Genomic DNA, 72,089 nt, shown 5'->3' on the forward strand with positions numbered 1-72,089 from the left:
GTGAATTAACAAAAACTAAAATTCAGCCATGTTGGACACAATTAACTCACGACGTGCTTGCCTTCATATTTTCAAAACAAAAAAATGAATGAATGATGATGCAGCAGTAATAAGCCATATGTACAAAATGAACGAAATGCTAAAATGTACAAATTAAAATACACATGTACGTACTTTAAATTACATAAAAAACAATAAAAATGTCCCATAAATATAATCTAACATATAATTTTAAATGTATTTTTTTATTTTAAATATATCTTTTTATACTATGTAACTTATAATTAATAGTTTTATATATATAATAACAGACAAATAAAAACGGTTTATGCTATATGTATCATACACGGTTAAACATAAATTATACAAATACAACATATAACTATATATATATATATATATATACATGGAATAAATGAAAACATTCAAAACATAAAAGGTCAAAATGCCAAACAACAATCTGAACAAACATCAAGATGTGACCAAATTAAAAAGATTTAAAACATGATGATAAATATGAATGAAATATAAAATAATGATTAACATCAAAAGGACTAAAATGAAAATTAATAAAGTACATACTCAAAGAAGTAAAATTAACAAAAATACATTATGAGCAAAACAAGGATGAAAATGAAATGAATAAACATAACTAACAGGTTCAAAATAAAAAATCATAATCCTTCATTAATTTCCAAAACAAAACAACAAAGGACGAGGGACTTGGAGTGCAGTTTACCCATGCGCTGAAATAAAAGAAACCTAATCTTTAAAATGACGCCATTTTGAGTTTTATATAAATACCCCTTTAAAATAAATTTAACCCTAATCCTATCATTTTCTTTCCCAGCTGCTTACAACAAAAAGAGAGATTTCTCTCTGAATTCCCCTCTCATCGAGATAATACATCCGCTCAAATCCGCCGCCAACCTCCATGAGTGGCAACCGGAGTTTAAAATCAACGCCCTAAAACAACCTTATCAACCTCCTAACATAGATCTAAAGCTATTTTCCCAAAAAACCAAATGAAAACCCCAAAATCTAAGATAATAGCCCCACAACCGATTCGAATCTGGTGACCTTCAAGTTCTGGTGAGTCTCTCTTTTTTGTTTTCTTTCAGTTTTTCTCTTTTATTTTTTTTTATTGTGTTGAATCGTTCTCTTGGTCTTCTCTAGAATCCTTTTTTTTTTTTGCTCTCTTTGTTTCTCCTCCTTTGTTTGGTTCCTTGGTTGCATGTTTATATCTATGATTTTTTGTCTTTGGTGATGATTTGGTTTGGCTATGGTGTGATGATTTCACTTTTTTGATTGATTTCTCTGTTTTCTTGTCAGTGGATTGAAACGGAAGCATCAACGAGTGTCAGAAGGTGGCGGCTCCGATAGGCAACAATGACAGAAGGTGGTGACGTGGCAGACTAGGGTTGGGGTTCATTAGGTTACAAAGTTAAGGTTTGGTATGCTATGGCTTGTTTGTGTTGCTTGCATTTTTGGGCCTGTAAAAATATAATAATTTTATATTAATATATTTATATCTATGATTTTTGTCTTTGGTGATGATTTGGTTTGGCTAGGTGTGATGATTTCACTTTTTTGATTGATTTCTCTGTTTTCTTGTCAGTGGATTGAAACGGAAGCATCAACGAGTGTCAGAAGGTGGCGGCCGATAGGCAACAATGACAGAAGGTGGTGACGGTGGCAGATAGGGTTGGGGTTACATTAGGGTTACAAAAGTTAAGGTTTGGTATGCTATGGCTTGGGTGTTGGGCTTGCATTTTTGGGCCTGTAAAAAATATAAATAATTTTTATATTAATAATATAATAAATAATAATAATAATAATAAAACAAATAATAATAATATTGAAATGACAGACGAAAAATGGTGTCAATAACTGTCGTCACCTTCGACCATATCATCGATGTCGTTTCAACCCATAAGATTCGGGGGAATAGAAGGTCCAATTGTCGACAAGAGCCAAGATGCAAGGGCATTGTCTTGAGCCACAAACACCTCATATGCATCATTCTCCACAGCATCACCATCACCACCACCGTCGCATTCAGAAGATGCACATCACCAGTTAACAACTCTCCAAACGGTGACTCCTTATCGTGAGTAAGATCTTATGCTTCATAGTAAATAGTTGGATTCCCAAAATAGTAATTACATGTATGCTTGAAAATGAATTTCCACCAGAGAAGCTTCATAGACCAAGGCATCGTTAGGAGAACAAAAAAAAAAAACAAGAAAGCAAAATCATGAACGAATGGCTGGTGATACCTGTTAACCTTCAACGTTTTTTCTTTAAAAACTTTCTTTATTGAATTCATGAAAGGTTACACTCAACCCTTTACACCTTACCATATATATAGAAATTATATCACACACTCCATGCTCACCAATAACCACTCAACAACTTACCTATCGAGGGTCTCACACACAATAATAATCAGTTATCATACTTACTATGGACCCCACTTGTCAACAGCTTTTTAGTCACATATTAACAAACACTAATATATCTAGATCAATTTGTAGAGTTGTTCATCGATGATATCTTGGTATACTAGCATTCAGAGAAAGAACATGACTATTACCTCCATATTGTGCTACAGACCTCGAGAGAGCCAACTGTACGCCAAGTTCAGTAAATACGAGTTTTGTCTATCAGAGGTATCGTTCTTGGGTCATGTGGTGTTTGGCGAGGGTATCTGAGTTTACCCTCAAAAGATCTTATCCATAATTGAGTGGGAGCCATCAAGGAATATGTCTGAGGTGCATAGTTTTCTAGGGCTCACTAGATACTCTCGTCGTTTCGTTAAAGAGTTTCTATGATTGTCGCCCAATAACTAAACTGTTACAAAAGGGAGTATTGTTTGTTTGGGATGACAAACGCTAGTAGAGTTTCGAGAGACTAAAGGAGATTTTGACTCAAGGTTCAGTGTTGACTCAACCTAAGTTAAGTAAGGACCATATTGTGTTTACCGATGCTTTATTAAATGGTTTAGGTTGTGTGTTAATACAAAATGGTAAAGTGGTTGTATATGTTTCTTGACAGCTTAAATCGCATGAACGCAACTACCCACTCACAATTTGGAGGTAGCCAATGTGGTCTTTGCCTTGAAGATTTGGAGGCACTACCTCTTTAGAGAAAAGTGTTATATATTCCCAATCACAAGAGTTTAAAGTATTTGCTCACGCAAAAGGAGTTGAATTTGAGGCCACAATGTTGGGTGGAAATGCTTAAAGATTACGACTACGTGATTGATTATAATCCAGGTAAAGCGAATATAGTGGTAGATGCGTTGAGTCGAAAGACAATGTCTGATTTACGAGCATTGTTTGTGCGTTTGAGCTTGACCGCCAAAGGTGGACTGTTATTTAAGTTTCAAGTTGAACATGAGTTGATTAAGAAGGCAAGGAAACTTCAGAGGACCGAAAACTTCTTGCTATATAAGGTTAAACAAACTTGTCGTGGTGAGGCGTCTGGATTTGAGCTAAAGAGCGGCAATGTATTATTTTTCCAGGGATACTTGTATGTTTCGTCAAGCGAGAGGTTGCAAACTAAGATCCTTGGTAAGCACATTGTAGTCTGTTTTTAGTCTATTCTAGAGGGAACAAGATGTATCAAAACCTTCGAAAATTGTATTGGTGGTCGAGCATGAAAAAGGAAATAATTGAGTTTGTGTCTAAATGATTGGTTTGTCAACAAGTTAAAGCTAAACATCAGGTTTCATCAGGGTTACTTCAACTTATCTAGATTCTGCAATGAATCGAAATAAACATGATGCAATTTGGGTAGTGGTTGACCGATTAACTAAGTCTGCTCAATTTTTTGTCGGTTCATATAGATTTCACCCTAGAGAGGTTGACTAGGTTGTACGTCCAGGATATAGTGAGATTGCATGGAGTACTGATATCTATTATCTCTGATCCAGATTTGCAATTTACATCGAGGTTTTAGAAAGCACTCCATAAGGCTTTAGGTACCTGACTGCATTTTAGTACTACTTTCCACTCGCATACCAATGGTCAATCTGAGTGTATGATTCAAATTTTGGAGGAAATGCTTATATGTTATGTGATAGACCTAGATGGGAGTTGGGAGGACCACCTACCGTTAATCTATTTTACGTACAACAACATTTACCAATCGAGTTATTCAGATGGCTCCTTTTAAAGCCTTGTATGGAAAGAAGTGTAGGACACCCTTGTGTTAGACAAAGCTTAGCGAGAGGAAGATAGTTTCCTATGATCTAATTAGAGAAGCTAAAGAAAAAGTTTGGTTGATTTAGAGTTGACTAACAGAAGCTTTTGATCGTCAAAGATCGTACTCAAACTTGAAGTGCAAGGACATAGAATTTGTAGTTGACAACAATGCTTTCCTAAAGGTGTCACCTTGGAATAGAGTGCTTAGGTTTGGGCGAAAAGGAAAGTTAATTGCACTTCATTGGACCCAATGAGATCCTAGAGAGAGTCAGACTCGTAACCTATCGACTAGCCTTACCGCCAGAGATGAAGCGTATTCATAATATATTCCAAGTGTTGATGCTCAGAAGGTATCATTCTGACCCTTCCCATGTCATTCCATTAGAGCAAATTGAATTCATCCAAGTATGACCTATGAGGAAGAATGATAAGAATATTGTATCGAGAGGTCAAGAAGTTAAGAAATGTGAAAATTTCATTAGAAATGGTCTTATGGAGGAACCATAGGGAAGAATAGGCAACTTGGGAGACTGAGGAAGATATGTGACTTCAGTATCCACATCTGTTCTACTCAGGTAAATTTTGAGGACAAAGTTTTATTTTAAAAGGTGAGAGTTGTAACATCCTGATTTCTGGGTTAGGAATTTCGAGCTAACCTGAAAGAGAAATACAATAACCCAATAAGCTTGTGAGAAGCACTTATCCAAGTCTGGATCGGTTTGGAATTAGGTTAAGCCCATTATGGAACAAAAAGAGAGTATTTTGATTTGGGTTATTTTAGGAGGGACTAAAGTTGTTAATTTCCCCATAAGCTTTATAAAGGTTGAATCCCATTAAATGGGATTATGTCACACGTTGGAGCATGTCCCCTTCATCTTTGTCTTGTTCCTCTTTTCAAAACTCATCATTTTTTCTTCTGCATCTTAAGGCAAGGTGATAACTTTGTAGGAAATGATTTCCTTAATGAATCCAAGAAGGTAAGTTGAGTAACATCCTCTCTTAGAACTTGTTTTTAAGCCCTCTATCTCCACAAATGGTTATAGAAGTCGTAGAAAATATTTAGTGGGGGTTTGGGTTTTGAAAGCCTAAGGGTTATTCTAGTTCATTTTAATGTTTAGAATCACATTTCTACTTCTCTTAAGTCTTTTATAGAGTTAATAAATCATTCCCGTTGATTATTCTAGTGAGAGAAGTGAGTGAAAGCTCAATGGTGAAAGGGAAAGAGAAAGAAGTGCTTGGGTGAGCTTGAGGTGGTTCATACAACTCCTAGGTGTAAAGTAAAACACTTCTAACCTTTCCTTACTACTAGTAGATCAACATGTGTAGTTTTGGTGCTTGTATGAGTTAATGAAGCATTTGGGTATATTTAGGGTTCAAAGCATGAAAACGAGAATTTGTTGTTGTTCATGCAAAAAGTGATGACCTTTTATAACCCTTAAGTATTAAACAAGATTTAAACACCATTTGGGGCTCTTGGGGACACTTTAGGAGTGTTTTGGGAAGTTTTAGATGAGTGAAATAGTTTTCTAGGCATAAGGTATCAGTACTATAAGAATAGTATCGGTATTGTTCGTCATGGATGAGAAAAATTCAAAGGGAATTGTGATGAGAGTATTCATACCCCATTAAGTAGTATTGATACTACTTAGTTGGTATCGATACTCAAGGGCTTGATAAGATTCCAGTAAGTTATTTTGGTATCGATACTCATGGGAGTATCGATACCAAGGTAGATTATCGATACTCCAAATAGAGGTATCAATACTGGAGTAATTTTAATTTTGGTATTGATACTCGAGGAAGTATTGATACCATATGAGGGGAGTATCGATACCCAATAAAGAGTATCGACACCATCGTGAAATGTTAGGCTATAAACTTTAGCTCATATTAGAGGGACAGAATCGATGGGTTTGGTGAGGTAAAACCTTTCAATAAACTTACAAGTGAAAACCATAATAATTTTATGATAAAACAAGATCTTTATGAGGTGAGATTCCATAAAACATAGGCCTTGCGATGCTCGGGAAAACATTGAGGACACTCGTATTTATTATGTACGACGTTGGTATGGTTGAGTAGATGATTATCTGAATATATCCAATACAATGCTTGTGCACTTTAAATGCAAGTTGGATGTTGTACCGATGCTAAGAGACCCTGGTACATCCCGAGTATTCTAGAGGAGTAGACTAATCGAGCAAGGTTTCGATGCTTTGTGACCCGGACCTAGTTCGACGTATAGGGAGACACTGATGTTATGTGACCCAAGTCTTGCCTAAGGTTATTTAGTAAGCAAAGAGGGGTATGAGTTTCGTGATGCTAAGTAACCCTAAGCTACACGTTGGATGCATGTAGTATAGTAGGGTTATTTGTGTAGCACTGAACTTGTGAGCTCAGTGTATGAAACGTGTTTCCGTGCGCAAGTTCTTAGGTGTCAATCGAGGAGCTCATTGTCGGATTCAGGATTTCCATACTCGATCTTTTATTAGAGTATGTCTCGAATATTGTAGAGGGCATGTACTGTCATATACCCTAGATATTTATTTATTTGATTCGTAAACTTTATTTATACTCATTTAATTTTGGAGACTGTTGTTGGGAGCTCCCTTATTTAAATACTTATATTTTGTAACTGTCTTATATTATGGTATATTTATTATGATCGTACGTTATTTTGGTTAAATGTTTTTAAAAAATGGTTAGTCGCATATGTGGTTCCGTGTGACATTCTAATCTCCGGATTTTGGGTTGGGTCGGATTAAGGTGTTACATTAAATGCTTCAATCAAGCCATTGACTGTTAATTTTTAACGGGGGTGGTGACGTGTCATTCAATAAAATTGACATAATTATATATTTGGTCCTTAATAGTTACACATTCTATCAATTTAGTCACTATTTTAATTCAATTAAATAAATTTAACCCCTCCAATCTGGAGGTACTATGTGTCACTATATGATTAAAGGATACTTTAATTAATTTTAATATTTTAATTAAATAAATTTTGCCACCAAGCTATCCATTTGATTTCAAATGGTATAAAATTGTATATATTGTCTTTGGTATTATTTCACACATGCATTTATATATTAAATTTTAAAAAATCTAAGAAATAAATTATATATTATATATATTTAAAATATAGTTAATGTATGATTTAAAAAATGAGTTTAATATTTTATTTTTAAATTAAATTATTTTTATTTTGTGATTTGTATTATCTAAATAATTTTTAATATAATTTTATATATTCTTATTTAAAAATAATTATAAAAATAATTTAAATAAAAACATTTAACTCATTTTTATATTTAAATCTTGCATTAAATATAATTTAAATATATATGAAATATAGTTTAATTACTAGATTTGTTTTAAAAATCTAATATATATATTACACACACGTATGTTTGAAATAAACCTATACACAATATATAAAAGATTGTACAATTTTAAATTAGAAGGATAACTTGGCTTAGTGGCAAAGTTGAGCCCAAGGACATTCTTTGTCCTTGGTTTGAATCTTCCAAGCATTATCTCATTGTTATAATTATTTTTCCTTTACACATATGGTGACACGTGTCACCACTTTATTGGTGGAGAAATTTATTTAATTAAATTAATCCTCCAATCATTTAGTAACACATGACACCTCTGGATTGGAGGGTTAAATTTATTTAATTGAATTAAAATAGTGACTAAATTGATAGAATGTGTAAATATTAAGGATCAAATATATAATTATGCTAATTTTATTAACTGACACGTCACCACCTCCGTTAAAAATTAATGGTCAGTGGCTTGATTAAAGTATTTAAATAGTCGGGTAGTTTGATTAATCAAATAGAAACTTCAATTATCAAAATGAAAATAAATTATAGTTTAGTGGGCACCCATGTAGTTTATCCTAAATTATAACATGAATGAACAATTATAGTTGTATGATAAAGTGCATGAATGAAAATGGTGAATTTTTTTTGAACAATGGCAACTAGATTTCATTAATAAAAATGGAGGAATCAAAATTACACCGCATCCAAACAGAAAATTGGAGATAATAGTCACCAAAAACTCATACATAAAATAAAAATATTAAACCCAAAGATACTAGATTGAAACCTTCCAAACATCAAAACAATCCATTAACCTTCATAAAACTCATTGTCTCTGTCGAACGATACGCTTTACGATATGATAAAGGAGTGGTCAGCGAACCAATCAATTTGGCAGACTGTTTCGCTACACAATTCTGATTATATTGGCAAACAACCATTTACAAAAGAGGGGATCTGATATTACGTGACCACCGACAAGCCAATCAGAAAACAAATGTTGTGATCTTTGTGGAAGCACCAACAAGACCGTAGAAGTATGCAAAAACCATAAGGAACGTGCCACAAGAGCAGAGAAAATCATGTCACAAAGACAGAGATTCTAATTTAAAAGTGAAAAAAATCAAGAAAAAAAAGACATAATATAAAAAAGAAAAATAATAATCATCGGCGGTCGACAACCAATACTAATATTAGTTCCGCAGTCAGCTAAACAAAAAACAGAAGAAGAGAAAAAGAGGGCACAAGAATATTGAGAGAAAAAATTAGGTTAAAGAAACCCTTGTAATTCAAATCAAACTTCCCCTTTCTCACAATAATTTTTAAAAACAATATCAAACTGGTAATGTGATAACTTAATCCCGAAAATGGTGAATATTTAGTGGTTGAGATTTGGTGTTGTAAAATTAATAGATGTTATTTTTATACTAATTAATTTTTATTTAATTAAAATAATATTATTATAATATTTACGTTAGAACAATGAAAAAATAGTGTCCAAATCATCGTATTATTATTAAATTAATAATCTTAAAATTCAATGCTATAATTAAAATTTAGATGATATAATAAGTAAACAATCTAAACTTTAATGATGTCTAGATTTATTTATTCTATTATTATTTCAAAAAAAAATCCTTACTAGCTTAGATATGGGATAACTTTTATTTAATTTAATAGTAGGTTAAACATAGTGTAAACTAATAAATTTTTTGGTAATCTACATAGATGATCATTTTTATATTTGCATCAATATGACCAATGAACTATTTAAATGATTTTAATATAGTTATCCGTTGTTAACGTTTAATAAAAGTGTTTACTTGGCAGTGAACAAAATTGGTATAATTAGGGCACAAGTCCTTGTAAAGTTATGTATTTGTGACACTAGCACTCTGCTTTGTTTTCTTCCATTTTGGTTACTTCTTGTATATGATTTGTTTCCTTGGATTTTCATTTAATACAATTTGATCATGATTCTGTTTTTAATTTGTCTAATGCATTAATTTGATCATTAACTTTAAAATCTTTTTATTCTAGTAATGTATTAAATTTATAGATTAAATCCCCTAAATTTTAGAATTAACCGCTAAGTCAATTCACACACTTATTATCAAGATAATACATATGTTATATAACTTGTTCAAATTTAGCAGAAAAACAAAACTAAAATAATTTAATTGTATTTGAACCCAAGATCAGTTAGTAACCAACTTAACTGATAGGCTAAATCTAATATTTAGGAATCAATTAAAATATTTTTTATATATTATATATTATAGTAGTTAATGATATAAATAAAAAAAGTGAGGATTTAAATCTAGGTAAATTGAGAGAAAATATAATAACACTTAAATTGCTAAAAAATCTAATAATTTTTTTATAATTAATTTAATATTTTAAATTTTAAATTAAATTTATTTTTTTATATTTATTTATTAATTATTATATATATGAAATTATATTTAAAATTAAATTAAAATTTTATTTAACATATCTGAATTCGCAGGCACAATTTAAAATCAAAAGATAAATTTATAATTTGAATCTTAAATATTTTTTATGATTATAATTTGAATATTAAATTATTTTTAATGATTTCAGTATATATATAATTATTAAAAAATATGAAAACAACAAATTTAGTTTAAAAATATTAAAAATAAATTTGCCTAGATATAAGTTCTCACTTATTCATTTTTATTTTTTTATCATTAACTATAATATATGTATAATTATAATTGATTCCTAAATATTATATTCATCTTATTATTTAAGGCTTGCTTGGTTAGTAAGTCATTTTGGGTTCAAATCTAATTAAGTTATTTTAATTTTTTCTTCCTAAACTTGAACTAGTTTTATAACATATGTATTATCTTAATAACAAATATGAGAATTAGCTCAGTGGTTAAGGCATGCACAAGTTACCCTTGGAGACAAAGTTGGATTCTCTTGGGTGTCAAAACTAATCTTCATTTATTTTCACTTTAATTCAAAAGGTGACACGTGTCATCTTGATTGGATTGAAAATTAATTAAATTAAAATACAAAATCCTTTAATCAGATTGTGGCATGTTTCACAATTTGATTAGATAAATAAATTTATTAAATTAAATTGAAATTAGACCTATTAAAAAATAAGAATTAAAGTTAATCTTAGTGATGAAATTGATTAATTCTAAAATCTATTAGATTTAATCTATAAATTTAATAAATGAATGGAATAAAAGATTTTAAAGTTAATGCTCAAATTAAGGCATTAGACATTAAAAACAAAATCAGATTGCATTAAATGAAAATCCAAGGAAGCAAATCATATTCAATTAGTGACCAAAATGGAAGAAAATAAAGTAGGGTTCTAGCACCACGAATATGAAAATTCAAGGAAGCAAATCATATACAAGTAGTGACCAAAATGGAAGAAAATAAAGTAGAGTTCCAGCGTCGCGAATACATAACTTTATAAGGACTTGTTCCCTAATTATAAGAATTTTATTAACTTTCACGTAAATACTTCTGTTAAGGTTAACAACATGTGTCTATATTGAAATCATTTAAATAGTTAAGTGGTCATAGTAGTATAAATTTGAAAATTATGATCATTTCAAGATTAAACCCATAGTTGAGTAGTCATTTGTGTATTTTACCCCAAATTTTATATATATATATATACAGTTTGAACTTTCAAGAGATATCGTTGAATACGTGCACGAAAATTGCATATAATTAATGATAGTATAAAAGGAGCGTTGGGATAAGTATCGGCGGAAATAAGACAAGTCACTCTCCTTGAAAATGTCGAAGAAGATTGGGCGGAGATTTGAAGGCAAAGTAGCAATCGTCACTGCATCCACTCAGGGTATCGGCTTCGCCATCGCCGAGCGTCTTGGGTTGGAAGGAGCCTCCGTTGTCATCTCTTCTCGCAAACAGGTCTTTTTCCCTTCTTATTCTCCCAAGCTGGAACGTTTTAAGTTATGGACTTCCCCCCCCCCAAGAATACTGGGTTTCGACTTATGTTCCTTTTTTTATTTATGATCTTTTGATTCATTAAGGTTAAGTATATACCAAGATCATTTTAGCCGTCTATGGAATTTTAAAGTTGGAGGTTTCTATTGCAAGTTTAAGATTTTTCATATCGAACATTGAATTCTGTCCCACCTCCCCTCCCGATTAAAATGTTAAGATATTAAGGATGGATCATGGGTGTTCGTGCTTTGGTTATGCTTACAGAAAAATGTAGATGAAGCAGTTGAAAAGCTTAAAAACAAAGGACTTGAAGCGTTTGGAGTGGTTTGTCATGTCTCAAATGCACAACACAGGAAAGATCTTATTCAAAAAACTGTTGATGTTAGTATATACTTATCTCATATTTCCTGTTCTTGTTTATTATATAGTTATCATGTCCTATATGATTTTTTTTTCTGAAATTGGAAAATTCAAATTCAAATTTAAAAATGTCTCAAATCCTTACCTTTTGGAAATGCAAAGCAAGTCAAGTTCAACTGTCAGTGTTTCATCTAGCAAGAACATCTTTAGAGCAGTATGTGCTTGTAATTGTTTGATGTTATTATATGATTTGATTTTAAAATTTCTTGTTTTCTTTCAGAAATATGGAAAAATAGATGTGGTTGTATCAAATGCTGCTGCAAATCCATCAGTGGATTCCATATTGCTAACCCAAGAATCTGTCCTTGACAAGCTATGGGAAATAAACGTCAAAGCAACTGTAATACTTCTGCAGGTAAATCGGTTCGGCGAAGGATAATGTTCAAAGAACATACAATTGTCTAAGGGTAGTTTATATGATGCGCGACTCATAATGATTATATTATTGAAGTTGCATCATCTGGCTATACCTCCAGTCTTAAATTTGGTAATGAGCTATCCATATCTTTCTATAGCAGATTAATTTGCCGCATTTTCAGAATCTGTGTTTGTTAAACCTTGAAAATTGTATGAAGGAATAGGACTTACCTTTTTTATTTATCTATTGCAGGAGGCAGCTCCTCACCTGCAAAAGGGTTCATCAATTGTTATTATTTCCTCCATTGCTGGCTATAATCCGCAGCCCTCTATGTTTATGTATGGGGTAACTAAGACGGCCCTTCTTGGGTTGACCAAGGTTGGTGTTAGAGTTGTATTCCATTGCTTCTTTTTTGTTCAAGAATTCTACAACCATGAGATCTTTTTCATCTTCTAAACATCACATAAACATGTTTATAGGCACTTGCTACTGAGATGGCCCCGGATACTCGCATAAATGCCGTTGCTCCAGGTTTTGTTCCAACAAACTTTGCAGCATTCATTACCAAAGATGAGGCTGTGGTAAGTAAATGATGTCGCTCTTAGTTCTGGTTACTCTTGCTGAAGTTATGCCCTATGCCTCGTAAGGAACTGAAATTGAGTTGGGATATTGCAGAGGCAGGTTGCTGAGGAAAAGACCTTACTTCATAGGCTTGGTACCCCAGAAGACATGGCCGCTGCAGCTGCTTTCTTGGCATCCGATGATGCGTGTTATATTACAGGGGAAACTATAATAGTGGCAGGGGGACTCCCCTCTAGACTCTAAGGATACTTCTTTCTCTCTAATAAGCCCTTCCTTTACACTTCTTTCTAATAATCTCTCATGCCCTTTGTTCTTTATTGTTGTAACCGGAAATAGTTCTGTTTTTTTCTGGAACAAAATTGATGCAGAACAATAAATTTAACAGCCTCTCTTTCGATTGACTAGAATTAGCCATCTAAATTCTATATTTAAGACCATTGGAACAACTTTGATGATCGTTAAAGTCTTCCTTTCAAGAGTTAATGTCTTAGCATGCACATGATTAGAAAGAAAAGGAAAATGGTACTGGCACTGTGATAATTTCATCCTTAAAACAGTATTTACATTGTGACATCTCGTTTTATGAAATGAGACATATTTACACGGGGACGACATCAACATTGTGGTTGTCATGATAAAATAAGACCTTCCACATATGCTGGGAGGAAGCATCTGCTCCACTGGCACCCTGGTGAGATAGGCTCTGATGGTGAAACAATCATGAGCACATAATCATGGTGTCGTACAACCCCCATCACGACGACAGTGCTCCCTTCTTCTACGTAACTGTCACAACAAATGATCTCTTATCAGCATGGGACTGAAATTTACTCGCTCTTTAACTTCAAACTTTATATAAGCTGAGGTTCATAATAATCCAACATGAGACTAGAAGCATAAGAAAAGAAGAATGGCACACCCCTCCTCTAGGCGCATTGTACAATCATCTCTGGAGAGATTGCGCTCAGCTAACCAAGATGAAAAGCTCGGAGATAAGTCATTATTTTCCTTTGTTACATCAACAACAGTAGCTGGTTTGATAAATGGAGCAACCTTAGAACCATATCCTGCTTTAACCAGTGCTCTTAAACCAGATTGGTAGTCTGATATGTAGAAATCAGCAAAAATTTCTGTTCAAAATGAAAACTGCTGCCTAAGAAATAATTTACTCGGGAGCAACATTTCTTAGTTGGCTAAACAGGACTGTTATAAATTCTGAATATTTTTCAGAGCAAAAACAAACCTCAAAAATAGTACATCCCCAAGAGAAGCAACGTTGCTTAGAATCTGCAGGTTTTCCTCCCCACCCTTTATACTCGTACAACTCTGTTGAAAAATATATGCATCCGGGCACCTTCTGGAATGATGACTCCAATGGAATGCTATCACAGGTGACAACCTACTATAAGAGTTACGGTTTTATTTGTCACATGGAACGGTCAGTATATGAGAACTAAAAACTTAAAGGTCGACTGGGAAACTTAATCAACCATTAACTTCAGTTTCATCCTTAACATTACATAAAAATGAACAAAATAATGGCAGATGTTAACGCATGCATTTCCCAGCATAATGCAATGTTGTATCCTATTATGATCATGTGCACAAAATGTAGCTTCTGATTAAAGTTCATGAAACTCGGAAAGCGACAACCCTGTTTTCAGCTGAGTAAAAAAATCATAACATCTAAATATATGTGCAGGATAAACATGCCTAATCAATTGCCCACACTCGGAATGACGATCACAGGTAGAAGAAAAACAGCTAATAGATCAAGCTGTTTGACCATAAAAGATTCAAATTGTTTCCAACGAAGAAAGTCTAGTAAACGCCATTCAGAGTTTGGTTTAGACCAATAGGAACAAGAACCTCCGTTTGCAGAACAACACGTAATGAATCCATAAGCTAACCCTTAACTCATCTAACAAACGAAAAAAATATTAAGAACCCACAAATACTAATGACAATAGATGAATTACCATTAATCAAAATGGAAATTAAAAAATTCATGTCGAATATCTTTTCAGCATTCTTCTCTCCACAAATGGACAGAAATACAGATTGAAACACTAGGATGGAAATCAAAAGCTTACCCCTGTAACTTTAACATATTCACCGTCAACAGCACCTCTAAGCTCAGCATCAGGGTACCTCTTCACGAACCCCAACAAGCATTTCCTTCCCCAAATACAATGCGAAACTAATACCAAACCCATGGGTACCACCAACGCGCTCACAGCCCCAAGAACCACCATCTTCTTCACAGCCACCATCAGAAACGCACCGACCATCAACCCCATTGCTGCCGCCGCCACCACCATCCAAACCACCGCCTTCGAGACTCTAAACCCAGTTCCCACCTCTTCTCCAAGACTAGTCACTCCCGGACAGTACCCAGCTTTTCCAGACACAGCATCAGCCTGCTCCCCCTGACCGAGCTGAACTGACCTCCTGGAACAGGAGTTGAGGGGACCCGAAGTGATGAGCCCAGTAGGCTGAAGCGGAATGGTCCCAGAGGATTTCCTGATCGTACCCAAGTTGGACCCAGATGGCATGGATCCGCTGTTGGGCTGGGAAGAAGAGGAAACACGTAAAGGTTGCAGATTTCATAGCCAAGAACAATTAATATAAACACCAAGAAACACTGAGAATTCGTTATGAACAATGGATTCACTGCCTCCATTAGAGCCAGCTTCAAGAATTCAATAGTCTTTTCAAGCTCTTCATTGCCAACAACGTTTATTTCGAGTTCCCATCAACAAAAGCCATATCAATACTATGGATCCATGCCTGGATATTTATCACTTTCGTTTGGGGAAGATGAAGCAGTCGAAGCGGCGTTAAAGATAGGTTTCAGGGAAGAAAACATTGGGAAAAAAAAAGATAAATTAATATTTTATCTATGAATTATTTCAAGTTTATTATAAAAATACTTGTGATTAATAATTTATCTAAACTTTACGTGTTTAAATAAAAACTAAACATTTTTACTAACGAGTCAGATTATTAAAATAACGGAAGTTAACGTCATATTAATCCTATCTTAATTAAAATGAAATAAAAATAATTTTGAATTAAATTTTTTGAATCGAGTGACCATACATTTATAAAATGAAAAAAGAGTGACTAACTTTGTAGTTTACGCTTTAATTAAAAATTATAGTTAAATTATTTCTATTAAAAATAAAATTTAATTGTAATTAATGGTTAATATAAAATAAATCTTTATACTTTTTAATACTTATATAATAAAAACAAATTTGATTGTGGTACATTTCGATATATCACTTTAATAATATGTTATGGTATACAATAAACATCGTAGATTCTTCCCGTAGAATAAATAAGATTTTTGTTGTGTTAATCCTTATATTAACAAACATAACGTAATTAATAACTGTTACTGAACCTCCTGGTCCATAAGCTTGGATTTTGGACAGTAATCTCGGGACAATGAAGCGTCTATTTCGTTTATGATTTAGGGTGTGTTTGGTTGGGGAATGTGAAATTTTCATAGGAATATAATCTATATTCTCCGGTTTGGTTGGCTGAGAATGTCATTTCCGATAATCTTAGATGGCGTTTGGTTTGCTAGAATTTTTCTGAGGGAATTGGAATCTATGAAAGAATTGGAATATGTCAGGAATTAGAATTCAATTTCATATTCTATTTAGTTGGCAGGAAATTGAATTGGAATCCAATTCCATATTCTGTTTGGTTCGCAGACATGTCAGATGAATTTGATTTTATAATGTAAAATGACAGGATTGTCCTTCTTGTTTTTTTTTTTTCCTTAATTTTAGTTTATTTTATAAATTACATGTAGCAATATATTATAAAAATTTTAAAAATATTAAATTTTAATTTTATTGATTGATTATTCATTTCAATAAATTATAAAAATCATGCTAATAAACATCATAAGTTAAAATCATCCAATTAGGGATGGCCATGAGTCCCATTGGGTCGAGTTTTTGGTCCACCCGACCCGAGAACAAGGAAACCTCCATCCGAGACCTGACCCGACCAAAATAAAGTTTCACCCGACCCGACCCGAATATATGAATTAGAAACCGACCTGACCCGAAATAATAAAAAAAATTATTTTTATTCAATAAAAACAATGACTTAATTGAAAAAAATTATATATAGAGGGGTATTATTGTAATTATTCCTAAATATATAAGGTAAAATTATATATTTTTAGGTCGGGTCGGGTCGGGTATTTTTCACCCTAAACCTGAACTCGAAACGAATATCACACTTAAAAAAAACCAACCCGACCCGACCAAAATAAAATTTCACCTGACCCGACCCAAATATATGAATTAGAAACCAGACCCGACCCGACCCGAAATAATAAAAAAATTATTTTTATTCAATAAAAACAGTGACTTAATTGAAAAAAATTATATATAGAGGGGTATTATTGTAATTATATATAAGGTAAAATTATATATAGGTAAAATTATATATATTTTCGGGTCGGTTCGGGTATTTTTCACCCTAAACCCGAACTCGACCCGACCTGAATATCACACTTAAAAAAATCGACCAGACAAAAATAAAGTTTCACCCAACCCGACCCTAATATATGAATTAGAAACCCGACCTTAATATATGAGTTAGAAACCCGACCCGAAATAATAAAAAAATATTTTTATTCAATATATGAATAGTTACCAAAAGATTGATGAAGGTAGTATGATCAAATTTTAATTCCCTCCAACAAAGGAATTGAATTTCATCATATAATGGATGGAATTCACTTTCCCTCATTTGATGGAAAGTTGAAGTTATGAGGGATTCCAATTCCCTTTGAAAACTTGAATCAAACATGAGAAAGTGGTGGAATCTAATTCCCCCTAATTACAAGGATTCTTGCAAACCAAATGCCACCTTACATTATCAATAGTGATTTTTTGGGGTATATTACCGGGAATGTTATTACCTTTCTTTCCTTAGGTATTGTTGAATTACCAGCGTTTTGGATTAAAATGCCCTTAAGAAAAATTCTTTCAAAAATATTCTTATTTTGTCATTGAATAATAAAAATTCTACGAAGGTTAAATTACAAATTTATCCTTAAACTATTTTAGATTTACAAAAAAAAAAAACTATAATAAAATTTTATATGAAGTTCAGGGGTTAAAATAAAAATTTACCATTTCATTAAACCTTTTTATATTTTCGATTTTGTAAAAAAAATTATATAAATTTTATGAATTTAAATTTTTTAAAGAAAATATATAAATATTTTTCAACTTGTTAAAAAAACAAATATATAATAAGGACAATTTGGTAAAATATACATTCCAATAATCTTTTATTCCTTTAACCAAACACGGTAATATTACATTCCTGCTAAACTAATCAAACACAAAATACAAGATTCCCAGTAATCCTATTCACTAGTAATCTTTTATTCTCACTGCTAATCTTACATTCCGTGAGCCAAACGCACCAAAAGCACCCTTAGTGGTTGTTTGGTTCAAGGAATGTAAGATTCCCATGAGAATGAAATCCACATTCCTATGTTTGGTTGGCCGGGAATCTCATTTTCGGTAATGTTTTATTACCAATAGTAGATTTTTTGGGGTATATTACCGGGAATGTCACTACATCTCTTTCCTTAGGTATTGTTGGATTCTCTGTATTTTGGACTAAAATGCCCTTAATTTTTTTTTCAAAAAAATCATTATTCTGTTATTGAATAATAAAAATTCTACAAAGGATAATTACAAATTTATCCTTAAACTATTTTAGATTTACAAAAAAATATAATTAAAATTTTATATAAAGTTCAGGGATTAAAATAAAATTTTACCCTTTCATTAAACTTTTTTATATTTTCAATTTTGTAAAAAATATATAAATTTTATGAATTTAAATTTTTTAAAGAAAATATATAAATATTTTCTAACTTGTTAAAAAACAAATATATAATAAGGACAATTTGGTTAAATATACATTTCAATAATCTTTTATTCTTTTAACCAAACACGGTAATCTTACATTCCTGCTAAACCAACCAAACACAAAATACAACATTTCCAGTAATCATATTCCCTGGTAATCTTATATTCTCACTGGTAATCTTACATTCCGTGAACCAATCGCACCCTTAGCGTATTAAGTGGGCCTTCATCTGGGTTGCTGTTGTCCACAAAGCCAAATGTTATTTTACTTGTGTATGCCATGTCCAGCTTAGATTAAAAAAAATTCAAAGGTTGAGTCATGAAATATACTCGAAGATTGCATTTCTTAGACCAAGTATTTTCCTAATAATTTATTAGAATGAGGTTTACCTGTAGAAATATTGTTTGAATTATTAGGCTAAATGGAAGCAAATTTTGATTCTTAATTTTGAAGAGTGAGTCGCTCAACTCAAACGTTTGGACTGCTGAATTCCTATATTTTAATACATTTAAAATCAAAGCCAACATCATTTACCTCAAGGAAAATGACGGGGGAGAACGGTAGCTGCCGTCGCCCATTCAAACGCGGCAGCCTACAACATTGGGTAGTCCTCCTCCTCCTTGCCTTGCCTTTTTCAGTTGAAGGGGACAAGAAGAAGGGCTTCAACAAAAACCAGCTACATAAACTAATTGTTTGATTGAAGTAGATAAGAACAACATCACTGGCCAATCTTATGCTCATTTTCTTATGTACAAGGATGCTGGGTTTGACAGTTGCAGGGTATCTACGTTACACCCACACCACTTGATTCAGTGACAAAATCAGTTGTCATTCCCCAACACAACTCAATTCCACCTCTGATGAAAAATATCAGAAACACGGAGAATATAAGAAACAATTTGCTTCGTTGTGCAAAATTAAATAAAAGATAATCTATTTTCTGATCACTAGTTTTCAGGTTTGTCTAAGGAAAGATGGACTAATATACGCCTAAGAAACGGCGTGAACAAAAATTTAATAAGATACTTAATAAAGTCGGTTAAGTGCTACCGGAAATATTGACTAATAATAATGTTGTAGATGAAACCATGAAGAAATATTAAAAAATTTGGCAACCGACAAACTTTGCTTATCGGTAGGTATAGATACCGTGCACAAAAGTATCGATATATATAATAATATATAAGAAGTGAAGAAAACCGGTTAAAAGTAGACATGTATCGATACCTTTATAAGTATATGTATAAAAGTATCGGTACTTTCGTAATTTAAAAGAATTGCAATAAAAGTGTGTTATGTATGGCTCATAAAAAGTCTCGTTGTGGGGTTACGAATTATGTGGGTTGGGGGTGTGGGGGCGCAGCCCCCGCGGTACGGTACAGGGTTGATTTTGTAATTATGTACCAGGGTTTTCTATTATAAATAGAGATGTAACCTAGACCTAAAATATCATTGAATAAAAACTTCTAGCGCCGCATAGGCACCGAGGACGTAAGCACATTGCCGAACCTCGTAAAATTCTCATGTTCTTTCGTTTTCTTTACCCGTTTTCGTCAACAATTGGTATCAGATGTCAGGAGCAAAATTCGAAGTCGCGAAATTCGATGGTCAGGGTAACTTCGGATTATGGCAAACGAGGGTGAAGGATCTATTGGCGCAGCAAGGGATCTTGAAGGCTTTGCGACCTACAAAGCCGGCGTCGATGGATGAGGAAGATTGGGAAGAATTGCAGCAGCGAGCGGCAGGAACCATACGATTATGCTTGGCGGACGAGGTCATGTATCACGTCATGCATCTATCGTCTCCAGACGAAATTTGGAGGAAGTTGGAAAGTCAGTTTATGTCCAAATCCTTAACGACAAAACTGTATCTGAAGCAGCGGCTGTATGGGCTGAAGATGCAGGACGATCACGATTTGGCGCAACACGTGAATGTCTTCAATCAAATCGTTTCTGATCTGGCTCGGCTTGATGTGAAAATTGAGGATGAAGACAGAGCGATGATTATGTTGTGTTCGTTGCCTTCCTCTTACGAACACATGGTGACTACTCTTACATATGGGAAAGAGACTATCAACGTTGAGGAGATTATTGTAGCCTTGTTGGCTCACAACCAGCGGAAGCAGAATGCAGGGGAAAGCTCTCAAGCCGATAGCTTATATGTCAAGGGTAATCGAGATCGTGGACGGAAGCCAGGGTCCGGGAAGCGGAATTCCAGATCCAAATCCAGGGATAAGAAGACGATTCACTGTTACAAGTGCAAGGAGGCGGGACATATGAAGCGAGACTGTCCGAAGTTGAAAAAGCAGACCATGAGAAGCGTGATGGCTCATCCAAGTCTGTGAACGTGGTCGAGGATGATACTTCTGATTGCAGTGAGGGTGATATGCTTTCTATTTCAACGACACAATTGACGGATGCTTGGATTCTTGATTCTGGATGTTCTTATCACATCACGCCAAATAGGGAATGGTTTTCGACATACAGGCCGGTTAATTCTGGTTCGGTTTATTTGGGTGATGATCGATGTTGCAATATTGTTGGTATTGGTGATGTCAGAATTAAGATGCACGATGGCTCCGTTCGGACGTTGAGTGGTGTTCGACATATCCCAGACTTGAAGAAGAATTTGATTTCCTTGGGCACTTTGCACAAGAATGGTTTTATCCCTAAGGCTGACGAGGATAGGGAAACCATTCGGATTGTTAAAGGAGCATTGACTGTGATGAAAGGCAAGATGACTGCAGGGAATATCTACAGATTGTTAGGGAGTACCGTTGCAGGTGGAGTTCACTCTGTTGAGTCTGTGATGATACGACAAAATTGTGGCATATGCGCCTTGCTCATCTTAGTGAACGTGGTATGGCAGAATTACACAAGAGAAACTTGTTGCATGGTGTCAAAGTTGTAAGCTCGATTTTTGCAAGTATTGTGTTCTTGGTAAACAGACTAAAGTCCGTTTCAAGACTGCGAAGCACATAACTCAAGGGATTCTTGATTATGTGCATTCTGATGTATGGGGGCCTTCCACGACATCGTCTTTGGGTGGATCTAGGTACTATGTTACTTTTATTGATGATTTTTCACGGAAAGTTTGGGTGTATTTTTTGAAACAGAAATCTGAAGTTTTTGAGAAGTTCAAGCTGTGGAAAGCTGAGGTAGAAAACCAAACAGGACGAAAAATCAAGTGTTTGCGGTCTGACAATGGTACGGAGTACACAGATTCACAGTTCCTACAATTCTGTAAGGAGCATGGGATTCAGAGGCATTTTACAGTGCGCAAGACACCACAACAGAATGGTGTTGCGGAACGAATGAACAGGTCGTTGAATGAAAGAGTCAGATGTTTGCGGTTGAATGCGGGGCTTCCCAAACACTTCTGGGCTGAGGCTGTTAACATGGCGTGTTACCTTATCAACAGATCGCCAAGGGCATCGCTGGCTGGGAAAGTTGCAGAAGAGGTATGGACTGGTCATGATGTTAGTTTTGATAACTTACGGATTTTTGGTTGTCCTGCTTATGTGCATGTACCTGCTGATGAGAGATCCAAACTTGATGCAAAATTGAAGGAGTGCATTTTTCTGGGTTACAAGAAAGGTGTAAAAGGATTCAAGTTCTGGGATCCAGTTGCGAAGAAAGTTGTGATTAGTAGAGATGTCGTTTTTGATGAACAGTCTATGTTGCAGCAGAAGCAAGACACGACAGTGGTAGATTTCGAGCAGTTTCCAGTTGAGAAACCAGAAACTTCTCAACCGACTTCTGGTGGTTCCACTACGGATGATTTGCAGGATTATAGTCTCGCCAGAGACAGGGTGAGACGGACGAATATAAAGCCTCCGAACAGATTGGGTTTTGAAGACTTGGTATCTTTTACACTTACTGTTAGCAGTGATGATCCATTTACTTTTCATGATGCCGTTACTAGTCAGGAAAACGACAAGTGGATGGCCGCCATGGTTGAGGAGATGGAGTCTTTGAATCACAATCGCACATAGGAGTTAGTTCCCCTTCCTGAGGGTAAGAAGCCGATTGGTTGCAAATGGGTGTATAAGAAGAAACCAGTAGTAACAGAAAAAGAGGGGGAGAAGTTCAAGGCTCGTTTGGTAGCGAAGGGTTTTTCACAGCAGAAAGGAGTTGATTATGATGAAATCTTTTCTCCTGTGGTCAGGCACACTTCAATCCGAGCAGTACTTGCATTGGTGGCTAGTTGGGATTTGCATTTAGAGCAGATGGATGTTAAAACTGCTTTTTTGCATGGTGATTTAGAGGAGCAGATCTACATGCGGCAACCTGAAGGTTTCACTCAACCTGGAAACGAGCATTTAGTTTGCAGATTGAAGAAATCTTTGTACGGGTTGAAACAGTCTCCGAGACAGTGGTATAAAAGGTTTGACTCCTATATGATCAAGATTGGCTACAACCGATGTGAGTATGATTGTTGTGTCTATGTTAAGAGCCTTGATGATGGTTCTTTTATTTTTCTATTACTGTATGTTGATGATATGTTGATTGCTGCGAAGAACATGGATGATGTTATCGGTTTGAAAACTTTATTGAGTCAGGAATTTGATATGAAAGATTTAGGTGCTGCAAAGAAAATTCTTGGAATGGAAATTTGCAGGGACAGAGACTCAAGGAAACTGCGGCTATCTCAACGGGGTTATGTTGAGAAAATGCTAGAAAGGTTTGCGATGAGCAGCGCGAAACCAGTTAGCACTCCATTGGCGAATCACTTTAAGCTCTCATCAGAACAGTGCCCTAAGACAGATAAGGAAGCTGAAAATATGGCAAAGGTTCTGTATTCTAATGCTGTTGGCTGCTTGATGTATGCGATGGTATGTACTCGTCCTGATTTAGCTCATGCTGTTAGTCAAGTTTGTAAGTACATGTCTAAACCTGGTAAGCAACATTGGGATGCAGTCAAGTGGATCTTTCGGTACTTAAAGGGTACTGTGGGACATGGAATTGTTTTTGGGAGTCAGCGGGATAATCCTTTGGTTGTAGGATATGTGGATTCAGATTATGCAGGTGACTTGGATAATAGAAGATCTACGACAGGGTATGTGTTTACTCTTGGTGGAGGGCCTATTTGCTGGAAGTCTACTGTTCAATCTATCGTGGCACTATCTACAACTGAAGCTGAATACATGGCAGCGGCTGAAGCTGCAAAAGAAGCTTTATGGCTTACTGGTTTAGTGAAGGAGTTGGGTGTTCAACAAGGTGGAGTTCAGTTGCTTTGTGATAATCAAAGTGCTATTCACTTGGCTAAGAATTAGGTGTATCGTGCTAGAACTAAACATATTGATGTAAGGTTCCACAAGATCAGAGAGTTGGTTGCATCTGGAGAGGTTTTGTTTCAGAAGGTACATACTGATGAGAATGCCGCTGATATGTTCACCAAGCCAGTTACGACAGACAAGTTCAAGCATTGCTTGGACTTGTTGAATGTTTCGAGTTGTTAAAGAAGCAAGGTAACCCAACCCACATTGAAGTTTCCAAGGGGCAGGATATTCGCCAAGGTGGAGATTTGTTATGTATGGCTCATAAAAAGTCTCGTTGTGGGGTTACGAATTATGTGGGTTGGGGGTGTGGGGCGCAGCCCCCGCGGTACGGTACAGGGTTGATTTTGTAATTATGTACCAGGGTTTTCTATTATAAATAGAGATGTAACCTAGACCTAAAATATCATTGAATAAAAACTTCTAGCGCCGCATAGGCACCGAGGACGTAAGCACATTGCCGAACCTCGTAAAATTCTCGTGTTCTTTCGTTTTCTTTACCCGTTTTCGTCAACAAAGTGTCTATAAAGTATCGATACATTACACACATATATCGATACAAGACAATATAATAGGTTGAAATTTGACAAATCCAGTTTCAATTTAACAAAACAGGTAACGAATTTGACAAAACTGATTGGAAATTGTCAAAACTGGTAAAGAGTTACCGGAATTCTTGAAATTTGTATCGATACGTTTATAAGTATATGTACCAAAGTATTGGTACTTTAGGAATTTAAAAGAATTGCAATAATAGCGGCTATAAAGTATCGATACCTTACACAAATGTATCGATACATGACAATATAACAGGTTGAAATTTGACAAAACCAGTTTCAATTTGACAAAAGCGGTAAAGAGCTACTGGAATGGTTGAAATTTGTATCGATATTTTTATAAGTATATGTACCAAAGTATCGATACTTTATGAATTTAAAAAAATTGTAATAATAGCGTCTATAAAGTATCGATACCTTAGACACATGTATCGATACATGACAATATAACAAGTTGGAATTTGACAAAACCAGTAAAGCGATACCATAATTATTGAAAGAATCGATACTTTTATAAGTATATGTACCATAATATCGGAACTTTAGGAATTTAAAAAATGAAAAAAGAAAAATGTATCGAAAGTATCGATACTTTGCACAAGAGTATCGACACTTGGAGAATGGTATCGATTAAATATAAATAGACATAAATACCAAGTATCGATATTGTATATATAGGTATCGATATTTTTATTCCAGTATGCTTCTCAAACAATTTGCACGCAAAATCTATCGATACACATATATAAAGTATTGATACTTTTATATTCGAAACCTATTACTTTAAATTAATAGGTAAATTTACAATGTAAATAGTAAAAATCTACCGGTTTAATGATAATAGGCGTAAATTCCAAGTATCGATACATTTTATATAGGTATCGATACTCTCAATCTAAATAACACTGATATTTTCAACACAAGTATCGATATTAAACTAATTAACCGATTAGGTTAACAATATTTTACCGGTTATATTAATATTAACCTATAAACAAACCGGTATCAATGTTCAAGCATTAGGTCGTGCTTCGTTTATATTCGATAGGCGTATTTTTTTGTCTTAGTTATTTAAAAAAGAATTGATCCTCCATATTTAAATCGAAACGTCGCTCCCCAAAAAGGCATATATGTAACACCCATAGCCCATATATGTCTCAAAATACGAGCTATAAATGTCACATCAACTTAACATATATAATGTACATGCCATCAATAAGTCAAAGTTAGGATGTCTTACTGATACTGTCGGTATGTTTGATTTTGCATAAGATGCTGGCAAGCTCCTCACTTCACTACCTCTACATTAATCGAACCTACGCATGAAAAATCATCACGTGCTAAGTAAAACTTAAAGAGGAGAAATATAACTAAAACGTAAAATCCATAAAATATAAGCAATGAACTATAATTTAACGGCTAGTCAAGTCGTTATTCCTTCTGAAAACCTGAAAATCATCATCTCATGATTTTATCAAAAATCATGTAAGTCAACATCGAATATCATAAATAACTTTTGTTATTTTCATTCGAACATGTTTCAAAACTTTCTTTTCAATTCTATGTCCATTTCTTTCATATACTATCATAGCTTTCACATTTATTGTTATAGCCCAATGTATATATAAGAGAATATAAGGTACGTGAGTTTAAGATGCGCACTAGGCTCAACACGGTGTCAAATCATAACTGAAACTAAGATATGATGCACTTCAATGCAATCATAACCTGAATGAGCACCAACGGTGCTGAACATTGATACACGAATATACAAAAGTTTAACTGATAAGTACTCACTTAATGGTATGCCAAATGTACTTACGATAATGAGTTTATATTTATCATAATAGAATCGTTTATTAATTTGTATCTGATAACTGTAAAATATCTGATATTTGTAATTATTTGATAACAATAAATATTTAGAATTCATCATCATAAATATCGTACTTGGGAAGTTCATACCCAAAATCATTCATAAAACTTGATGAAAATGTTATAGAAATATTACATACTAAAAATTTATAAATCATACTGAAAAATAAAATGAGTTTGATTTATCGCAAGTCGTCATCGACTATAATAAGAAAACAAACAAATTGCACTCACTTTAACACTTTATTATTATTATTGAATCAAAATATAAGCCTCACTAAGCTTTAGATTTAAATCATTTACCTTCCACTACTTTCAATGTACAATTTATAAAAATTCTATATTCTGGCATATTGCACTACCTTCAAACAAATATTATTATGTATTAACTAATATACTAAAAAACTATTATTTTTACACTAATGAAAACTAGACTCGAGTACGAATCTAACCATATAAGGCACTTAGTTTAGTTCCACTTGTACAATTTATAGCAAATTTTCAAAGTTGACTGATAGAAATTCTTTCGACAGAATCTGCTATCCTGTTTTCTGACCTATCACCGATTAAATATTCATTTCTATTTACGTACACCTCGAAATCAGTCACCTTTTGTTTTAAAAAAAACTAGACTGATATACAAATATAACAGTATAGATATCATCCTCTAATTAATTCTTTATAATTTATGGTGAATTTTTAAACACACTGTTCAAATTCTAGTTTCAAGATAACTTCCCTTAATTAGCCTCCTTAGCTTAATTTCATAATTCTGTAGTCTTAGTAAATGAACCTTCATGCTAGAATCCAATTCACATAACATTAGGTGTTACTTCTTACCGTAGTAACTCAGTCAATGGCTCATCGCAAGCTGATGTTTGTACGATAATACAAACACGAATTAAATGCACTCACTTTTGCCTTGCTATTGAACCTTCTCCACGATAATCTTCTCGATCCCATACTTTTTCCTTCCCTTCAAGCTACTTGAATCACTAGATTTACTTTGATTTGACAACATTATATAATATCATAAAATATTCAAACTATATGTTAGCATCGAACTAACATAATTTAAACTTAAATATAAAATTCGATAGAAATAAATCTAATACTTAAATCGATATAAAACTAAATTGTACTTCCATTGTAATTTTCAAACTTCTCAAAATACTTATTCGATCATATGAATATTTATTTTCATTATCAACCCTTCAACTTTTGCCAACTACACAATCAAATCACTAATTATGAATTGAATTCTTCCTATAATTCACCTCAACTTTTCTATTAACTTCATAATGATCCTTCACCATTATGATTATTTCACATTAATAACATAAAATTTCCAGCACCTCAATAAAATATTCAAATCAATGCTTAAACATTCAAAAGCTTGCAAGTTCATCATAAACTTTCTTAAACTTTGTCAATTCAACTTCCAATCTCTTTAAACTTGTAATTTTATTCAAACTTAATAATTAAAAAAAATAAGCAAGCTTCCAGAATTTCCAGAATTGTACCCAAATTATACTTCTACATTTACCAACTTGCAAACAAGTTCCCATTTTTCTTAAGACCTTTCGAATTCCAACCCAAACTTTTACCAAATTTACAATTTGGTTCCAAATAACTTTCCAACTTAATTTTCCAACATCTCCATACTAAATATTATCATTGAATAGTCCAAATCTCACATTTATACAATAATGTCTTAGAATCCGTAAAACTTGTAAACTATCCCTTTTTCACTTTCAAGGTTCCAAATTGATCCAAAACAATCTCCAATTCACATAGAATACCTCTAATATCAATCCTAAACCATAAGAAAATTTTCAACATTTTCCCCCTAATTTTCTTCATGTGGCCGAACCTATCCAAATACATAGGGCTTTATTTCCATTCAATTTCAAGCATGAATTCAACTTCCTTACATCAAATCCACGCTATTCTAACCATAACAACATCAAATTACATCAAAATCAACCAATTTCATAAAACCCTAAACATGGCCAAGCACTCCACAAAGCTTTATACATGATTTTAACAACATACATGCTTTAGAATTAATCTCCAACATCAAAAACATAAAAATCTTCCATTAATTCTTCAAACTCCATAAACCCTACACAAACCCTAATCACCAAAACTCAACATCCAAGCATGCTTAACGTGAATTACTTATACCAAATGATAGATAATTTCATGTAGAATAATTCTCTATTTCACAACTTAGTCCAAAAATCAATCATGTAAACTTAAAAATAAAAAATAAAATCATACCTTGGAGAAGAGTGAAGTTTTGGCCAAGAGAGAACAAGCTGAAAAAAAAGTTGATTCTTCTTCATTGTTCTAGTATTTAATAACTAATATAATTGGCTTAAAGATAATTTAATTGAATTTAAAATTCAATTAATGAAAAATTCTAAAAATACCATTAATAAAATTGATAATTACCGAATGCCATTGAATTTTTTTCCAATAAAATATTCCTTAGTCAAAGATGAATTAACTTAGCTTTTACTTTCTAATTTAGCCATACAATTTTCAAAAATTGCATTTTAGTCACTAAAATCCATTGTTCGGTCAAAGTTGAAAAATTATACTGTTCTGAGCCAAATTTCTCTGATCTAAAATATGAAAATAATATTTCCAACCATTTCCTAACATCTTCAAATTTTCGTAAAATTCCGGTTCGATCCGATTATCCAATTTCAATACCGAACTTTATCGCTTTATAACTTTTAACACAAATCTCGTACCGAAAATCTGATTCCCACGAAAATCCTTGTTTTAAGTCAAACTGTTCATTTACAGGCTAAAATATATAACTTTTAAAATTACAATTTTAGTCCCTAAACTTTTCAAAATTTATACTTTAGCCACTAAACTTTCAAAACTTATATTTAGTCACTAGACAAAATTTGGGATATTACAAGATATATCTTCCACACCAACGAATACCACCTTTCACAAAAATTACACCATTCAAGCTTCTTTAAATTTCCCCTCCACTGAATATATTTCTTACAACTATTACAATAAGATTTGTAGGTAAATTTATACATATTTTACCCTAAATTAGGATTTTTAGTGATTTAGGGATTCGAAAGTATCGATACGTGAAATTTTGAAACATATTACTTTACAGTAATAGGTAAATTAATAATGTACACGATAAATGTTTCTACGGTAAACGTTTCTACTTTAAAGTAATAGGTAAATTAACAATGTACACGGGAATATATTGATAATATTGAAAACAAATCAAGTAATTAGCCTATTTTGTTATCGTCGAATTTCTAAGGCCTCATTAGCTTTAAACAAACACTACCTATTACATTAAATAAGTGTTACTTGTTATGTTATTATGGTTGATAATGTTTCCAGTAATTAACTTATTTTGTTATCGTCGGATTTTTATGGCTCCATCAGCTTAAACTTTGGTAACATTTTTTGTGCTACCTAATATATTGATAATATTGATAACAAATCAAGTAATTAACCTATTTTGTTATCGTTGAATTTCTAAAGCCCCATCATCTTTAAACAAACGCTACTTATTATATTAAATAAGTGTTAATTGTTATGTTATTATGGTTGATAATGTTTCTAGTAATTAACTTATTTTGTTATCGTCAGATTTCTAAGACTTCAACAGCTTAAACTTTGGTAGCATTTTGGTGCTACCTAATATGTTACTAATATTGATAATAAATTAAGTAATTAACATATTTTGTTAACGTCAGATTTTTAAAGCCTCATCAGCTTTAAAAAGACACTACCTATTATATAACATAAGCGCCACCTGTTATATTATTATGATTGATAATATTTCTAGTAATTAACCGGTTATGTTAAAGTCAATATTGTTTTGCGCATTTTACATACGACTATAATATTCCCTTTTATTATCATTATTATTACCAACATAAATACATTTCCTGTGAAAACATATAACATTTCCGATAACGCTTTTAACCTAACACTTATTTAACCAATCACATAATTTTTTAACTGTATATTAATCCACCTCACGGAGAACATCCCTTATTTTCCATCAATCATGATTTCATAGCAAAGCTAAAGTCTAATTATGGTAAATGTATTGAACTGTGGAAATGTTCCCATGCGGCAGCCTTAATATACGGCTAAAAAAACACTATCGATTTTATTATTATTTAAATAACAAAATAGGTAAAAAATGATAAGAAACATTATTATTTCTACCGATTTTGTTATTACTGGACATTTTACCGGATTTGGTAAAACGCTATCGATTTTATTATTTTTTTATCGATTTTGTTATTGTTGAACATTTTTACCGGAAATGTTAAAAAATTAATGTTTTAGATAAAAATAATAATATTTTAGATAATTTTTTATTATTTTCATTATTTAAATAATAACAAAAACTAGTAACACTTTATTTTAGTTTTATATTAAGGTAGTGTACTATAAAACTTCACATTGAATGGGTCATTCTGCTCTGTGGCGCCTAAAAAATGGCTAAAAAATGACGTAACCGGTTAAAGAAGTGATCGGTTAAAATTTAGACCGGTTATGCTATATCATTTAACCGGAAATATTATCAAGCACAATAACATATTAGGTAGCGCTTATATAATGTAATAGGTAGCGCTTATATAATAAAATAGGCATTTAACCGGAAATATTATTAAGTACAATAACATATTAGGTAGCGCTTATATTGACCTATTTTCTCATAAAACCGGTAAATTTCAACCGGTTATATTGTAAATTGACCTATTACATTATAATTATCGGTTTCGATGTTTTTGGGATAGATACAATTTTAAATGTATTTACACTTTATGCGTGTACCTGTTTGTGCTTTCATTTTGGAAAAAAAGTATCGAAACATATTTAAAGAGTGTTGATACATAATGTACACATATTTACTAATTAACCAGTATATTTTTACCGGTTACATTGTAACCTGTTAATAATTATTGGTTTCATTGTATTGGGATCGATACTTTTTATAAATGTATCGACAGTTTATGCGTACACCTCGTCTGGACAAGTGTATCGACACAAATTTAAAAAGTGTCGATACTTTATGTTGACCTATTCTCTCATTAACCCGATATATTTCTACCGGTTACATTGTAAATGTATCGACACTTTATGCGTGCCTGTCGTTTGGCCATTCATTCTAGACAATAAGTATCGACACTAATTATAATAGTGTCGATACGTTATGTTGACCTGTTTTATAATTAACCGGTATATGTATACTGGTTACATTGTTAATTTACCTATTACATTATAATTATTTGTTTCGATGTTTTTGGGGTCGATACTTTTGGAAAATGTATCGACACATATGTTTATATATATATCGAAACAAATCTTTGTGTTTACTAATTTTGTCATTAAAAAATATATTTTTACCACCTACATTGTAATTTTACCTATTACTTTAAAGTTATTGAATGTTGTAGTTATTGTACATACCTGAATATGTCCTGCAAATTTAATGTTGTACCCACCCTTCAACTACTACTACCAATACCATATCCTATTGAAAGCACTACTGAAAACATGTTGTTCAATGAACCTTTACTTACATCTCCATCAACTCCTGTTGGGCACAACAAAATTTTTGCCATGGATCATACTGATGCAGACAATGCTAAGCCAACCGATGAATGCCATGAAGTACATAATGTTGATGAATCTGACATATTGGTTGGTAAGTTCTTCTCTTCACGTGATCAAGCTTGGTACTTTTATAAGGGATTCGCACGGGAACATGGGTTTAGTGCACGTCGGGGAACAACACGGCTTGACATGGAAGGGAATATGAAGACACAATAATTTTTTTATTCGAAAGAAGGGTTTCGAGAATCAAAAGTCAATATTGTTGATCGTCAACGTACTCATACGCCAATCACAAGAACAGGATGCAAGGCTAGAGTCATAGTTATAACAAAAAATACAAACGATCAGTGGGTTATAAATAAGTCTTATCAGAAACATAATCATGCATTGTGAACACCTGCTATGACACCGTTATGCGTTCTAATAGAGCTGTAAGTAAGGCTGATATCGATGAGGCAACAACATTGAAAGAGGTCGGTGTTGTCACGTCACAAGTAATGAACTATTTAGCGCAGCAGGCAGGGGGCTATCATAATGTTGGATTTACACATAAAGACCTCTACAATGCACTTCAAAGAGGTAAAGCAAAGGAAATCGTCGATGGGGATGTGAATGCGCTTATTGCTTACTTTGATTATAAGAAACATGATGATCCAAGGTTTTTTGTGACATACTCGGTAGACGAAATGGAATGGTTATTCAGTCCAGTACATGATGATTCAGTCAATCAGAGCAGTGTATTAAACAACGTTCGCGACCCTCAACAGAAACAACGCAAGCGAAAAGAAGTAACAAAGAACAAGGTTGAGAAGAAAATTAGGCGATGTGGCTTCTGCAACGGTGAGGGACATAACAAACTAACATGTCCTCAAGTCAAGCTGGGTTTGAATACAAGCACACAGTCTACTTCAATTGATTTTTTTGAAGACGGAATGGAATGGTTATTCAGTCCAGCACATGATGTTAGAGACATTTAGAATAATGCAGAAAATGATCTCCATATATCATAAGTATCAACATGACTCCTACTGTGTATAAGAAATATGTACAACAACCTATTGTTATTGCTAACTTTTCTCATCTCATACATAATTACATTCACATTCAAATTGTCAGTACGTTAAGTATTGTAAACCACAACATTCAATCTACGACTTTTAACAATTTAACAACAAACTTATTTTTAATTCCACTTACAAAATCACCAGTTGCCCCTCTAGAACCGATCGTTTCTATCCGCCATCAACTTCAGATTATCCAGGTTAATCATGTTTGAAGATTACAACTATATTCGTATAAAATTAAAAACAAATCTTCAACAATTGAATACAACTATTTAATGTAATGTTCAATCATGTACTCCTTACTTTGTAGGGATTCAGTCCCTAAACCCTCAAAAGAAGCTTGTCTTACCAATTCCTATCTTACTATTTGGACCCTGAAAGGGTGTTTTATTGGCTATGCAGTCAACATGATTATGAGCTTCCTTCATAATTTTACATTCAGTCAGAATGTAGAGATTTGAAATTTGTAATCAATTAAAAGTTCTTAAAAACTTGAATCCAATTACCATTTCAAGAACAATTACATGAATACATTGATACTTACTGGTCGCTTTCGATTTTCTTCGATGTTGATATACTGGGGCTCCCTCCATTTGAAGGTCATCACCGTTAGAGTGGAAGAGTTCTCTGCCTTTAGGGTTTTTCGATTTGAGTTTTGTATAAAAATAATGAAGGGAAACAAACACGCGTAATTTTAAAAAGTGTCGACACATTATGTTGACCTATTTTCTATTTACACCGGTAAATTTCAACCGGTTACATTGTAAATTGACCTATTACATTATAATTTTCGGTCTCGATGTATTTGGGGTTAATACTTTTTATAAATGTATCGAAACTTTATGCGTGGACATCGGTTGGCATTAATTATGGACATAAGTATCGACACAAATGTAAAAAGTATCGATACATTATGTAGACCTATTTGCTCATAAAACCGGTAAATTTAAACCGGTTACATTGTAAAGTGACCTATTACATTATAATTTTCGGTCTCAATGTATTTGGGGTCGATACTTTTAATAAATGTATCGACACTTCAAGCGTGCACATAGTTTGGGAATTTATTATGGATAAAAAGTATTGACACAAATAAATAAAGTGTCGATACATTATTTAGACATATTTTCTCATAAAACCGGTAAATTTAAACCAGTTACATTGTTAATTTACCTATTACATTATAATTATGAGTTTCAATGTTTTTGGGATCGACACTTGTTATAAATGTATCGAAACTTTGTTGTGCACTTGGTTTTTAAAATACACTCTGGACAAAAAGTATTGATACTTATTGGATTTGTGTCGATACTTTATGTGTACCTGTTTTCTCATAAATCGGTATATTTAGACCGATTACATTGTTAATTTACCTATTACATTATAATTATGGGTTTCGATGTTTTTCAGATCGAAACTTGTTATAAATGTATCGACACTTTGTTGTGCACTTGGTTTTTAAAATACACTCTGGACAAAAAGTATCGACACTTGTTTCATTTGTGTCGATACTTTATATATACCTATTTTCTCATAAACCGATATATTTAGACCGGTTACATTGTTAATTTACCTATTACATTATAATTATGAGTTTCGATGTTTTTGGGATCGACACTTATTATAAATGTATCGACACTTTGTTGTGCACTTGGTTTTTAAAATACACGCTGGACAAAAAGTATCGACACTTATTGCATTTGTGTCGATACTTTATGTTTACATGTTTTCTAAAAAACCGGTATATTTAGGCCGGTTACATTGTTATTTTACCTATTACATTATATCTATGTGTTTCGATGTTTTTAGTATCGACACTTGTTATAAATGTATCGAAACGTTTTAGTGCACTTGGTTTATAAAATACACACTGGACAAAAAGTATCGACACTTATTGTATTTGTGTCGATACTTTATGTATACATGTTTTCTCAAAAGTCGATATATTTAGGCCGGTTACATTGTTATTTTACCTATTACATTATATCTATGTGTTTCGATATTTTTAGTATCGACACTTGCTATAAATGTATCGACACTTTTTTCGTGCACTTGGTTTGGAAATACATTATGGACATGTATCGATACGAATGAATAAAACAAATTCATTATGCACATTATCACTAGTGTTGATATTTGAAAAAGGTAAGTTGTTACCTTAGAAATGGAATTTGATGTTTTCTCCCGATGCATTCATTGAGTAAATTGTTTTTTGGATGAATGGAATTTTGGTTTAGGGCTAATATTTATAGTGGAGCCGAAATTTACATTTAAATTCAAACTCAAACTCAAATTGAAATTTAAATTCAAACTCTAATTATAAATGAAATGAAAATGAAATGCCATGTTAAATTGAACATGGAAATTGCATAATTGATTCATACTGTTCAATTAACATGCGTTATGAACCATAAAGCTGGTAAAAGAAAATATTGATTCAGTACAAAGCTGAGTTATGAGTTGATAGGGTTTTCACACTTGTCACATGGAAGAGATAGATAGACCTATCCGAATGAAATATTTACTGTATAAGTCACATGTTATAATGTAATATTCATATTAAAAGACATAGTTACTGTGTTATATGATTTAGTTTTTTTGAATGGAATGAAAATATACACACAATATAATCAAACCAAAACATACATGCACAATAAATTTATATATAACAATGTTAAAATAATGTACCTACAACGAAATTAATCCGATGGAAAATGGTTATCGCTAACGAAGTCCTGAACATTAGGCGCCTTCAACAAATTTTCCAAATACTCGCGTATTTTACCACCTTTTGTTGAGGACATAAATAAATAATTTTAATTATCAAACTAATCAGGTGCAATTTTACTAACAAGAAACTAATTTTTTTTTTATAAGGAACAAGAAACTAAATGAGCATAATCATGAATAAATTTGTGTCATACTTAGAGCATCGTCGTCCAAATGGGAAGCAGCATCGAAAGAATGTGGACATATGTAATTGTTTATCTAATAAAAAACATAAATTATTAATCAATCAATCAATCTATGAATAACTGTTTACCTATGAAAATATGGCATGAATGTGACTTACCGGATTATGAATCATTTTTCGCGGTGAATCATCGACCAACAGTGTATTTAGGGCGTTAAAATCAGTAAACTCGTTCCAAACATCATTGAGATCTTTACAGTAGGTAAAATTATCTTCTGTTTTGCACTTACTTTGATCCTGTTTACAAACAGTCGAACATAAATATGTAGGAATCTTAGACAAATTAAAGTTAGCAAATTGTAATGATAATCATCTTACCCAAACGACTAGAAAGTGGTTAGAGAACAAACGTAGTTTATCAAGTACACGGTCCATGTTATGCCTGAGATTGTAATCAAGTTTGAATGTTAACATTTAATTGTATATTAACGATTTTGGCTATAGTAATTTGAATTGCTCAATAGTTCTAACCTCATCTTGGATGACCAAATGGCAACAACAAAATTCTGTAAACAAAATTGCATAAATTCATATAATCCATTTATGAGGATAACATCTGCAACATGAAGAAAATGAGATTAAATTTGTACGCATATATGTTAAAATAATGGATACAAATTAACAGAATTGAAACCTTCTGGATGTCTTGGGATGTAGGCAAGGACACCATTGACATAAAAAATTACTAGTTTTCTTGCAGGCGGCGTTGCAGACACAATATACTTGTTTGGATCATCATCATCTTCTTCATTTTCATCTTCATTGACCGCTTGGTTGTCTACATCTGTTAAAAGAAAATAAAATACATTTCAGAACGTGTAAATGTTTAGAACTTAAATAATTAATTACCTAACTCGTTTGATGTTGTTGCCATAATTCGTCACGCAACTGGAGACTTCATCACGTAATGATGAAATATCATCTTGCATTCCGCTCACAAGGGAATCAATATGCTCCTGAAAATTGACCATGTGTTCCATCATTGTCGTAATTGTGACATTCTGTCCAACTTGAGCTTCTGCAGCTTCTTCCATCATTGCGTCTCCCATTGGTTGATCGTCTTCATTGTCCTCCCTCTCTAGATCTAATCCGACATCCTTGACATGCTTCCAATCGACTTTTTCAACAAAATCATATCCTGATTTTTTAACAAATAACATGTCAATCTTGCGGGTTAATCGAATAGGGGAGACAAACGAAAAATCAACTTCTTTCTTATTCAACAGATGGGTGTTGACACATCCATATGGTAGTGAAGTTGAAATTGATCTTCCCTTTGTGACTGTATATACAATTGTATTAAAAATTAGTTTAGCAATGTTTGGAGCCGTTTTGGGTTTGGATTTATACTTTGCTATCCACCAATAATCATTGTCTCGAATCATTGAATGTTTCCCCTCACTAGGCCGAATAAACTAAGTCAGCATTTTGTGAAACACTCTCGACTCTAGATCTAGGTGAATTGGGCTATTTCTAGCAACCCGTTTAATTGTAGATCAATCTACATCATTTTCATCTGAATCCCCTTTATTCGCTACACCTAAACCCTTCGCAATAGTTTCCGGAGAGATATATATATATATCCTTCCCCATGACATGGGTATTAATTCATATTATATTACTCTTATTAGGCTCATACTCGAAGGAAGCATTATTGTAGAAGACTCTAACTAGGTTGGGGAAATATTTTGGTTCTACACCAAGGAATTCAAGCCAAACCCAAGATATAAACGTGGATTTAAAACTAAAAGCATATTTATCATCGAACAAGAAACCCAAGTCACTGACACGTTTGGGACGAATCTTCCTTACTTTAAAACTCCTTTGCCATCTTTCTTTCTCCGCATCGGATCTAAAGTTGTCAGTTTTGAATGACCTGATTTCCTCAAAAGGGGCGATGTTTGAGAAAGAGGTTGTGATTGAGAAGAGCTGGGTTGGAAAGAGGTGGGTTGAGAACAGTTGGGTTGGGAAGAGGTGGGTTGAGAAGAGCTTTGAGAAATACCTCGCTTCTGACGCTGACTTTTTTTAGCCATTTTGGGTGTGGATACTGTTACATTGGAACAAAAACACATTAAGGAAAAAAAAGACCAATATGTAAATCAAACAAACCCTAATTTATGGCAAAATATCGACAAATCTACCTAAATATCTTATCGTAACAGTTATGAACGCTGGTATTCGTCGGAGTCGATGAGTTTTCTTCTGCCTTTAGGTTTAGGGTTTTTTGATTTGGAGTTTGTATCATATTTATAATGAATGAAAAAAACGAGTAGTTTAAAAAGGTATCGACACAAGTTAATAACGTGTCGATACATTATGGTGACCTGTTTTCAAATTAAACAGGTATTTTTATACCAGTTACATTGTTAATTTACCTATTACATTATAATTATGGGTTTCGATGTTTTTGGGATCGACACTTGTTATAAATATATCGAAACTTTGTTGTGCACTTGGTTTTTAAAATACACTCTGGACAATAAGTATCGACACTTGTTGGATTTGTGTCGATACTTTATGTATACCTATTTTCTCATAAACCAATATATTTAGACTGGTAACATTGTTAATTTACCTATTACATTATAATTATGGGTTTCGATGTTTTTGGGATCGACACTTCTTATAAATGTATCGACACTTTTTAGTGCACTTGGTTTCGAAATACATTATGGACCAAAAGTATCGACACTTGTTTTATTTGTGTCGATACTTTTTGTACACTTGTTTTCTCAAAAACTGGTATATTTAAACCAGTTAAATTGTTAATTTACCTATTACATCATAATTATGGGTTTCAATATTTTTGGGATCGACACTTGTTATAAATATATCGACACTTTTCCGTGCACTTGGTTAAGAAATACATTCTGGACCAAAAATATCGACACTTGTTTTAGTTGTGTCGATACTTTTTGTACACCTGTTTTCTCAAAAACCGGTATATTTATACCGGTTACATTGCTAATTTACCTATTACATTATAATTATAGGTTTCAATATTTTTGGGATCGACACTTCTTATAAATGTATCGACACTTTTTAGTGCACTTGGTTTTGAAATACATTCTGGACCAAAAGTATCGACACTTGTTTTATTTGTGTTGATACTTTTTGTACACCTGTTTTCTCAAAAACCGGTATATTTAGACCAGTTAAATTGTTAATTTACCTATTACATCATAATTATGGGTTTCGATGTTTTTGAGATCGACACTTGTTATAAATGTATTGACACTTTTCCGTGCACTTGGTTAAGAAATACATTCTGGACCAAAAGAATCGACACTTTTTTTAGTTATGTCGATACTTTTTGTACACATGTTTTCTATAAAACCAGTATATTTAGACCGGTTACATTGTTAATTTACCTATTACATTATAATTATGGGTTTCGATGTTTTTGGGATCTACACTTCTTATAAATGTATATACACTTTTTAGTGCACTTGGTTTTGAAATACATTCTGGACTAAAAGTGTCGACACTTGTTTTATTTGTGTCGATACTTTTTGTACACCTGTTTTCTCAAAAACTGATATATTTAGACCGGTTAAATTGTTAATTTACTTATTACATCATAATTATGGGTTTCAATGTTTTTGGGATCGACACATGTTATAAATATATCGACACTTTTTAGTGCACTTGGTTTTAAAATACATTATAGACCAAAAGTATCGACACTTGTTTTAGTTGTGTCGATATTTTTTGTACGCATGTTTTCTCAAAAATCGGTATATTTAGACCGGTTACATTGTTAATTTACCTATTACATTATAATTATGGGTTTCGCTATTTTTGGGATCGACACTTCTTATAAATGTATTGACACATAAGTTTACATATTCTCTCATTAAAACGGTATATGTTACCTATTAAGTTTGGGAACTATACTTGGACAAAATGTTGGAATCAAATCTTTTTGTTTATTAATTTTGTCATTATTATATTCTATTTTTGCCACCTACATTGCAAATTTACCTATTACTTTAAAGTTATTGCATTTTGTAGTTATTGAACATACCTAAATATGGAATGGCCATTCAGTCCCGCACATTATGATAATTATGTTAGTGACATTTGGAATAATACAGACAACGATCTCCATATATCGTAACTATCAACATGACTCCTACTGTGTATAAGAAACATGTACAAAAAACATTTGGATAACTTTTCTCATCTCATATAATTACATTCACATACAAAATTATAAATCATATACAAAATTAAAAATCTTATACAAAATTAACCCTACATTTACATCATCTCTTCCTTTTGTTATTCTTGTGTAGCATGGCAACTTTTTTCATCTTCGCTCTTAGTTGATTTTGATTGTAGCTTACGAGATCGTTTAATATTCGCATACAATCCCATTCTCCAACAACCTATATTCAAATTGTCAGTACGTTAAGTATTGTAGACCACAACATTCAATCTACAACTTTTAACAATTTAACCGCAAACTAATTTTTAATTCTACTTACAAAATCACCAGTAGCCCCTCTAGAATCGATCGATTCCATCCACATCATCACATAAATGCCACAATCATGTCCATTCGATTGCTCGTTCATCTTATGCTCCACGAATTTTAATCTTTGCAAGGGGAAATTTCTTAGAGATCCACATGTTTCTACCCAAATGCTTTTCTTATTATAACTATCTAATATTTTCATCTGCATTAAAAAATATGAAGTTATGATCCAAACAAATTATGCATTATAATTTACATAATTTCCTTTCATACGTACCAATCTCTTAGCATCATTCACTCTTGTTTAGCTGCTTCAGATGTAAACAGACTATCATATACAGTTGTAACACAGTCTACCATATCCAGCAACAACAGATACCAATGTGAATTATTGTGGTTTATTGTGATCATGATTTGTAACATATTTCACACCCAATTTGACCAAATTCAACATTATATATCCAAAAAAATCATTTATGCCTATTCGTATGGTGTCTTACCTTCTCACACTTGGTGAATTTCACATAGTTATGCAACATGGGACCCCAAAAACTCACAATACCCTCAACATTACAGGCGTTGTCCAACGCCTGTTGCTGCAATTACGTGACAATCATTATTAATTTACCGTCTATAACATTACTTTTCAACATTTATTAATTTAACTCACCGCTAATTGGTATGGAATGTAGCCAATCGTCCGGCCTGACTTTTTAGAATCGTAGTATACTGTCTATGCGAGCAAATCAATAACCTAACAAAATTAATTACAGAATCAGAATATATTCAATAGGTTTTAACTTTTAATCGATGTCTACTTACCACTCTGCCAACCCATTCACTAGGCTTCAACGTTGCAACGTCGGATACACTAGCGTATTGATTTCCTATTGAGAATACAGAACATCTGTATGAATCATTAGGATTAATATATTGTCATGAAATATTTAAATATCACTCACAAAGCAATATATTTAACTTACCCCGATTCTAACCCACTATTCCATAAATAATCACAAATTGCAGCTTCGACCGGTTCAATTCCGCTTGGAATAACCGTTTTTTCAACCTACAGTTTTGCATACAAATTTTTGTCACAACAACATGATAAAAATCAAATTAAGTTTTCTTTTATTCAACTTACCTTCTGCTTCTTCTTATGGGGTGCAGGACATTCCGAATCCAAATATGCATCTATAACACTCTCCGGTGTATAGATGTTAGTGATATCCTTTCTCCTCATTTCCTCCATCTTCTCTTCTTCAAATTTTTTCAGTTCATCATATTTTTGCTCTATATAGATCTTCATCTCTTTTATTTCCCCCTTCATTTCCCCCTTTCATCCAAGTTTTTCTCAACCGCCTCCTTCACCCCCGTAAGTTCACTCCTCAATTTCACAACCTCCTTGACAACTACATCAATTTTCCACCTGTCAACAGATTAAGTTCCCTCAACACCTCAACTTTATTCACCACTACATCTATCTTTCCTTCCACTTCCCCTTATGCCTCTCAAGTGTCTCTTCGACTCTTGATTGTCCTTGATGAATATCAAAATGGATTTTTTTTAATATCAGCCAATTCGATTCAGACATCAAAATGTCAACTTTACTCTGTTTTCCCTCACCGTAATCCCCCCGACCGTCATCCACCCCTCCAACCATCTATTCTTCCTTCTCCACTGCCTCCTCTGCTTCCTCTGCCTCCTCTACCTCCTTGACAATAACCTTCAAAATTAAATTTGTATTAAGACATTGATAATATTTTTAATATTATTTAATTACATTTATTACCATTTCTAACTTCCTTGGTCTATCCAACTTCAACTTCGCCATCACTCTAACCACCTCTTCCTTCCCCCATGCATGAATGCGTGTCACTCCGTTTCTTTCATAAGCCGACAAACTATCACAGCCTGACCAAAAATCGAACAGTTCAACCTGCATTTATAATAAAAGTTATCATTTTATATAATAACTATACTATCATTTTATATAAAAAACAAAAACATTCTTCAACTCAGTTACCTTTAAGATTGCTATGCACCCTTTGAGGCATCTCTGGATGCCCTTTTGAAAGGTGATTATTGATTCAATCAATCTCGAATGTACATATTTAGCCCAATTGAATTCACCCTTCAAGCCTTCATCGCAAATGAGCTTCATATTGTCCTTGTTCGTTGACATATCACCCGTTGGACAAAGAAATATCCCGATAAGGTACAATAGAACTCGGGCCTTCAGGTCATCCCCCCCTAAAATCCACTTTTGATATCCTCTTCAACTTCAGCATATGTCACCTTCTGATTCAAACCATATTTGGAGGCAAGTGCTTTCCAGTTCTTACTCCTACAGACTTCTACAACACTTTTGCCTTTGTTTTGTACCCCCAAGACGACTGCAGCAGTCGATACCCCCAGAGGGAATAAATAATCATCATATTTAGCAATACATTGTTTGACATCAAATTGCTCCATCAAGGATCGACACAATTCCCTCCGAATTGGTCGATCCTCTACTCTTATCAACGATCCAAACCCCATTTCCCTTAGCACATTCAACTGATCCTTTTCTTTAAGGTGTTCAATTAATTAATTCACACTTTTTATGTTGCACCTTGTCGACACTTCCTACATTTTTTTAATAATATATAATGTTATTGTTCTTATATATCTTGTATCAACGTATTTACAAGTTTAATGAATATCTTCTTTTCATGTGCTTTCATACGTTCTTTGTATTATTTACTATCATTCCTTGACTATGTGATGTAAGATTCCTTTTCAGCATCACTCATCGAATTCTATTTCGACCTCACATCTTTTGTCACCTAATATTAAGTATAAACGTTTCTTAATCAATACATTAATGCTAAATAATACTCAATGTCAATTTCATTTTACATACCGAACCGTTGTGTGTGCCATCTTCCTTCATACTTTCGCATTCGGTCATACTGTCAATATTTAAAATTTGTAATCAATTTAAAGTTCTTAAATACTTTAATCCAATTACCATTTCAACAATAATAACAAAAAGATATTGATACTTACTAGAAATACATATATCCACCATTTGGTTGCTTTTCACCATTAACTTCATTTTTCCTTCATATATCAGTTTGTGCAAATCAAATCAAATACTGCTTACATACACTTTATTTAATATACAAAAATCAATAACCACTCTTTGTGGTAAAACGGTTGGTCTTCAAAAGAATTTGAATGACCACTACAACAAGTGTCGACACATTTATACAATCTAAAATATCATTTTCTACCTATAATATCATTTTTTACCTATAATATCATTTTTTACATATAATATTAAATAAAAGTATCGATATCGATCTTAAATGCTTCTTTACTTCAAAAACCCCAAATAACACATAAAAACCTATTTTTGATTACTGTAATAATAAAAAAACTAGGGTTTCAACAACGTACCTTTCGATTCGACTGCAACAACAAACAAACAAAACTTCGTCGTAGAAACAACTTCTGAAATGCAACAACAATTACGCTTCGATTTCAAAAACTTTATCTATTTTAGAGAAAATTTAGCTATGCCTTTATATTTACACCGGATATGTTATTTATATTTAATCGATACAACTACCTAAGTGTCAATACTTTTATGTCAAGTGTCGATACTTTCGATAGGATATTTACCTATTTCTTTGAAAGTATCGTAATTTATTACGTGTACTTATTAAAATATCGACGCTTTCAACATATCCGATAGCGCTTTACCGATTTTGTCATTTTGAGACTGTTTTTATTATATTTTTACCTGTTATATTGTTATAGATCGATACATTTTTTAAAAGTATCGACACTTTATAGGCGTTATAACTTCTTCTCTTTTAAATTTTAAAAGTGTCGATACTTATATTAAATTATCGTCACTTTCAACATATCCGATATCTTTTTACTGTTTTGTCATTTTTGAAACATATTTTATCATATTTTTATCTGTTATATTGTTATGGATCGATACATTTTTTTAAAGTATTGACACTTTATAGACGTTATAAATTCTTCTCTTTTAAATTCCAAAAGTGTTGATACATATATTAAAGTATCGACACTTTCGACATATCTATATTTATTTACCTGTTTTGTCATTTTGAGATCGATTTTGTTATATTTTTAACTGTTATATTGTTATGGATCGATACATTTTCATAAATTGTCGACACTTTATGAACGTTATAACTTCTTCTCTTTTAAATTTAGAAAGTGTCGATACTTATATTAAATTATCGACACTTTTAATATATCTGATAACGCTTTACCGATTTTGTTATTTTTAGACCGATTTTGTCATATTTTTACCTGTAACATTACTATGGAGCGATACATTTTTTTATTTGTATCGACACAAATCGACAAGTTAAATTTATCGATTATTAAATTTTTTAATATTTTTTCATGATTTAAACCTATTACATTATTATTACTTAATATTTTCGATAGCATTAAATTAAATTTATTAAATATATTATAATATATCAGTAACACCATATATTAATCGTATATTAACTCACATTTCTTGAGATAATACTACGTTGAATTGACCGCTTAAACCAGAAGAAAAAGGTGGGGGACAATATCAAAAGGTTGCTTCAAGAACAACAAAAACGTGATTGATTAAAGATTATACTACACAATTTTTACAATGTAAAAGGGTTTAATATAAAAAAGGTGGGGAAGATAAGAAATTTCATTCTTCTTTCTCTTACACAGAAAAATCGGAAGGGGGAGTTAAACCCACCTCTTTTCTTGGATTCTCGCCAAAATTCACTGCCCCAAACATTCCAAATCCTCTCTCCGATGAAGTTCACGAACCTCCTAACTGTACCCTTCTCAGTTCCTTCTTCTTCACCATCGTCCCCACGAACTTCACCGCTACAACTACTGCTACTCGTTTCCACCGATTTCAGCTCACTCCACTCATCCTTTCTTAAGCTCAAATCGACTCGTTTCAAGCCACCAGACCCATCACCGCCGTTTTTCTTTTTCCTGTCTTTCTTGCTCCTTGTCTTCTTGCTTTGAGCTAACCCATCTTCAAAAGCATCGATTATCTCGTGTATCAGCTGCCGGTTCGGCGACGAGTTCCATCTGACCCAGTAACTCATGTAACACCTGAAACAATCACATGTAAAAAGAGGTGGATGATCAGGATCTCTGGCGCTTCGGCTGCTGCTTCTTTTAATCGGATATTTCTGGGTATTTTTGCCGTGGGTTGAAAAGTAGCCGAAATCGTTGTTAGAGCAAGAGATGAGATAGGCCAAAACTTCCCGTCTTCTAGGGAAAGAGCAGCCGCAAGGGTTAAGATGGTAGCCGGAAGGAAGGACAGATGATCGGTAGTGATGGGAGGTGATGGATGAACCGTACCTCTCCGGTAGAGCTTCTTCATGGTAAAGTTTGGTTATCAGCCGAGAGAGAGAGAGTAGTTGTAAGACTTTTGAAAGGTTAAGGAAGTTTATATTAATATTCTACGAGGGAGAGATAATAATATAACATAAGATAGCTTGATGACGTGGTTTAGGGTTTGGGGGGACATTAGTCTGGGGAACTGAGCGGTCAAGTGCGTCGCGGGTCTTAAATGGTGAACGGTCCCATTCATCAGAGTGGAGTGAATTGAAACCTGAATCATATCTTTATAGGACTAATTAACCAGTTGTCTCCAAAGTGTATGATCTCTTTTAAAAAAATACAACTTTTATTTTTTTAATGTTTAATTTTATTATCAGATTTTAATTTTTGAATAATTATATAATCAAATTCAATTATTATTATTATTATTTTATTTACATATAATATTTTTAGCAAGCTATTTAAATATAATATCTTTTATTTTATAAAATTTAGAGAACAAATAATACATTAAATCATATTATAATTAGTCCATCTCGTTTCGAGTTGCAGTTGGTACACATTTGTCCCAGTCGACCTCACTTCATTGTCCCGCTTTGTACGTTAATGTAATTAAATAGGTTTGGTGGGTACCAATACCAATGGCACTCCTTGAACAACTACAAAAGGATGCCAGTCATGCACTCTTAACGGTGACCTTCCACCAGGATAGTAAATTCCAAGGACCATACTTGTTCCCATTCTTAGCATTTAAGCATAGGCAAGGGTTTGAATCCTTTTCTTTTCTTTGACTCTGTTAAGTTAATACACGGATTTAAGCTCGAAATATACACAATCATTTACACTCTCGTGCAAGCCGTGACACAAACATCGTTTCTTAATTGAATAACGAGAACCGGCCAAAAACAGACATTAGCATAGCCGCATTTAAATATAAATAATTAATTAGCAATTAAGCAAAAGATAATTATGAATAAAATAAATTGAGTTGAAATGATTATTTTACTTCTATAATATTATATCTAAATTAATTGATAAATAGATAGAGAACCGATAATTATACAAAAAAAAAATTAGCAAAAGATACATTGTCAGGGCAACATCTTTTCTTCCGCCTCTTCCGCTAACCTACACTCTGAATTCATTTCAGTTTCTGCAATGCTGCTAGAGCCTAAAATTTAGTGGTAAACTATATAGTTTTTTTTGGGGGTGGGGGATGTTACTACAAAAGATCAATTGCATGCAACAAATAACAAATCTGACTCTTTCACATAAATGATGAATAGTGGATTCCCAGCTAACAGCAGGGCTATACGAGTACGAGGAATTTTAGGGACTTTGCTTGTATGTATTCCTTCCTGCCTAAATCAAATAAATGCGACGGTAGGTAACGATTTGTTATGTGTAGATTTTTATTTGAGTCTACATAAAAATATTTATTTATTATTATTATTATTATTTTATTTTTTTATAGCCCCACCATTATCTCACCATTATCTCAACCACATTACATACCCACTAAATCACTATCACCACCTCACACGTATGTTTGCTTCCTTTTCTCTCAAAAAAAGGAAAGTGGGAATCTGGCCTTGACTTTAAATAATGTTGGGGCCTCTGGTCTTGGGGGCTTTCATTTCCTTTCCAGCAACCATTTCAAAGAAGAAGAAAACTTGAATAAATGAAGGTCATTTTTCCATCTCACCCGATGAAGATCTACAAATCATGGGGGAACTACTCCAATTGTACCTTGGGGAGATAACCTGTCAAAGAGTTGGAGCTCAGGTCAAGATACTCCAAGTTCTGAAGCTGGAATATTTCACCATGGAATTCCCTATGTAAATCACCATACTCCAGGCTCAAACGCTTTGGAGATGAAGATAAGTTTTCGAAGGATGCAGGCACAACATTGGACATATTTACAAAGCCAATGACAAGATTTTCTGGTTTAGATAAGTTGCGTATAAGCATGCTGAAACCGTGGCTATCAAATTTCAAATCATTTGCATGAAGATCAAGTGAAATCAGTGTATTTTGCTATTGCTCTCCAAGAAGCAAAAAAGCTTAAAGATGAGACTGAGAAGAGGGAAGAGAAGATGACGAATTCTAAGAAGGCCATACAATTCATTTGCAAGCCGACGAAATTTAAAGAAGCGTGTGAAGAGAGCATGGTGAAGTCGAACACGACGGATCCCAAGGCGTTGATAAGGGCGGAGTTCAAGGTAACGGTGGAGGAGATTAAGAACATGATGGCCAATTCAAAGAATGTGCAAGATTTGCAGAAGGATGAAAAGACGAAGGAAGGTTTCAGTGTTTACCAGGAGTTATTCGATTGGGCTGTTTTGGAGCTTGAGAGATCGTTTGACAAGCTCGGAGAACAAAATATGACTAAGATCGACGATGTTCTCTTGACCCTCCAGGTGTGGCTGAGCGGCGCCCTTACCAGCCAAGAGACGTGTGTAGACTCGTACGCCGATATGGACAGTCACACGGCGAAGAAAATGCAGGAGATCATAGCCAAGTCACAAGAACTCCACGAACGACGCTGCTAGGGTCTGAAGCAAGAGATCGAAAGAGGAAAGGACCGGCGCAATTGTGGATTTTTTAATTTGGGGGAACATTTAAATGGCGATGAGGGAGTTTGGTTATAAGACCACGTTACATAAGCCTTTGGGTAAACTCTTACTATGGTCCTTCAACTGTTATGGGTAAACTACATCTGAAGTACTCTGGTTTTATAAACCTTATATTTTAGTCACTGAACTAATTTTTAGCATCCATTTGATTCATAAATTTTGATTTATTTCAATCTTATCCCTTAAGCTTTTTTTTATTTACTCGTAATTTTAACATGCTTTCTTTTCATTTTCTTTATTATTATTTTTATTATTATTTTTCCCTTCAAATTTATTTAATATTTTTGTTATTTTTGTTATTTTATTATTATTTTCCTTTTTTCTTTCATTTATTTAACATTAATTTTTTTTCCTAACATTTTTTGGACTTTCTATGGATACTTTCAATTGATCAAAGGTAATTAACTCGAATTGAGTTTTTAAATTTAAAGTTTCGCAATTAAAGACAACCGACAAATTAATTGGTACCAAAAGGGTGGTTCAAGGGTGCTAACCCTTCCTTGATCGTAATTGACTCCCGAACCCGACACATTTTTGGTAAAACGCAGATCAGGTAAGATGGTGTCCGATCCACCTAAATGTTTTTAAATTGATCGGTGGCGATTCTAACCCACTCATTTCAAGTCGAAGCCCAATTCCGGACCCAATCGAAAGACGGTCGCGACAACTTGTCGACTCCGCTGGGGACAAGTAAGTGAGTCATGTCAGAATTAATTTTCGATTGTCTTTTTATGCGAAAATAGTAAATTTTAATTTATTTATTTGATTCTAATTATTTATCTTTGATTTTTTTTAATAAATAGTTGTACTGACCTTTTTTTATGATTTCAGATTTTCGAAATTTTCATCTCATGCTTTATACTCGAGCTCCAAACCCGTTTTAAGTGGGGGTGAAAGCGACGCTCTCGTGAGAATTTATTCTTCGTATAGGCCTAGCAAGTAACCTTCGGGATTCATATACCTTATGCCTTCGTGTAAATTTATTCTCTGTACGGGCATAAGGGAATATTTTCTCTCGGGTTTAACTTAGTCCACATAAGCTTGTAATAGGCTTAGAATAAGGGTCTAGCAAGCCCAAGGGGGAACCAGCAAGGAGAACTCGGGTACCCTTTTTTAAAACCTAAACCGGGAGACTACAAGGAGCTAGAGCCCACCCCAAAATCACATTTCAAACCATAGGCTGTTTTGAGATTATTTCCTGCTTTATTTTTCTGTTCAAAGCATGTGAACTACAAATTTATACGGTTATGACTTGTTCAAAATCAACTTTCGGGATAGAGAACATGTCCGGGTAGGAATAATAAGCATGTGCAGTAGAACTTTTTATTTTCATTATTATTTTTTTCTATTATTCTTATCTTACTAACCTTTTTCCTTTAATTTTTATTTTCTTTTACTTCATTTTTTTTTATCATTTACATCATTTAAAAGAGGTGCTGATCCACAAAAAACGTGTTCGTTAAACGTAAATAATTTGCATTAATAGGCAAAGGGGTTATAATACAAGAGATAAAAAGCTCGAAGGTCCGACTATGGTCAGAAAAGACTCATGTCAAGAAAATGCGGTGCCCGCGATCGAAGAGTACACCACTCTGTTGCATGGTGAAAGACTCAGAATAAACCGGGATTTATACTGTATACACCAAAAGTCGACTTTATGAGCTGGCAGAGGTTGCAGGGGCAAGGTGAGAAAGAGGTTATTGACCTGGAGAGTCCCTTCAAAGACGACATGCCATTGTTGACAAATCTAAGAAGCAAACAAGTGAGTTTCAGATAGTTCCCTTTAATGGAGGTTCCAAAGGCACTTTCGTTGAGGACAGACTCAGTAGAGAGTGAAACCCAGAGATGCATCCATTCGAGACTTCTTGGGCAAGTACAAAAAGAAACTCTTCACTTGCACGGTTTAGCCAGAGAAACCGGAGTGGTTCGATAGGGTATTCAACCGGTGATAGACGAAGACAGAAGACTAGTCAACCTGTTTTGAGTCTTGAAGACTTAGTCAGAATATACTTTTAAAATGTTTTTTTGTCTCTTAAGAAATAACACTTTTGTCCCCTAAGAAATAACATTTTTGTCCCCAATAAGATTATTTATAATAACAGACACATTTTTGGATCAATGCCTTGAACATTTCATACGTCATGCATTCTTGCATATTTCACATAATTTTTTTATTGCATTCACATTAACTAACAAGAGTTGGACACACGACTCCACAAGATATTACGCACAAACAAGGTCTTGTAGACATTCGAAAGCGGAAAAATAAAAAGAAAAGAACGAGAATTTTACGATGAAAGCAAGGACACTCCTGAAGCATAAAATTTTGCATCTGAGGGTACATCAAAAGGAACCGACAAGTAAAAAGGTTGAAAATGAGGAGCAAGTGCAAATGAATGCTCTAATCCTCGACATTCTGGAAATAGTGGGGCATCCTATTGAAGTTTTATTCTATTTTGCAGCATCATGTTTGGACTTGTTTTTTTTAACTTTCTCATACTTCTTTGTAACTTGCTTTTAATCTTTCTCATATTTCATTTTTAAGGATATTTCAATGAATTTATGCTGAGCATTGCATCAAATCTACAACTTGAAATTCTTTGAATATCAACTGAATTGAGAAACTCTGTAAGTGATTCAGAGTTACAGATCTTTAACAAGCTAATAAAACAAGGACTTTGACCTTACCCCAAAAGATACGCTCGAACACCATATATTTCTCTTACAAGAACCGATATAGCCTTCTCCTCTCCTAAAAGAATGAAAAGAGGCTTGGTATTTAGATGTGCATAGGTGTGGACAACATGGGGCATCTTATGACATTACTATACTTTTTGTTTAAGACGTTCAATGATGACTATGATATTTACCGATGGAATAGCCGAGTAAGTGAATCTAGTTTAGGTCAGTTGCTTGGAAATTGAACTCTAAAGATAAAATTTTTGACCTTCAACAAACACCTAGACTATAACATATTCTTCTCGACAATCTTAAAAAATTAAATCCGTAAAAACTGAGCTATTCCGCTAAGGCAATTGGTTATAGAGGAAACTTGAAAGCCATGACTTTATGAATAGATTGCGTTCAAACCATGACATATCTCGGACACTTCGCAACTCGGTGTTTGCTCTACCGCTATTGTCAGGCTGAAGACTTTGTGATGAGATGAACCCTTCAGTTAACCTAATAAAAGTGATTATAATATTAGCTTTCCCTATAAAACAATTGGTTAAACGCCCCGACTTTATTGATTTGGCTAGCCAGATAATGACAAATTAAATCAAATATTATCTAAACAAGAAATATTTGGCAATGATTGACTAAGGGAGTTAAGGAACACCTGTTATAGTCAATTTCACACGAGCACTCAAGAATTTCATTTTTAGACCAATATTTTTGCACTACCTTTGTTAGAGGAGCCTACGAAGCTTGAACAACTGGAGGATTTCATAGGACCGAAATAGAAGGTCTAGTAATTGATCATGGTAATTGCGTCATTTTGTCCGAATCCAATTAAAATGCCAAGCCAATAAAAAGGCATGTTATAATGACCGAAAAAGACATTTTGGTGGCCAAAACCTTAGAAAAAAAGAAGCCAACCTAAAGTTGAATCATCAATTTGGATATTTTTCAAAGAGCTATAACTCTGAAAGCATTAAAGAGTTATTGATTCTTTTGATATTCTTTGAATACATGTTTATGATTTGATTTGATTATGAGCCCGAATTGAGGGGCGATGTTTTACAAAATTTTTATATTATCTGTTTTTTCTCTATTCCCCCCTAAAATAAGAGAAAGGAGAAAAATATTTTCAAACAGGACAGTCTCAAATGTGAAAGGTCCTGGAAGTTGTTGAGGTTCATTTTGCCTCTATTGAAGAACGAACGAACAATGCTCTTGAAAACAATCAGTTCGAAAGACCAGATAGAACTTGTGACGTCATCAACAACCTGAGAAGAAAATGGGGCATGCTCGATTCCAAGGACAAGACCAGCAGACAAAAATGAGGCTCCATCCAAGAGATAAAACAAGAGCTAATTCATATTGCATGCATCTTAGACATACTTAAGAGCATCACATTTATCATTTTTAGCATACATACTTTTTTGCAGCTTTTTGAGTCAATTTTCAACTTCAAGACGAAAGTTACTCGATTCAAAAGCACATTCAAAAGTTGATGGTGGTTGCTCGACCTCACAGCGGAAGGGCGATTGTCTGACGACGAAACAACTTTCCCAGTTTCTTTCAGAGCCAATTTCAACTTCACGGTGAAGGATATTGGACTCGAAACAATACAAGCTTGGATTTCGACTTCACGACGAATGATATTCAAGTTAAGGCTCAACTTCACGACGAAGGGGCCATCCACGATTTCAACTCCACAACGGAGGATATTGTGCCCACAAATCCACGATTTCAACTTCACGGTGAAGGATATTGTGCCCATCTACACAATATTAGATTTCAACTTCACGATGAATGATATCAAATTCAAAGCTCAACTTCACGACGAAGGGGCTTCCCAGTTTCATTCAGAGCCAATTTCAACTTCACGGCGAAGGATATTGGAATCGAAACAATACAAGCTTGGATTTCAACTTCACGACGAAGGATATTCAAGTCAAGGCTGAACTTCACGACGAAGGGGCCATCCACGATTTCAACTTCACGACGAAAGATATTGTGCCAACTCTAGATTGTATTTCAACTTCACGACGAAGGATATCCAATTCAAAGCTCAACTTCACAGCGAAGGGGCTTCCCAGTTTCATTCAGAGCCAATTTCAACTTCACGACGAATGATATTGGACTCGAAGCAACATTCATTTTCAGATTGGATTTCAACTTCACGACGAAGGATATCCAATTCAAGGATCAACTTCACAACGAAGGGGCCATCCACGATTTCAACTTCACGACGAAGAATATCGTGCCCACTAACAACATTCATCTTTAGATTGGATTTTAACTTCACGATGAATGAAATCCAATTCAAGGCTCAACTTCACAACGAATGGGCCATCCACGATTTCAACTTCACGATGAAGGATATCATGTTCATTTGCAGCATAGTTCAAGGCAAGAAAGGCTATTTGCCAACAAAAGACCTTCGAGTTCGACTATGCTCAGCTCCAAGGTACATCATTTGCAGCATAACTCAAGGCTAGAAGGGTTATCTGCCAACAAGAGTCCTTCGAGTTCGACTACGCTCAGCTCCAAGGTACATAATTTGCAACATAGCTCAAGGCAAGAATGACTATTTGCCAACAAAAGACCTTCGAGTTCGACTACGCTCAGCTCTAAGGCACATCATTTGCAGCATAACTCAAGGTTAGAAGGGTTATCTGCCAACCAAAGACCTTCGAGTTCGACTACGCTCAGCTCCAAGGCACATCATTTGCAGCATAACTCAAGGCTAGAAGGTTTATCTGCCAACAAGAGACCTTCGAGTTCGACTACGTTCAGCTCCAAGGCACTTCATTTGCAACATAACTCAAGGCAAGAAGGGCTATTTGCCAACAAAAGACCTTCGAGTTTGACTACGCTCAGCTCAAAGGCATATAATTTGTAATATATCTCAAGGCTAGAAGGGTTATCTGCCAACCAAAGACCTTCGAGTTCGGCTACGCTCTGCTCCAAGGCACAACATTTGCAGCATAACTCAAGGTTAGAATGGTTATCTGCCAACAAAATACCTTCGAGTTCGATTACACTTAGCTCAAAGGCACATCATTTACATCTTAGCTCAAGGCAAGAAAGGGTTATCTGTCAATAAAAACCGTCGAGTTCGATTCCATTCTGCTCACATCATCCAAAAAATACTTTCTGGTTGAAGCCAAGATCTTCAAGTCAAGAAGAAGATCTAGGGGCAATATCTCAATATCAGTGCAGCATAACTCAAGGTGAGAAGGGTTATCTGTCAATAAAAACCTTCAAGTTCGATTGCATTCGGCTCAAGGGCTTGTCAAATTTACAGCTTGGCTCAAAGGTGAGAAGAGTTGTCAGTCATCAAACCTACGATTTCAACTTCACAACGAAAGATATCATACTCGAAAGATTGACCCAACTTCACGACGAATGAGTCACATGTAACACAACAACAATAAAAAACCTGTTTCATTCAGGTCAAATTTTAGCTTCACAACAAAGTATACTGGACTAGAAGACAATCCAGAAGCTACTTCCCAATACTTTGAGCTCAAATCAACTTCATAATGAGGGTTATCGCGCTCAAGAGGTCTACGATTTCAAGTTAACGACGAAGGATATCGTGCTCAACTCAACTTCACAACGAATAAGTCATCTAGGATTTCAACTTCACGAAGAAGGATATCGTGCCCAATGGAGTGACTTAGTGTCACAACAAACATTATCACCCTTAGACGACAAACCTCTTCATCACCTATAAGCAACATCGTCCCCCAAATCAAATCAAAAAAGAGAACCGGACAAAAACTTGTTGTCTTTTCATCTTTGTCCTATTCTTATTAATAAAAAAATGTGAAAGAAAGGGCAACTGTAGACACCCGTTTTTATCTGAGTCTACACAAAAATATTTATTTATTATTATAATTATAATTATAATTTATTTTTTTGTAGGCCCACTATTATCTCACCGCTACCCACCATTATCTCAACCACATTACATACCCACTAAACCACTATCACCAACTCACATATATTTGCTTCATTTTCTCTCAAAAAAAAAAAATGAAAGTGGAATCTGACCTTGACTTTAAATAATGTTGGGGGGCCTCTGGTCTTGGGGGCTTTCATTTCCTTTCCAGCAATTATTTCAAAGAAGAAGAAAACTTGAAAAAATAGAGGTCATTTTTCCATCTCACCCGATGAAGATCTACAAATCATGGGAGAACTACTCCAATTGTACTTTGGGGAGATAACTTGTCAAAGAGTTGGAGCTCAGGTCAAGATACTCCAAGTTCTGAAGCTGGAATATTTCACCATGGAATTCCCCATGTAAATCACCATACTCCAGACTCAAACGCTTTGGAGATGAAGATAAGTTTTCGAATGATGCAGGCACAACATTGGACATATTTACAAAGCCAATGACAAGATTTTCTGGTTTAGATAGGTTGCGTATAAGCATGCTGAAACCGTGGCTGTCAAATTTCAAATCATTTGCATGAAGATCAAGTGAAATCAGTGTATTTTGCTATTGCTCTCCAAGAAGCAAAAAAGCTTAAGGATGAGACTGAGAAGAGGGAAGAGAAGATGACGAATTCTAAGAAGGCCATACGGTTCATTTGCGAGCTGACAAAATTTAAAGAAGCGTGTGAAGAGAGCATGGTGAAGTCGAACACGACGGATCCCAAGGCGCTGATAAGGGCGGAGTTCAAGGCAACGGTGGCGGAGATTAAGAACGTGATGACCAATTCAAAGAATGTGCAAGATTTGCAGAAGGATGAAAAGACGAAGAAATGTTTCAGTGTTTACCATGAGTTGTTTGATTGGGCTGTTGTGGACCTTGAGAGATCGTTCGACAAGCTCGGGGAACAAGACATGACTAAGATCGGCGATGTTCTCTTGACCCTCCAGGTATGGCTGAGCGGCGCCCTTACCAGCCAAGAGACGTGTGTAGACTCGTACGCCGGTATGGACAGTCACGCGACGAAGAAAATACAGGAGATCATAGCCAAGTCACAGGAACTCCACGAACGACACTGTTAGGGTCTGAAGCAAGAGATCGAAAGAGGAAAGGACAGACGTAATTGTGGATTTTTTAATTTGGGGGAACATTTAAATGGCGATGAGGGAGTTTGGTTATAAGACCACGTGACATAAGCCTTTGGGTAAACTCTCCCTATAGTCCTTCAACTGTTATGGGTAAACTACATATGAAGTACTCTGGTTTTATAATCCTTACATTTTAGTCACTAAACTAATTTTTAACATCCATTTGATTCATAAATTTTGATTTTTTTCAATCTTATCCCTTAAGCTTTTTTTATTTACTCGTAATTTTAATATGCTTTCTTTTCATTTTCTTTATTATTATTTATTATTATTTTTTCCCTTCAAATTTATTTAATATTTTTGTTATTTTTTATTTTATTTTAATTTATTATTATTTTTTTCTTTCATTTATTTAACATTAATTTTTTTTTCTTTTTCTAACATTTTTTTGACTTCTTAAGGATTCTTTCAATTGATTAAAGATAATGAATTCGAATTGAATTTTTAAATTTAAATTTAAATTTAAATTTTCGCAATTAAAGACAATCAACAAGTTAATTAATACCGAAAGGGCGGTTCAAAAGTGCTAACCCTTTCTTGACCTTAATCAACTCCCGAATTTGACACATTTCTGGTAAAACACATATTATGTAAGATGATGTCCGATCCACCTAAATATTTTTAAATTGATCGGTGATGACTCTAACCCACTCATTTCAAGTCGAAGCCTAATTCCGTGCCCAACCGAAAGACGGTCGAGACACTATGAAACTGAAGAGGTTGGATAAACAAACCTTCTCTATACTAAGTTTAGAAACTTATGTTTTACATAAAGCAACAATCCCAACTTATAATATTCCGGAGATGAAAAATATCTTCATATTGTCACCCACACATGTACTATAATATTTAATTATTGATAATTTCACTAAAAATCAATGACAATAATTAGATGCCATTGTCAAGATATTTAAACCTTTAAGAACTTTGTAGACGAGTCTTAATCCATGATTCGAGGAACTGCAGCTCTTCGTTGCTTATTGAATGGCCAAGACCAGGATAAGCCCGTAACAGCATAGGAATTTCGGCAAATCAGCAGATGCCATACAAAAAGCACCAGAAAATCAGAAAAAAATGGCATATATATCTTGAATTCGCAGGTTACTCCTGCTTGTTCAAGGAAAGGGGGTCCTGCTTGTCCAGCCTCAAAAAGTACAGTTCTGTCGGCCATTCCGTGGGACCATAAAATAGGTGTCTTGCACAATTTCAGGTGTCGCATCATTCATAAGGATGTTTCAAAATAATGAGATAATCGAGTTAGTTCAGGAAGAACTCATAATCTAAGAAAACCAGCAGCAGATGACATTATTATCCATGAAATCATAGCAAACACAATTAGCAATCGCATCTTCGGGAATTAGGATTCCAATGGTAGTTTAGGAATGATGCTCTCACAGAGCTGGAAATATATCTCAGACAAGCAGATATTCTAGTCAAAAGATATGAATTAATTACAAAGCATTAAATGCAATCGACAAAATCCTTTCTGATAACAAGACATTAAGAATCTAATATCTGCAGATATTTCTAGGTTTGACAGGCTCCAAAAAGATGGGGAAAAGGAATGGGATCAAGTAATAGAAAACTGGATAAACTTGGAGCATTTGATGAAAATCACCTTCTTTGCATCTTCTGGGAACTTTTTTATCATTGAAGAATTGAAAGGAACCCGTCCACTGAAGACTGCACCCCTACCAAGCTTTTTAGGGTACAACAGAACACTAGCCAAGGTCAAGGCACCTGAAAGAAGTTGTTAAACTTGCAACATACCACAAGTAATGCAGTGAATTATTCTATGATCCTTGGAGAGAGACTTCCTACCTCCTTTATATCATGGCATGCACATTCTGAACTGCTTTAAGGACATCACTTTCAGCTTTTGGAGAATCCTATATATATATATATATGCAATACCAACCATCTAAGAGCACATGAGCTGAGCATTCACATCATCATGATGGAAAAAGGTAGAATTGGTTGTAAGATGTGAACTTTTCAAGAGCAACAGCAAAGTAAAGAAAAACATTTGCATGACTTTTACAAATAGCCGAACGCAAATATCTTTCACCTGATAACGGCACAACAAGTACCAAACTGTAATGAAGTTCATGAACATTGAAAGCTTAGAGCTTACTGTCAGGACACAGGTTGACCCCAAATCCAGGAAATTGTCTTTGAGGCCACTATTAATGTTGTGTTGAAATAATCAGAAAATAGAAGTTTGAACATTAAAAGCGAAAAGTCTGTGCAAAGTGCCATCTGTGCTACTTTTGCTCATGAAAAAGAACTCAGTCAATTAATAACCATAATAAAATCCATGGGTTGTGCATTTTTACGATCCGTGGCATACGCAGAATCTGGCTGTGACAGATAGCCCACAACTTGTGATGATTTAGTCCTTCTAAGCATGCATGCATATGCATTAAAGTTAAAACAGACGACCAATGGTAGGACAATAGAGATGTAACTCGTATACCTACATTAGATAATCTACTCTTTGCTAATAAGCAATAGTAGGCAGTATTTAATACCACCGAAACTCAGTTTTACTAGTAGATAAGAAACAAAAGGGCCTAAAATCCACTCTATAAACGAATCAACAATGAAGTGTACATAAATTTGTTATACTGGTACCAAAAAGGCATCTCAAAGAGAAATGTCCCAGCAGTATTGGTATAAATTAAGTGGAAGGAGAACAAGCAACACTTACAGCTGTCACAGGAATCTCATGGATCTCAAACCAAGAAGGCATCCTTATTCCATCTGCCAATGAAATATATATCAGAAAGAACAATTGTGGTATCATTATGAATGATAATCAACTGTTCTAAACGTCACTCTTAGTAATAAGTCTAAAGATGATTTGTGACACCAGTTAAATTGTCTGATAGATAGAATTTTTAAGAGAAACAAGCCATCTGTCACAGTATTCAAACCTCTATAGATGAGCCATCAAAGCATACAGTCTCAAAAGGGCGACTATTTTCCACATCAATGCTGAAAGATCGTGAACAGTTAGACATCGAAACCCTATGCAAAAATTACACCAACCCTTTGCTAAGAATTTGTTCCCGTTAGCTCCACCCTGTTCTCTCTTACTAGTACAATTGGACAAAACAAAAAACTAACGTAATAAATTTCAAATAGGAAACGAGATTCCGTACTTGAAGTTTATCATCATCAATCACTCCTATTCCTATACATTTCTCCCCAAAACTTTTCAGCGTATTAACTGCCACATATTACACTGAAACTCTAATTAAAGTAGAAATAATCAGACCCATGCACATCATTTCATTCAAAACACAAAAACAAAGTCAAAAAGCAGAATCAATTCGAGAAAGAATGCAAATGATGAAGCTTACAGTTGCAGGTGACGGGGTTTTCAGGAGCAGAAGGGAAAGACCACTTGGTGTTTCGGAACTTGGGAGACCTAAAGAGTGTCTTGATGGATTCATTAGCTGGGCCAGACTCACCAAGCCCGTGAAGCCAAAGAACAAAGCTCCGAGCAGCCATGGAACCGCCTTTGGAGAAGAAGATAGCAGGTGGCGCGGTTGGATCAATAAAATGAAAATGATGGTGCTACCGAGGATCACAGCAAGAAGAACGTTAGGGTTGGCTAACAATATAGAATGCATTCGGCCATCCACGCTGATTTTCATTCCTTTTTTTTTTCTCTCGAAAAAATTCTAGAATTCTGTTGGTAGCCGAGCCCAATTTATAAGCAGTACGGACCCAGTAATAACGTGGCCCAGATTTTGTTTTTAGATATCAATGGACCCTTAAACCTAAGGATTTTTTATTTGTTAAAGCTGAGATATGGGGGTGGAAGTGAGGTTTTTTCCCAATACGGCACCCAAGAATATAATGAGGGAAATAGGGCTGTAAGACTTTTAATTTTCGTATCTATGGTATTTTTTATAGTGTATGAAATTTATCATCTTGAGTTTTTTAAATAAATTCGTCATCTTGAGGTGACGAGTTTAAATAAAAAAATATTATATAGACAAATTCATCATCTCTACGTGACAAGTTCTTTAAATATCATAACAAATATGTAGATACCAAATTAAAAATAACAATCATATTTTTTTTCAATTATATTTTTTACATACGGTATAGGGCCTAAAAAGCCGAGGAAGTGAACCTATGACCACACTACTAAGGGTTCAGACTTCTACTCGAATTTGTTAAAACTTCATCAGCTCAATTGAGAAGATGACTCCAAAGCAGATAACACAGGATACGACCTACAATAGAAAAAAAGAGGGCGTATAGGCTACAATGACTCAAATGAAATTAGGAGTATATGAAAGTATTCGTTCTAATTGATGTGATCCGTTGATCTGATTTATTTTTTAATTTTTGGATAATTCAAATCAAATATCCAAGAAAAAAATAGATAATCAGATCAAATTTTTATCTCTATTCCTTTTTATTGTGTGAATAATTATATATATATAATATTGTAGAAGTATAGAATATGTTGTGTAAAGTCACAAAATATAAATTTTGAGGTTATTTTTTTTAAAAAAAATTAAGTTTTATGTCTGTGTCGAGACGGTATTTGCCCGACGAAAACAAGTGTCGTTATTTTCTAAATCTCGTCTCGAAAAAGTAAGTGTTTTTCTTATTGCATAAGATAAAACACAATTTGAGGAGTTGTCACCAATCATTTATCGAGGTGTGATTGGTCACCAAAATTGCTTGGTTATTTTAATAAAATTTATAAAAAAAATTATTAAAACAACACAAAAAGGGCATGCTTACCAGAAAAATGAGTTCGAGAGTCGGTTACATGTGGGGAAGGATTTGCACCCCACAACGCCCAAAATTTGTATCTTGTTTATTAATTATTTATCTTTGCAGTAAATTTACAAATTTGGATTTAATTTAATTTTTGTACCAACAATCATTTAAAATATATTTCTAATAAGTTAAGGAAATATTTTATGATTCATTGTATAAAATAATATGACCTAATTACATATATAAAATATTAAAATTATAGGGATTAAATTATAAAATATCTAATTTAATGGCCATAATTCGAAATATTACAAAAACTAGGAACTATCAATGTAATTTAACCATAAATAATTATACGAGATTAAAATATAAATTATTAAAATAATAGGGACTAAATATGACATTTACCCTAAATATATAAACATACAAACATGGACTAAAACATAATAAAATAAAATATGAATGCCAAATTGAATTGCGTATAAACATGATTAAGTGACCAAATTGCAAAGCATACAATATACAAGGATCGCGGGCGAGGTTTACCCACTCCCGAATTACACGTAGGTCCCTCTCCAAAACGACGCCGTTTAGAGAGGGATATAAATAGGCCTTTTAGGCCAAACTCTCTCATTTCTCTCTAGAATTCCCTCACCTGAGGGATGCCAATCACCAACCAACTACCGTACGCTGTCATCGATAGCCACCGTCGACCACCGTCCACGATGGTCGGAGTTCGAAAAAATACACCAAATTGAAGCCCAAACTGTCCTATACCCAGATCTGGCCTTCACTTTTTCTAAAAAACCACCGAACTTAGTATATCTTGATATTTTACCTTCGAAAACCCGATGCTCCGATGACGATACAATTTCCTCGGTAAATTTCTCTTCTTTTTTCTTTCGGTTTGCTTCTTGTTGTTGGTGGGTTTGCTCTATGTTGGTTGCCTTTTCTCTTTGTCTCTTGTTTCGGCTATCTATCTGTGTCTCTCATCTCTCGTTATCGTTGTGTTTCTCTGTCTCATTGTCTTTCTCTTGCTGTCTTTTTCTCTTGTAGGTTCGACCCTATTTATAGGGTTCTTTGGTGCTCATCTCAGACCGGTTAATAGAGTGAACCCCGGTGAGTCACCGGAGCTATAGTGGTGACTCACCCTAGGGTTGTGAGGTGTGCAGTCATCCTTGTTTCTTTTGGAGTCTTCTGTTGAGGCGGTGAAGGCGTGGAAACGTCGAAGTGGACCATCTGGAAGTGGCGACCGGAATAGCCCTAGGGTGGTAATGATACCCTAGTTTCTGCTGGATCAATCTAGGTCGTTGGATCTTTCTCGGGCCTAAATCGTCTGGGCCTAAATCGGGTTCTGTTGGGCCTCTGGGTCAGACCTCCTTGAACTGGTCTGGGTGTATTAGGTTTTGACTGTAATTGGGCCCCGGGTCAGATTTGTAAAAGGCTCCCAATTTGTTTTGTATTTGGGCCTGTAACAAGAATTTTAATTATTAAGTATATAATAATAATAGTAATAATAATAATATAATAATAATTATAATATAAAACGTAAGCTCAGACGAAAATGAATGTCGACAACTGCCCCTCTTTGCTCATTTTTGTGTTAACAAGAATAGAGCAAAGATAAAAAGACAAGGAATTTTCGTCTAGTTGATTTCATGCTTTGATGGGAAATCTGCTCCATTCTTCATTCAGTGGAGATCAGGCTGATGTATGACATTGTTCCTTCATGATGAGGACGTCTGGTCATGTTTAAAGATAATTGAGATAACACGGTTCCTTCGTGATGAGGACATCTGTCTATCTAAAGATGATTGAGATAATACGGTTCCTTCGTGATGAGGACATCTGGCTATCTAAGGATGATTTTAGATAACACGATTCCTTCGTGATGAGGACATCTAGCTATCTAAGGATGATTTGGCTCTTTCGTGATGAGGAGTTCTGGTCGATGGATGACATTATTCCTTCATGATGAGGACGTCTGACCATCTTTAAAGATATTTGAGATAACACAGTTCCTTCATGATGAGGACGTCTGGCTATCCAAGGATGGCGTGGCTCCTTCGTGCTGAGGAGATCTGGTTGGTGGATGACATTGTTCCTTCGCGATGAGGACGTCTGGCCATTTTTAAAGATATTTGAGATAACATGGTTATTTTGTGATGAGGACGTCTGGCTATCTAAGAATGACATGGCTCATTCGTGAAGAGGAGATCTGGTTATCTAAGGATTTTTGTTTCCTGAAATATCAATAAATGATGCATTTATAAATATCATGATCCTATTTATGCCTAAAATGTGTACAATGATGCAATGTTAGTGTATTTTATTGATCTATGAAGAGATGGCTTCAAAAGCGATCTTCATTCTTTTCCTTATTTGCATTATTCCTTTCCAGGGTTTACTTCAAATATCATTGTAGTAACTTATGCTTTCAAGTTTGCATTTTTGAAGAGCCATCTGATCAACTTGTATCTTTGTATTTTTTTTTTGCTTCCATTTGCATTGAAGTCTCAGAATAAATGTTTCATTTATAGAACTCTTGCCACACTCAGAATTATGACCTTGTTGTACCCTTTTGTTCTTGATAAAATCGACTTTCTTTGTCTGAACTTGTGTAGAAATCCAATAAAACTTTTTATCTTTGAAAGGAGAATCTACTATCTTTGTAAAATATAGATGTAAATATGCCAGACTCAGCAGAGATTAATTAGGAGAGTAGCGTCTATTTTAATTTGACTCTTGAAACACATCACAAGGAGGATTTATCCTAATTCCTTTCATGTCTCTACTTGTATTAAAGTCTTAAAAGAAATGTTTCATTTATATAACTCATGCCACACTCAAAATTATGACCTTGTTGTACCCATTTTGTTCATGATAAAACCGGTTTTCTTTTCATGAACTTGTGTAGAAATCCAATAAAGCTTTTATCTTTGAAAGGAGAATCTACTATCTTTGCAGAATGTAGATGTAAATATGACAAACTCAACAAAGATTAATTAGGATATCATCGTATGTTCTAATGTGACTTTTGAAACACATCACAAGGAGGATTTGTCTTAATTCATTTCATGTCTCCATATCTAATCATATCTCAAACAAGGCTATGTAGACCATATCATGTTGAGATATTTTACAACAACCTATCGTTCAGCCTTAGTTGACTCCATTAATTTCTTGTTGTTAAAATTTCAGCGCCCCTTTCGTGGAAAGAAATCTTCAAATTTTATCATTTTGAGCCTTGGGGTTGAAGAAGACAAACTTCATCTTGTGTCAATAATTGAAAACACCATATGATTGTAACATTGGTTCAGCACCATAATCATTGTTTCATAAAACATTTGACAACATATTCATCCTTTCATGTGACTTATACCTAGATTTTTTAGCTAGAGAAGCTCTTTTTGCATGATGTTCAGAATTTTTGTATGGTGTTACAAGGACAACAAAAAACAAAGCTCAATGGGAATACAAGTGGGATGTTTTGGCTTGCCAGCATCAATGTAAGTGAAATTACCATGATCATGCAACCATATGATGGACAAAATGCTTATATATGGTCAGCTCCAGTGTCATTGTTTCACCATTTTCATTCTTCATATCTTTCTATCTCATTGGAGATATTTTCTCAATTCAATGATCTTTTATTCCTGGATGATATATGTATCCCAAAATGCCCCAACATTTGCTGATATGAACGTTCAAAATGCGCTCAACATTATTTCTTATGATATGAGCCTTCAAAATGCCCCACATGGATGATTTCTGTCTGCAATAGGCCTTCAAAATGCCCCAACATTCCAAGTTGATGTGAGCCTTCAAGATGTCCCAACATTGTAAGTTGTAAGGCTTACTCGTAATATCTGTTTGATTTGAATCTCATGATTCCCACGAGGTCCAACTTTGATAATGCCCCATTGTGGGTACTTGTGACTCTATTCGTTCCCAAATATGTTTATCTTGAATGCTCTCATTCTAGTGTTACTAAATATCAGAATTGTTAAGTAACTTGAGGGATTATCTTCATGTTGTCACAAACTTAAGAAGTGATCAATCTTTCTAATAGAAATGTCTGAGATATGTGTCTCTTATGAATGAGGTGATCCTCTTTTTCTTGACTGATAGCATTTTTGCCTTTTTGATATGCACTAGAATATATTCCCTTTTTGAATAGGGTAATCATCTTATTCTTGACCTTTTGTCACAAAGGCAATGTTTTAAGTTCAATTCTTCAGACTTTTTGGTTTCTTGGACCACTTGCTTTCAAGAATGTAAAATACTTCATCATTCTGGCATCACTTATTCTTTTTCTCTAATAGAGGCATAATAGGCATAACCTGCTTCAAGAACCTTTCTCATTTGAGACTGTCCTATTTGAATTTTTTTCTCATTTCAAAAGAAATGAAAGAATTTTGTAAAGTATTACTTAATTCAGGTTCACAATAGAATCAAATCATAAACATGAATACAAAAAATATCAAAAGAATCAATAACTCTTTAATGTTTTAGAGTTATAGTTCTTTGACAAGTATCAAAATTAATGAGTTGATTTCAGGCTGGCTTTCTTATTTTCTATGGTTTCATATATTAAATATGTCACTTATCTCTCGCTCTTTGTGAACATTGTCACATGCCTCGCTTTTTTAGCTTGGTATTTTAACAGGATGCAGACAAAATGATGCAACTAGCATAGCCAATTACTAGACTTTCTAGAATACCTCTATTTCGGTTATCTGAAATCTTGCATTTATAGAATCCTCTAACCAAGGCAGTGCAAAAATATTGGTCTAAAAATAAAATTTATGTGTGCTCATGTGAAGTTGACTATAACAGGTGTTTCTTAACTTCCTTAGCCTATCTTTACAACAATGTTTTAGTAAATTTACCAATTTGGATAGCTGAATTTAGCTTCATTTCAATTTGCCTTTTTTTGGGGCTAGTTGAAAGGTTCATATCATCACAAAGTCTTTGACTTGACAATCACAGTGGAGCAAACACCGAATTACCGAGTATCCGAACAATGTCATATTTTGAACATAATCTATTCATAGAGCCGGGGCTTTTGAGTTTCCTCTAGAACCAATTACTTTAGTGGAATAGCTCAGCTTTATTGTATATATATATAGGTATTCAGATTCTACTTCTTAAGTTTGCTAAAAAGAACATGTTATAGTCTATGTATTTTAGTGGAAGTTAGAAAATCTCATCGTTAGAGTTCAATTCCCAAGCAACTGACTTAAAATAGATTTACCTATTTGTAAAGATTACATTCATCATCGAACGTCATTAATAGAAGAGTGGTCTAATTTGTAATATCCTTAATACCAGGTTAGTGATTTAAGGGTAAGATTTTTAAATTCAATGACTAAATTAAATAAATTGAAAAGTGAAGGAATTAATTGAAAGATATTGGTGTAGGATTAATTAGAAAATGAAGGAAGAGTAAAAGGAGATAATGGTCATTTGTAATGAAAAATAATTAAAAATTTGGATGGGTTTATATTAACCCACGTGGAAGAGGAAAGGAAGGCAAAATTTGTTCCAGAGTTCTTTTTCTCATATTCTCCTTGTTTTCCTGTTCTTCACAGTGGCTTTGGCTACAAGGTAAGTTGGATTTTTATGGTTAATTTCTAGAATTTTAAAGAGGGTTTTGATTGTTTGGATGTTATATAAGCTAAAGAAAAGCTTATATGGCATTAAAACAACAAGTTATGTGTTTTAGAGATAGATTTGAAAAATGGGTTTTTAGATGAAATTTTGATATGGATGAGTTTTTGAAGTTTGAATAAGATTTTTGACTTGTCAAGAGGTTAATTAAGGAATATGGAGTGTTAAAATTGGATTTAGAACATGTTGAATTTTGTGTATGATTCTTAGCTTTAAGAATTTGAATGAAGTATGGGAGATTCTAAAGTGTTGAAATGATAGAAGTTAGTTAAAATGGTTGTAGTTAAGTTTGATGTTATGAAAGGAACTTTGTATGAGAAAATTTAGTGAAGAGTTGATGATTTTCAGGTTTGAACAGTAAATTCTGGGTTTTTACAGATTATGCAGGGTGAACCGATTCCCTATGGGGAGGGTATCGATACCCCCTAAAGGAAAAGTTAAAGTTTAGTTCATTAATTCGTTTAAGCTATTAGTATCAAGTTATAAGGTTTAGACTTTTGATAATTGTCTCAGGAATTATGTTTATGTAGATATCGAGCCTAAACGAGTGCTGGAACAAGTGACAAGTAAAATCACTTTCAATCTTTAAATGATGAATTTGAGCCTTATACTTAAGCAAATCTTCTTCTTTCGGGATGCCCCCACTATTACCCTTACATTTGAATACATTTGGTATCAACCTAATAGGATAATCAGTGACCAAACTAGGTCGATCCTTTACTTTGACCTCTAAAATTCCATAATCCAAAAGATGTTTGACTTGATGCTTGAAAGCGGTGCAGTTCTCAACGGAATGTCCTTGAATTCCGACATGATATTCACAATGAGCATTAACATTATACCAATTTGGATAAGGAGGTTGTCGAGGGTTCCCATAATGTAGAGCAGCCTCTCGTGCTTCTAGTAGCCTCTCGTGCTTCTAGTAACTTCTCGTACAACTCCTTGGGATGCCAAACCCTTAATCTGGCCCATCACATACTTTCAGATCGAGTTCAATTTCCTTATGTCCATACGGAGGTGAATACCACATGAGGAACATAAGGTGTGAGCTCAAGGAATGGTCCCTTATCCCATACGGAGGTGAAAACCACATGAGGGAGTAGTTTCTCATTCAAGCTAAGTGGTATAGAGCGGGGTTTTAGCTCATGTCATTATAATGCAGTGCATAGTGTGTGAGGAAAAGAAAAAAGAGAAAAAACAATATACAACACACAAATTTATTCTTTAAATCTAAAGACACATAATTAAACCTGAAAATATTAACAAACAAGTTAGTAAAACTATTTATTAAAATAATCAAGGGATAAAAAAATTGAATTAAAATAAATTTATAACTTTACTGCAAAGATAATTAATTAGTAAACTAGTGGCTTGACTCTCTAAAAAAATGTCTCCAGCAGAGTCACCAAGCTGTCGAGACGATATTTGCCCGGCGAAAACAAGTGTCATTATTTTCTAAATCTCGTCTCGAAAAAGTAAGTGTTTTTCTTCTTGCATAAGATAAAACAAAATTTGAGGAGTCGCCACCAATCATTTATTGAGGTGTGATTGGTCACCAAAATTGCTTAGTTATTTTAATAAAATTTATAAAAATATTATTAAAACAACATAAAAAGGGTCTGCTTACCAGAAAATGGGTTCGGGAGTCGATTACGTATGAGGAATGATTAGCACCCCCACAATGCCCAAAATTGGTACATTGTTTATTAATTATTTGTCTTTGCAGTAAATTTACAAATTTGGATTTAATTTAATTTTTTATCCCATAAAAAACAATAGGGATATTATTTTGTATCAACAATAATTTAAAATATATTTCTAATAAGTTAAGGAAATATTTTATGATTCATTGTATAAAATAATATGACCCGATTACATACATAAAATATTAAAATTATAGGAATTAAATTATAAAATATCGAATTTAATGGCCATAATTTGAAATATTACAAAAACTAGGTACTAGCAATATAATTTAACCATAAATAATTATACATGATTAAAATATAAATTATTAAAATAATAGGGACTAAATATGACATTTACCCTAAATATATAAACATACAAACATGGACTAAAACATAATAAAATAAATATGAATGCCAAATTGAATTGCGTATAAACCTGATTAAGTGACCAAATTGCAAAGCATACAACATACAGGGATCGCATACGAGGTTTACCCAATCCCGAATTACACAAAGGTCCCTCCCCAAAACGACATCGTTTGGGGAGGGATATAAATAGGCCTATAACCGGCCTTTTAGGCTAAACTCTCTCATTTCTCTCCTTTTTGCTACTCTCCCTTAAAGAGAGAAGCTCTCGGTTCTCTCTAGAATTCCCTCACCGGAGGGATGCTGGTCTCTGACCGTCCACGGTGGCCGGAGTTCGGAAAAATACACCAAATTGAAGCCCAAACCGTCCTATACCCAGATCCGGCCTTCACTCTTTCTAAAAACCCACCAAACTTAGTAGATCTTGATATTTTACCTTCGAAAACCCGATGCTCCGATGACGATACAGTTTCCTCGGTAAGTTTCTCTTCTTTTTTCTTTCGGTTTGCTGCTTGTTGTTGGTGGGTTTGCTCTCTATTGGTTGGCTTTTATCTCTGTCTCTTGTTTCGGCTGTCTGTCCGTGTCTCTCCTCTCTCATTGTTGTTGTGTTTCTTTGTCTCCTTGTCTTTCTCTTGCTATCTTTTTCTATTGTAGGTTCGACCCTATTTATAGGGTTCTTTGGTGCTCATCTCAGATAGACTAATAGAGTGAACCCGATGAGTCAGCGGAGCTATAGTGGTGACTCACCCTAGGGTTGTGAGGTGTGCGGTCATCCTTGTTTCTTTTGGAGTCTTCTGTTGAGGCGGTGGAGGCGTGGCAACGTTGGAGTGGACAATTTGGAGGCGGCGGTCGAAATAGCCCTAGGGTGGTAATGATACCTAGGGTTTTTGCTGGATCAATCTGGGCTGTTGGGATTGAGAGCTAGCGGCTGGAGCTGATGAGAAAACCCTAGATGTGTTTCTCGGGCCTGAATCGTCTGGTCCTGAATCGAGTTTTGTTGGGCCTTCGGGTTAAAGCTCCTTGAACTGGTCTGGGTGTATTGGGTTTTGACTGTAATTGGGCCCCGGGTCAGATTTGTAAATGGGCTCCCAGTTTGTTTTGTATTTGGGCCTGTAACAAGAATTTTAATTATTAAGTATATAATAATAATAGTAATAATAATAATATAATAATTATAATATAAAACATAAGCTCAGACGAAAATGACTGTCGACAGTCTGGATTCAAAAGACAGATAGTTATAATTTGATTGCTTAGTGAAGTTTGGAGGTGCAAACACGGGGCTTTGAATTTGAAACCGAATAAGAAGTGGCGTAGTCTGCTAAAGAGAGTTTGTGGATATCCAATTAATACACGGAAGTTAATGTTGAAGGAAACTAATAACAATGGTTGAAGGGCAGTAGGTAGAAATGTAGTGGATTTTCTTTACAACACCATGCTTTCTTCTTCTTCAGTTCTACGTTTACTTTCCTGGTGAAAACCCAGCCGCCATTGTTTTAGGTGCAATAAAACCCATCAGATTGGTAGGACAACACCCGATCCAATGGAAGTGCCTCATTTGTATCCCCTTTGAATAGTAATCCGTATTCCAATTTCCATAATGGAGTCCTTTTTTTCTTCCACTCAAAAAATATTCTTCTATCCACCATAGAATATAAGGTATGAGTTGCATGATAATTTGTCGAGCGTGAACCCACCACGTGGAATGTGGAAATGCGGTGTCAAAGTTGTTACTTTTGGGAATGTGGAAACTAGCTGTCAAAACCCTACATAATCCTTGTTACTTTTGGCCAGCTTTGCCAATTGACGACCCAAATCATGCTACAAGACAAGCAATGCAAATGCAAAATATTCCTCGGCTACATGCATGCACCCAATATTTAAACGATCCGATCACATATACGCCAACAGGGTACACTACAAAACGGGTTTTATTTTATATATACTATCAATGCCCCAACCTAATACCACTAAAATTACAAGGCGTTTCCAATATAGCCAAGATTTGATCAATCCATATTGTGGGGGTAAAACAAAATACATTGGTTAGTTATTTATTGCAAACTAAAGTTTCCTAGGTGTTCGGATGAATTTAAAATGCACCACTGTGGTTGTAAATTTCACTGCCCCTCTCTAGTTAGGGACAAGACGTGACGGAGACAAAAGTTCAAGTGTGGAAAAACATTTCCAACCTTTTTTTTTTGGGTATGATTTTGATATCGTTAATAAATGCATTAACATGAATTTAAATCTTGTTGGAATCAATGATGGTTTAATGAATTGAGCTACATCGGGTGTGAAAAACATTAAAATAATATTAATAGTTGGTGAGCAATTGAGAATCATAACAAGCAGTCCCATTTCTGAGATTTTAGTGGTCCGGGACAAATATAAAAATTAGGCCTCCAATAATAAGTATTGAAAAAAATTAAATTGTAAGAGCAAGGAAAAATAAATAAATTTGTTTGTAAATTATTTTTTAGCACGTTTAATAAACTATCTAATAAATACATAGGTATCTCATACATTTTCGGGACCCTGAGCAAAAGTAAAAGATAAACCCTTATAAAACGAAAGTATATTCTAATACTTTGAATAATTAATTTAATATTATGTTAATAAATCGTATAAAAATATTAAATTAGGGGCTTAAACTATAAAAGTAAAAAATATGATTGAAAAAATTAGGGACCCAATTATAAAGGTAAAAAGTGATATTAAAAAACAGGGGCATCAATTTTAACGGTAAAAAGTGAGATTGAAAAAAAATTAGGGGCCTAAATTATATAAGAAAAAAATGGGATTGAAAAAAATTAGGGGACTCAATTATAAATGTAAATAGTGAGATTGAAAAAAATCAAGAGTTTGATTATAAAGGTTCAAGGTGAGATTGAAAAACTTATGATCATCAATTATAAATGTAAAAAATGGGATTGAAAAAAAATTAAGGGCTTCAATTATAAATATAAAAAGTAGGATTACAAAAATTAGGGACCTCAATTATCAGGATAAAAAACTAAAATTAAAGGGTTAAATTATAAAAATAAACAATATTATAAAAAATTAGGAGCTCCATACAAAATGAGGGAAATAAATAGTTGCTCAATGTGCATCCCTAATAGACAAAAAAATAAGAAATATAATTTTAATGAAAAGCGAAAAATAATTTAAAAATATTATATAAATATCGTTCTTG

The 72,089-nt window shown here is 33.9% G+C and overlaps 1 protein-coding gene and 3 pseudogenes across 2 annotated transcripts; 1 reads left to right on the forward strand and 3 right to left on the reverse strand.

The window, feature by feature from the left end:
* Positions 1-11,301: 11,301 nt before the first annotated feature.
* LOC120137042 (short-chain dehydrogenase/reductase SDRA-like) lies at positions 11,302-28,822 on the forward strand. 2 transcript variants are annotated; one of them, XM_039152911.1, is made up of 8 exons: positions 11,302-11,473; positions 11,774-11,890; positions 12,150-12,284; positions 12,540-12,665; positions 12,767-12,868; positions 12,963-13,159; positions 21,999-22,001; positions 28,812-28,822. In XM_039152911.1, exons 1-6 carry the CDS (start codon positions 11,339-11,341, stop codon positions 13,110-13,112), a joined length of 765 nt encoding a protein of 254 aa, XP_039008842.1. In that variant the 5' UTR covers positions 11,302-11,338; the 3' UTR covers positions 13,113-13,159; positions 21,999-22,001; positions 28,812-28,822. The 2 variants fall into 2 exon arrangements, with proteins under 2 accessions (XP_039008842.1, XP_039008843.1); XM_039152912.1 differs by lacking the exons at positions 21,999-22,001; positions 28,812-28,822 and having other exon boundaries at positions 12,953-13,114.
* On the reverse strand, positions 13,468-38,197 carry LOC120137058 (annotated as a pseudogene).
* Positions 38,198-45,273: 7,076 nt separating this feature from the next.
* LOC120137051 lies at positions 45,274-46,119 on the reverse strand (annotated as a pseudogene).
* An 11,081-nt stretch (positions 46,120-57,200) lies between these two features.
* On the reverse strand, positions 57,201-60,053 carry LOC120137093 (annotated as a pseudogene).
* Between the last annotated feature and the right edge of the window lie 12,036 nt (positions 60,054-72,089).

The sequence above is a fragment of the Hibiscus syriacus genome, unplaced genomic scaffold (assembly GCF_006381635.1).
Source record: "Hibiscus syriacus cultivar Baekdansim isolate YM2019G1 unplaced genomic scaffold, ASM638163v2 tig00110647_pilon, whole genome shotgun sequence".
Lineage (NCBI taxonomy): Eukaryota > Viridiplantae > Streptophyta > Magnoliopsida > Malvales > Malvaceae > Hibiscus > Hibiscus syriacus.

Bases quoted from the DNA above. Each gene is read 5' to 3' on its own strand.
- LOC120137042 (XM_039152911.1), top strand. From the start codon at position 11,339: ATGTCGAAGAAGATTGGGCGGAGATTTGAAGGCAAAGTAGCAATCGTC. The intron at 12,285-12,539 runs GTAAATCGGTTC...TATCTATTGCAG, and splicing joins CAACTGTAATACTTCTGCAG to GAGGCAGCTCCTCACCTGCA. The intron at 12,869-12,962 runs GTAAGTAAATGA...GGGATATTGCAG, and splicing joins TTACCAAAGATGAGGCTGTG to AGGCAGGTTGCTGAGGAAAA.